The 72,089-nt window shown below is 42.4% G+C and overlaps 1 protein-coding gene and 1 long non-coding RNA gene across 3 annotated transcripts; one reads left to right on the forward strand and one right to left on the reverse strand.

Annotated features, from left to right (window-relative positions):
* The first annotated feature begins 10,157 nt into the window (after nucleotides 1-10,157).
* Nucleotides 10,158-58,629, forward strand: MTAP (methylthioadenosine phosphorylase). Of its 2 annotated transcripts, none has more exons than XM_068666667.1 (8): nucleotides 10,158-10,225; nucleotides 26,158-26,244; nucleotides 36,190-36,248; nucleotides 38,332-38,499; nucleotides 42,772-42,874; nucleotides 46,117-46,356; nucleotides 47,743-47,865; nucleotides 57,608-58,629. In XM_068666667.1, the coding sequence occupies exons 1-8, from the start codon at nucleotides 10,202-10,204 to the stop codon at nucleotides 57,644-57,646; spliced, it is 843 nt and encodes a 280-aa protein (XP_068522768.1). In that variant the 5' UTR covers nucleotides 10,158-10,201; the 3' UTR covers nucleotides 57,647-58,629. The 2 variants fall into 2 exon arrangements, with proteins under 2 accessions (XP_068522768.1, XP_068522767.1); XM_068666666.1 differs by lacking the exon at nucleotides 10,158-10,225 and adding an exon at nucleotides 20,478-20,568.
* Nucleotides 11,447-15,523, reverse strand: LOC137847944 (uncharacterized). Its single transcript, XR_011091126.1, has 2 exons — nucleotides 13,488-15,523; nucleotides 11,447-12,492 (listed from the first exon to the last, which is right to left on the reverse strand). It is a non-coding gene; the product is annotated as an uncharacterized lncRNA (long non-coding RNA).
* Nucleotides 58,630-72,089: the final 13,460 nt, after the last annotated feature.

The raw sequence follows: 72,089 nt of genomic DNA on the forward strand, positions 1-72,089 counted from the left end.
ACCAGAATGAGTTCTTCATGGAAATTTGCTCAAAACTACAGTTTGGACCAGCATAATTAGTTGTTGCTTGTGGGAGTGTGTTGCCTGCAATTTACTCTGTGGCTCAGGAAAAGAAGATGGAGCTGAGAGTCAGGAGACATGAATCCTGTTTCTGTATTTTCATTGCCCAAATATTTTTGAGCATTGCTTCTGTTTCTGTCTCATTTCCTCTTTGCCTGTTCAGATCTGTTCTCCAAAGAAAAGACCATCTCAGTATATATTGTACAGTAGCAAAGCACTATATATATAGTGCTTTATATATATAGTTATATGTTTATATATAATATAGTGTATATATATATATATATATATATATTTAACAGCTCTTTTGCCTGTCTACATTAAAGATTTTTCCTTGTTGGTGTTGGTGGCTACTGCAAGTCATAGTGTCAGAAGACAGACAACCTGGACAGTAATATTCCATTTAATTCTGTTCTACTTGTTACAGCTGCTAAAAATTGTAGCAAAAAACTGACACCTCCTTCTGTCACAGGAGCACCTGTTACATACAAACTGTAGTTTTCTTTGTGCCTGAGTCTGAGGGAGACTCAGACACCTGGGCAGTGATTTCTGAGGATTAACCTCTTTGTTCTCTTGAGAGGGTGGGACACAGAGAATTCCCCTGGAAAAAAAGCTTTTGGGGAAATTCTTTCCTTTCTTTTTCAGATGCAATCGTGCCAGAAGTACTCCCTGAAACTGCACTGCCCTTGTGCTCAGCTTTGCCCTGAGACACAACCTATAACAGTGACAATTCAGAAGTTACTCCACGAGCTCTGGGTGACATCTCTCTTGGCATTCAGAACACTTTGATGTCATTATGAAGTGCACAGCTCTCCCATTAATGAGAGGATTACCCAGGTGGAAACCCTGAGCACCAGCTGACCTCTTCAGTATTTCAACACCCTGACCTCTTTCTTTATCAAGCCTTTAGCCTATCATCTGTAAGTAGTTTTCCCATCTCACTTGGGTGTTGTTAGGAAAAACACTTTTAAAATATGGCATATGTCTCAACTGTAAAAAGATGAACTACATGCACTTAACCAATAGCAGCAAACATGATCTCTTGGCTCAAAGCGATTACCCTTTTACTAAGCTGGACAGTAAGATGTCCTTTGATTCGGGGGTTTTATTTCACTCCTCTTACCACAGTGTCCCAATTATTCTATAATGAGACCAACTAAAATATATATAAGCTCCTAAGTACTTCTTAAGCTTCTGTCTTGGTTTCTACTGTGTGATGCTTGGCTACCTGCTGGGTTAAACCACAAGGGCTTCACTCTAAACATTTTACAATAGTTACTGAATTAAACTCATTTTTAAGTTGTAACCTTCTTAGTTCAAGCATGTTTTATTATTTTGGAAGATGGTAAAAAAAAAAAAAAAAAGGAGAAACATAAAGCCCCTCTTTTTCAGGTAATATCCATGGGCCTAATGTTAAATTGCTATTCAGAGCTGGATAACAAGCTAGATGACACATACATCAAGGCTTAACTGGTGTTGCCACATAGGCTACTTTAGCAAAAAAAAAAAAAAAATCTCATGGAAGGAAAACAGGTTATTTTGCTGCTAGAGGTAAATCACATTGCTGAAGGACTTAAACTGTACTTGAAAAAGGCTTACATGAAAGAGTGATGTGTTGCTTTGACACATCATATCCAGATGTTGGCTAGAAGCACCAGCAAACTTCAGAACAATGCATTAACTACCCACGTACCTATTCACCTCTACAGAGGTGAGACCACCGGGCCAGGTGTCCAAACACAGAGAAATGGGACTGTGAGTCCACTTAATGGGAGCAGGTAGAGACATGACTGAGGTGAAGATTTGGTCCCGATCCCACTGCTCACGGGCTGCAGCAAGGCTGTGTGGGACGGGCATGCAGTAACTGGTTGATGCATTAGTCCAACAGTGCATACCTGTCTGCCTGCAGCGAGGAGGGAACGGGGAGGGGGGGCAGCCTGAGTCAGACACTCTGAGTCATGATGCCTCCCAGGTTCAGTCCACTGGTGGTGCAGTTTACAGTCATCAGGACTGAACTTTTAGTTATCAGTCACACAGCAGTTCTGCCTGAGCAGAGCCAAGGAGGACAAAGCCAAGATGCAATCAAACCAGAGTTACGTGTATGAAAATCCATCTGTGGTTCACAGAACTCCACCTCAACTCAGACTAATGGAAATTTTATGTCAGCAATTTCCATTCTTCCCCTTCTAATTTTTGCATGATTGGTGTAGAATTAAAGTTGATGTACATGTTTAAAAAAGAAAAAATGTCAGAAGTAGAAGCATGTGGTAGATAAGAGCCATGCAAGTTCCAGAAAAGCCACAGGGGGAGACAGCTCATTCTGTAGATAACTACACTAACTTCATAAGCACTTCAGTGAACAGGTGATAAGGATGCATTCATGCACTGAATGTATGAAAACTGCCATGGAGGCAGTATCAGCAAGAAGCACTCAGTTCTTTAACTCTAGAAGACCAACATGCTTATTAACTGAAATAACACTCATGTTCTGTAATCACTTCTGACATCTTCTGGGGTTCCCCTTTTTCTCTGTGGCATAACCAAAGAACAAGACTCAGTTTGGGACACTAAGGCCATGCAATATATTTAGGAAGAAAAGCATGATGGTTTAATTACACATTTTACACACATTTTATTTTCTGAACACATACACATTTTATTGTATTGTCTAAAATGTATACATATTTTATTTTCTGAGGCTACTTGTGTTACTAATATCAAATGTCACAGTTCTGAACCTGATCATCTTGTCTTGCAGTAGTTTTTAAATACCTGATCTCATACAGCTTGCCTTTCTTTGCAAAGAATCTTTTCAAAATACTACATCAGTAAATGGCTTGAAAGCTTAAAAACTCTTCTCCTTTCACCTCCAAAAGAATTGGCAGAATTGCTGTCTGTGCACTGTGCAATCTCTTCAGTAAGGTTAGTGCACAAGAAACACTGAACACCTTTAAAGCTCATTAAGCCAGGTTCTTGATGGTTCCTCCCTGAGGGGAAAAAAAAAAAAAAAAAAAAAAAAAGTCATGTTCTGGAAAGGATTTTAGGGCATGCCTGTGTTGCTGAAATGGTCCCTGGAATATACATACACATTTTGCAAATTAGGGAAAACCAACTGTTCATGTTGCAAAGGGATGGAGCTATGCAAACTGTTGCAGTCCCATAGCACAGACCATGCAATGATAGCCATCTTCATTTCAACTGCTATAGAATCATAGAATATCCCGAGTTGGAAGGGACCCATAAGGATCATCAAGTCCAACTCCTGGCAATGCACAGGTCTGCCCAAAAGTTTAGACCATGTAACTAAGTGCACAGTCCAATCGCTTTTTGAATTCAGACAGGCTTGGTGCAGTGACTATGCCCCTGGGGAGCCTGTTCCAGTGTGCAACTACCTTCTCAGTGAAGAACCTCTTCCTGATGTCCAGCCTAAACTTCCCCTGCCTCAGCTTAACACCATTCCCACGGGTCCTATCACTGGTGATTACAGAGAATAGGTCACCTGCCTCTCCACTCCCCTTTGTGAGGAAGTTGTAGACCACGATGAGGTCCCCCCTCAGCCTCCTCTTCTCCAGGCTGAACAGGATGAGTGCCCTCAGCCGCTCCTCATACGTCTTCCCCTCTAGGCCCTTCACCATCTTCGTCGCACTCCTCTGAACACTCTCCAACAGTTTAATGTCCTTCTTGTACTGTGGTGCCCAGACCTGCACACAGTACTGGAGGTGAGGCTGCACCAACGCAGCACAGAGCGGGACAATCACCTCCCTTAACTGACTAGCAATGCTGTACTTGATGCACCCCAGGATGCAGCTGGCCCTCCTGGCTGCCAGGGCACACTGCTGGCTCATATTCAGCTTGCTGTCAACCACAACCCCCAGATCCCTCTCTGCGGGGCTGTTCTCCTGCATCTCATCGCCCAGTCTGTACGTATAGCGAGGGTTGCCCCATCCCAGGTGCAGGACCCAGCACTTGCTCTTGTTAAACTTCATGTGGCTGGTGATAACCCAGCTCTCCAATCTGTCCAGGTCTCTCTGCAAGGCCCTTCCACCCTCATCTGAGTTCACAACTCCTACGTTTGGTGTTATTGGCAAGTTTGCTCAGAACACCTTCGAGTCCTACAGCCAAATCATGTATAAAGACATTGAAGAGGACTGGCCCTAAAATGGAGCCTTGAGGGACCCCACTAGTGACCATCTGCCAGCCAGATGTGGCCCCATTTACCACAACCCTTTGAGCCCTGCCCAGCCAATTGCTCACCCATCGTATGATGTTTTTGTTTAGCTGTACGCTGGACATTTTGTCCAGTAGGATCCTATGGGAAAGCATGTCAAGAGCCTTGCTGAAGTCTAAAAAGATCACATCAGTTGGTTTCCCTTGATTGACTGGACAGGTGATCTTATAAAAAGAAATCAAATTTGTTAGGCAGGACTTAGCCCTCATGAACCCATGTTGGCTGGGACCAATGACTGCATTGTCCCCCAGGTGCGCTTCAATAACTTCAAGGATCATCTTCTCCATAATTTTACTAGGCACTGACGTGACACTGACAGGCCTGTAGTTGCTGGGGTCTTCTTTCTTATCTTTCTTGAAAATTGGCACAACATTTGCCAGCTTCCAGTCTACTGAATTCCTCTCCAGATTCCCAAGATCGTTGAAAACTAATTGAGAGAGGTCCCGCAATGACATCAGCCAGCTCTCTAAGTAGGGATGAATCCCATCCAGATCCATGGACTTGTATGGATCCAGGTGAAGTAGCATATCGTGCACACATTCAGGGTCAGTTGGCAGTTTGTCATTCCCGCAGTCATGGTCCTCCAGCTCAGGGCACCCTGCGTTCCAAAGCCCATCATCAGCACTGAAGACAGAGGCGAAGAAGACATTAAACATCTCTGCCTTGCCTATGTCTTTGTCTGTGAGAAGACCTTCCTCATCAAGTAGCAGACCTATGTTTTCTTTGGTCCTCCTTACCTAAAAAAGCCTTTTTTATTGTCTCCCACAGACATGGCCAGCTTCAACTTTAGTTGGACTTTGGCCCCGCAAATTTTCTCCCTACAAACTCCAACAGCATTCCTGTATACCCTCCTTGTCACCTGACCCTCGTTCCAGCAGCCGTACGCTTTCTTTTTCTGTCTAAGCTCCTATAGAAGATCCCTGGTCAGCCAGGCTGGCCTTCTGCCTCGCCTGCCTGATTTCCGATATTTTGGAATTGCCTGATCTTGTGCTTTTAGGAGGCAGTTCTTAAAGACTGACCAGCACTGATGATGAAGATTGTTTGACTTTCTCCAATTAGCCTTTGGTGGACATGTTTTTGAGAATTCACAGAGCTTTATGCTCCACAAGAGAGCTGTAGAAACAATAAACTCTAGGTTAAGTAGATAGTAGTGAACAGCTGGAAACTAAAGCTTTCAAATACTCCTGAATAGGATGCTTGGACACTTCCATACAACAGCCTTGAATATATTTATGTTTAAAAATAATTTGTACTGACACCAAACACACACATTCGTTCTTCTCTGAAGTCAGTTGAAACCTTAAGTGATTATTGTGGAGACGGGGTCCAACAAACAGAACACAGAAGAAAATATAAAATGTAGATATAATGCATGTAAGAAAGCCAGTTCCTTTTTAAGAGTGCATGGTAAATATGGGGTTCTTCTTTGTTCAAGTCTTCGCTGCTATTGAGATAGAATGCTCTCCTGTCAATGTTTGTAATATTCCATCATCGTTGAAATAAATTGTGTGAATTTTCAGGGCAGAAAACAACAAAGTCTGCTAGCAGTACAGCATAATAGGAACTCATGACACTGGGTTCTACATGAATGAACGTGAAAGGTAAACCTGTCTTGCCTGAGCCTTTATTTCCACCACTCCTTAACATCAGTGTTCTTTGTTTGAAGTAATATTAGCAAAAGCAATTTAAAGCTCAACTATATGTACACAGCACTATTAATTTTTTTACAACTTTTGTAATAATAAAAAATAGTAAGACTTTTTACCTTGGATATGGTGTTTTTCATCTTCAAAGCACTTTTACAAATAAACTCTAGCTAATGTGAACACATGTTTAACGTGGTTAAGGTTGATAATCATTATGATTATGACCTGCAGAAGGATCAGTTTAAATTACTGAAATCCACAGAGTATTTGATGTCAGAAGAGGGATTAAACTCAAGGGTCACTATGTCCTAATTCGTTGCCTGAAACATTAGACCCTCTCCTCTCAACCTTGGTTTGCACTGTGAAGAATTAACTTCTTACATGCAGACTGTTTTCTATATTTACGTAAATAACACACTACTCATGTAATTTAAGTACCTATTACACACAAAAAAAGGGAACGTTACACTGAATTTGGCCAAGACTTCAAAACTCTGTCAAGCACATGGCCAAAACTGTTGGACAGCTGCGAAGACCAAACTGTCATATTTTACTATATTACTACTAGAATGAACCCTTGGTATTACTAAGGGTTTTCAGGTATTTACCACATACGGACCTTCACCACAATTCTCGAGGCATAAAAACAAAGAAACTTTACATTTAAGCCTGAAGAGCTTTAATGTGAATGTCTAAGTCATTGTGCATTTCCTTTACTTTTGTAAAGCTGGAATGAAACTCCAATAGATTACACATTTTTATTCAGATAAATGGATTTGCATTCCATAATTTAGAATATGAAGTACAAAGCATACCCTTTTGGAAAATACAGGGCCATCATTTCATTTCAAGGAGTTCAAAAATGTCATGAAAGGAAATGTGAATTGAAACTCTAGCAATCCTGTAGCTGGTGGCTTTTTAAAACCATATGTCCAGCTAAGACTACATGTTCACTATATTTTTCCTGAGTTTTCCTATACTGTTGTTTTTAGTGGGGTGGTGTTTGATCACCTGCTTCTAATTGCAAATGTCTGCTGTAGAAAGCTGACTATTCACAATAATAAATGCTGGGTCAAGAACTTCTGCAATATAGTTTACTGATGAACAGTCACTGCACTGGATTCCATCTCTTAGTCCTATGAAATGACTTCAAACTATTCAAAATTGAATTACCAAAAGCATATTGTCAACAGAAATGAAAGCAATTCAAAATATTTCTTTCACAAACCACTATTTCCTACCTGCTACAGAACAGTTAAAATGTTACTAAACATTCTGAAGATTCAGCCTAGGTTATTAGCTGGTTCAAGTAATGGGAATGCATTACTGTTGCGATGTAGCTGCTGGTTTACAGTGAGTTGACTTGAAGAAGTGCAAAATTTCATTTATATATTATACACACACACACATTTTCCTTGCTGGTTCTGTCAACTGCTAAATTGAAATAAGCACTGTATGAAATCTGTAAAAGTTCTTAGTTTGTCTGGAAGAAGACAGTGTTTCATATCCTTTTTATGACTCTGAATATGGGCTGTTTGGAATGTGCCAAAAACAGTGGCTCAGACTGGACATCTTCGAAAACTACATGTAATAAAGCTTTTTTTATGCTTCCAGCTCAAAATTTCTTAAGTATCCAAGTCATTACCAATTCAGCATGAGCAGAGTTTTCTGTTTGCTGTCCAGATTTACACAAGTCATATACACAACTTTATACAGAGTAACACTCCTGTAAAAAACACACAGTACTGACACTCCACAAGTATGAAACTGGAAAGCTAGGTACCTCTGTGGACAGCTACGGTACAAACTTCAGGCACAGGAACAGGCTCCCTGGGAAGTGGTCACAGCACCAGGCCTGTCAGAGAAACCTTTGAACAATGCTCGTAGATATACTGCCTGATTTTTGGGTGGTCCAGTGTGGAGTCAGGAGTTGGGCTTGATGACCCTTTGAGGGTCTATACTTTTATATTTTATTCCTTTCATACTATTTAAACAGTGAGCTTTCATATCCAAAAAGAAGTAGAAAAAAAAATACAGCAGAAAAGCAAGTGGATTGCGTATATTTGTAGTAAAAAAAAAGAGTACTGCACGACAACTTTTTGTAAGCAATTCAACATAGGAAAATCGTACTAAAATTAAACAGGAGGAATTGCCAAAAATTATTCACTAAAATATTCTGTGCAGTGAGAGTAAAGTAGAACACATAGCTTCAACTGAAACACCAACCTACAGTGAGAAAAATACGATAAATTTGTCTTACTATGGTACTATAACTGTACTGTGCTGCACCAAAGAACTTACCGTTTATCTTCACCCATCTCCTTCTTTCTGCCTTTGTTAAATTGTGATTTCACCAAGTCCATTCCTCAGAAATACAATCACATGTTTTGAACTGTGGTGAAATGTTTTCAGCATCTGAGACAAACATCTCAACTGTGTAAGAAGATCTGTAATGCACTGAAGACAGATAAAATGTTTAAACCTTACATGAATGAACTCCAGCTGACACAAGTTCAGCACTAGCCTGAGTTATAAGGAATATCCTTCTTCTGCAATCCAGTGAACTGCCTCCCAGGTCTCAACAGATTTCTCAGCTATGATACAATGCAGGACATACATCCTGAGTTTGCACTTATTAGCAGATATGTGGCATTTATTATGAAAGAAGTAGTGCTTCTTGGCATGTGAGAATGGTATGTCTGGATGGCTGAGTCATCTCTGATAAAGTTGGTTTAAAGAAAGAACAGGACACATGCTTTTAAAATTAAGTACTTCTAATTAACAAGATACCATCTATTTTTGAAAGCCTTGTGCCTCATATTTATAGCTATGTTAAAAATGCATAAACACATCAAAACAATTGATATTTCTCAAGATGGAAGGTTACATGTTTTGTTGGAATGTTCTTACATGTACAGATTTGTGGCAACAAGAAGAATACCATAAATATGAAAATAGGCATTATTAAGATAGAATGATACAGCATTTAACTCAAAGCTATATTTAGCTTGGAGAGCTAAACACATATACTTTCTATATATATGCACTAACTTGCTTAAAGCTATATTTAGCTTGGAGAGCTAAACACATATACTTTCTATATATATGTACCTCGGAAAGAAACCCCCCTTTTTTTGTTTTGTTTTTCAAAAACGTGCTCAACTTTGTTTTCAGAATCATTTACTAATATTAAAAAGACCACACTCAATTTAAACCATATCGAGCCTTTAAATTATTTGCTTTTTAACTGAAAACAAATCTCTTCAACTCAGTACCAAATTGTATAAATTAGGAATAAGTTTCGGATGGAATTTTTGGTCTTGTTTTATCATTTCTGGAAACCCAGGACTAATTAGTATTTTCTGTTTCTTGCCACTGCTTTACAGGATGCTCCAGGGATTTCATGGTGCAGTTGTCTCACAACCCCTGTTGACAAAATGAGGAACTTTAGGGGGAAGTCAAAGAAACCAGAGCGTCTCCAGGAACATGGTGTGTGTGATCTGGGTGAAATATGGACAGGCTGAAAGGTAATTTTCAAAAAGACCAAGTCAACATGTCGCATCTCGTAGCAAACTATTTTATTATACCACAACATGTGTTGCATACTCTTTTCTGAAACTGCAGCAAAGCTTAAAAAAAAAAAAAAAAAAAAAAAAAGTATTTACTTACTAACCGATTCAGCATTTCTCCATGTGCATGCAGTTATGATTCCTGGAAAGTCACATTTCAACACACCAACTAGCAGTACTAAAAAGAAAGCCTCCTGGCTGTCACTTCATGAGGTGTGCAGACATACCACCATCCTCATTGACTCAATAAAAGTGCCTCTACGGTAAAAGCTTATAAGAATGCACTAAAACATTTACTTAGCTTGCACTTTGAGGATGTAACAAGAATTGACAGCTCGCAGGCCAGACGATAGCGATGTTTGACATACGCACCAGAGACATCCTGACGATGGGACCCGGCTAAGCATAGGACTCCGGCTTTGTCTTTAACACTTAAGGGAATGCTCCGAGATAAGGCGAAGGCGGTATCTACTTGTGCAGAGTTAACCTGAAAAAATAAATAAATATATAAATATATAAATATATAAATATATAAATATATAAATATATATATATATATATATATATTTAAGAGAGAGGTGCTGCCCTCTAGCGTAGAGCTAATGATTTTTTTTTTTTACTGTAAAGAGAGATGTGCTGCGTAGAACTGGGCTGAGAGCGGCACCGCCCCCGCTCTCCCCCTCTCTCATCGCGCTAAGATGGCCGCTAGCAGCTCCGTGAAGGTGAGAGAAGATGGCGCGGTGCCATGGCGGGGCGGAAGCGGCGTCCGGCGGCCTTTGTGTTGTTTTGCCTTCCCCGTCTGTAAATGAACGACCACGGACACGCGGCTGGCCCCGCGGGCAGCGCTGCGCCCCGGGGGTTTCCGACCTCGCTAGCACTGAGAGCCATGGCGCCGCCTGTGCATGAAGCGGAAAGTTCGAAAATTCCTCCTTAAACATGGCTTGGAAAGGGTCTGGCTTGAGTCAGGAATGAGGAAAACAGGCTGACGCTCTGGATTTGTGTTTTGAGTGAATCTTCCATCACTCTTCTGAGATAACATAAGCCTCCCGTGCTGTTTTTATAAATCATCTGAAAACTTTCTTTCACGTTTTTATTTTACATTGAAAGTGTGTTCTGTTATCTGCCAACTGCAAATAATCTCCAGCTTCTTATTTATTCCCTTTTAAGTGAAACTCTTCTCAGTGCTGTTCTCTCCCTCTCCTCATCTCCCAGTCCAAAAACTAGAGAGGGATACAGGAGTATTCAGTGTCTTTCAGTTGTCAGAAAAACTCATCACTGATGGTGATGACATTTTTATTAGTGCCTAAAACCACTGCTAAATAGACAAGTACGAATTGTACATTGTCAGTTTTCTGCCTCATGCTTGAGCCTATGGGAGGAATTTTGCCAAACAGCAGATTATGGAAAGAATACACTTAGGTACAATTATTATTTAGATTTCCCATAGAGAATTGCTTTTCATTTTCTAGGTACTGGTGAAATAAGTACCACCATACTGGTGTGAAACTTTGATAAGTTTCATGTTTCTTGCTCTTCCTCACAATGTTTGAGCTGGATGATGCTACAGTAAAATGCTTCATGGCTAGGACCACTGTAAAATTCCTGATAACATGTAAAAATTGATGGTAACTGTTATAAGTTGCCCCCTTAATTAATTTTCAGAGAGCATTGCATTAATAATAGAAAGGAATTTATTGAGTAAGCAACAGCAAGCAAAACAGCTCTGGGCTGCCGGGGAGTCTCGGCTCCACCAACAGCGCACACCTCACCCCCGCCAGGGTCCCTTTTTATATCTTGGTAATTCCAGGATTACGCAGCACATCCTGGTATATTCTGCGACTGCGCGCACTGTTGCTAGGGGGTCGTCTCTGTCCCTCTGGTGGTCGTGAAGATGAAGGCTGTAGTCTTCGTCGGCATTGTGGTTCAACTTCTTTTTTTTAATATTTGGTCATGTTGGCCCAGCATGAGACAGGAAGGCAGGATGTTGATACACTAGGTTAGCAACTTATCAGGAGATGGTTACATGAGCTTTGCAGCAGGGTCTTTGAACAAAAGAGGCAACTGAGATGCAGAAGGAGAGAAGGGGAGGGGTTCTCTTTTTTGTTACATTAAGCAAAAGAATTTTCATAGTGTCTAGCCAAGTATTATACAGCTCCTTACTTCAGCAGGGAGCCTTCGCAACTCCCGCTCATCAAACGGAACTCCTTGTTTTTATAATACAAAAGACAATGAACAAACATTTATTGTGTATTACAATCCCTCCTTTTTCTTTTAGTTACTCATTTTGTTCATTGAAGCTCTGCAATGCCTGGCTACTAAGAACTAATGTGTCCTCGATTCCTTCACTGGTACTTATTAGCTCGTATTGGGCATGTATGAGCATTAAATGTGCTGCTTCTAAACGTCCCTTTACAATCGCAATCAATTTATTAAAAATACATGGTCCAAAAATTAGTGCTATTATTAATAACAACAAAGGTCCTGTTATTGTTCATAATAAAGTAGTAAGCTAAGGTGAATAACTAAACCAAGATTCATACCAGCTCCATCGGGCTTCATTCTCCCGTTTCCTTTTTTTTTTCCCAACCCTTCCCTGGGTCTTGCCATTGTATTTTTTACCACTCCAGTGTGATCAGTATACATATAGCACTCCTCTTTCAGGGCTGCACACAGCCCGTCCTGTTGTAAAAAATACCAAATCTAATCCCCTACGATTTTGTAACACTACCTCTGAAAACGGCCTGATAGATTTTCCAGGGCCGAGATGGATTGTTCAATTTGGTCAGGTCCTCCTCCACAGCAATGTATAAGGAAGTAAATTCTTGATTTTGTTTAACCAATGAGGCTACCCTGGTCCCCACAGGATTATTAGGGTGGCCAAAGTTAGAGCCGTGAACAGTTCCCGTCTTTCTAGATGATGCCTTGCCACTGTGTGCTAGGTATACATACAATCCTCAGGGTGGTATGGAATCCTTGGTATAATTATCACCTGTATACAAAAATCACGAGACTCATTAAAGAGTTTTAGTGATAGACAAGGAGTTACGCCGACTCACGAACAAACCCACCTAGCGTTGTTGGCTGGGATTAGCCACTTGGTTGATTGTTTTCCATTCTCCATGATATTACATAGGTGACACTTCCCACTAGGAACCGTGCCCACACACCTACCACCTCCAGTGACTTGTGTTAGTGTTACCCTTATGTCTTTTCCCCAACTGCAATGTAGAGGGCTGTTCTCATTTGTGCGGGAGGGCTCCCCAGGATTCCCGATAGCATCATAATATGAAGGCCTTATACTAAAGCATAATCAACAGTGTTTTTGTTACATTTGGGTTTGTTTTGTTTAATAATTGGTAGCTGGCATTCATGACCCTCACAGTATATTCTCAGCTATGTTATCATTCTCAACTTTACCTGAGCTCGTAGGGCTGCCGAGGGTTGGCCCTGTAGTATTTTCCACAGGCTGGATTCCCTGGACACTTTCTGACAATACCTCATTTGGTCCTACTTCATGGGGCCTATCAGCATCCTCCTTTTTATTAGTATGAGTCCTCCCCTATCTGTTCTGTGTTTGTTAAATCTGACACCTCACATTTTTCCTAGTACCCAGCTAGTATCGTCCAAGTTTGTTATATTTATATATAGAACCTTGCAAATTTCTTTATTTCCGTGGAAGGTTCCTGTATACCCTATACCATGCCCTCACCACCTGTAACGGGGATCCAATTGTCGGTTACAACCTTACAGCCCATATCCCACTTGTAAGAATTTATCCCGACCAGCCCCGAGTGTCCAGTCTGTAGCAATGGTTTCACACCCCCGGTATGCACAATAATACACGTTCAGGCATTTATAGTACCCCCTTCCCGGGTTAGAACTTGGGCAGAAATAAAATCCCATATATTCGCAGCATCGGGGCCTCGAGATCAGCTGACATAGTGTAGAAGTAAAACTTCCCCCCCCCCCCCCCCCCGATGTTACCTGGGTTGCAATAACCTGTTGATCTTCAAATCAACTTAAAGTCCATTTAAAAGGTTGGTGGGGGTGGTGTTGAGTCGCTATGCAGGATGAAATCACTGCGAGAACCCCCAAATACCAATAGGAATGGCTGAGGCCCATTTCTTTCCCCACTTATTCACTCCTCTGCCTCACTCGTCAGTTGGGTTGCAGCCAACTACGAGGTTTTAGTTCTCGGCAGCAGTAGTGTTCTTCAGGGGAGAGCCTCTACCTTAACCCACGGTACTTATCAGGTTCGTCGCAAAGTGAGCTTCAGGTCTTTGTTTCCTGGAGCGATCTCCCACTTCTCGTCACAGATGGGTCCTTTAACACGGCTGGCATGTGTCCATCCTTTCTCCGCAGTCCAGACGACTGTTTCTGTAGTAAGCAAAACAACATAGGGGCCTTCCCCATCGTGGTGTTAAAGAAGTCTCTTTCCAAGTCTTAATTAGAATTGAGGGTGATCAAGTGGCAATTCCAAGTCATAGGGCATACCATATAGCATTTCAGAAGGAGAAATTCCTACATCAGTTCTGGGCTGCGTCCATATGTTTAACAGTGCAAGGGGTAAGCATTTTACCCAAGAAGCCTTAGTTTCCAGCACAAGTTTTGTTAGTTGTTTCTTAATTTCACCATTCATTCGCTCTACCTTTCCAGAAGAGGAGGGGTGCCAGGGGCTGTGAAAATCCCACGCAATCTCTAAGGCCTGCTTTAATCCTTGCAGTAAAGCTTTACACCCATCCAGTCACGTGGTCAATTAGGACAAACAAGTAACTCAGTAAAGTCTACCTGTATACTTTGGAAAGGTCAAAGCCCTGGCTCCCGTCCCCCTCTAGATAGGTTACAGAAGACCTTTTTATTTACCCTTTGACATATAGTAGTACATCCTCTGCATGTGTGCTTCCCTAAAGTATATATTACTACACAGACATGCTTTCTTAGAACAACATCACACATTGCTTGCACCTCCCAATGACTCTTCTGATGTAAAACAGTTAATGTTTGCCTCATTATCCCTTTATTCAGCATTTCTCTCCCATCAGGGAGTATCAATTTTCCTTAAAATGATCCACATATTTGTAACATTAATACCTCCTTGGGAGGTTGTAATTGCTCCAAAATCTTTTTTAGAATTTACCCAAATAGATAGGTGGCCCTGTAAACCCCTGAGGTAAAATTGTCCACCTATATTGTTGCTTCCGCCCCCATTTCAGGGTCTTTCCAGTCAGAGGTGAATATCCATGTATGTTTGCTCTCAGGGCCAGAGAGCATTCCATTAATAACACTGTTATTCCAGTCTAACAATTTACTATTTGAATGCCCAATTTAATCATCAAATCCCTTCCCAACAAGTTAGTCTCTGCCTTGGATACATACAATAATTGCCCAGTGATCATTTTATCTCCTAGTCTCAGCTTGGTATCCCCCAAAAGTGGCACTGTTATCCCAGTCCCTTCTACCCCCATCACATTTAGGGTTTCATTAGTTAATTTAATCCCTGATACTTTACAAGTCAGTAATGACCTAACTGCCCCAGTGTATTGGGTTTGATGGCAAGGTTCGGGGGGTGTGAGGGGTGTGGGGGTGGGAAACTGCAGTGGCAGCCCCCGTGAAAAAAAAAAAAAAAAAAAAAAAAAAAAAACACACAGAAACCTCCCCGTGGTAGATAAGGGACAATTTCATCTGGCCCTAAAGGGGCCCACTGCTGCCCAGAGCCAATCCATAGCAACACAGTCTGTGCCTCTGTGAGAGCACATCCACGAAAACAAACAAACAAAGAAACAAACAAAAACCTGCTGCTCAACAGCAGTTGGGAGAGCGAGAACCCCCCCCCCGCCTCTGCAGACACCAAAGTCAGTGCAGAAGGAGGGGGAGGAGGCGCTCCAGGCTCTGGAGCCGAAGCCCCCTTGCGGCCGCTGGAGAGGCCCCTGGTGGAGCAGGCTGTTCCCCCCTCCCCGATGCTTGGGAAACTGAACAAACACCACAGCAAATATACCAAAACTTCTAAACTGTTACTTAGATAATGCTACATCACCTTTCCCTGCTCATTCAACTTCGAATACCTTTAACGCTTTCAACAAACCTTTTAACACTTCCTTTATCTTTCTCTAGCCTTTACTTTTCTAATGCTGACATCAAAGGCTCAGTCAGGGGCCAACTTAATTCCGTACCTTTTCCCTCCAAGATGCTGAAACAACATCAATATACAACATTTCATCCTGTTTTCCTTCTTTCCACAAAACAACATTGACTGTAATATGGTGTTATAATTAGTAGTTCCGTTTAGGGGCCACTCCGCTCCATCCTCTAGTTTATAAAGTGGCCACCACTGATTACAATATTTGATAAGGGTTCTTTTACTCTCTGTACCCTCTCACCCCACTATATCTCTCCAATGTGTTAGTATACATCCTAGGGGGCTTTTCCTCGGGATTTCTTTGCTTTGAACTTTTCCTATTGTAATCTACAGTGGTTAATATGCCACCGTTTTCCTAGACGCTCTTTACTAGTCAATCCCAATCCCTCCAAAATCCACAATATATAGATACACAAGTAAAATCAGACCACTGTAAGTTAACTGCCTGTAGACAATTAAACTGGGGACATTTAAACCTGATGAGCTGATAATATGCCTGGGCAAATTTTGTTCCCTTAGACATACACCTCAATGGCAGTTCTTATATTTATATATTTACATATTAACATATGTATAAAAGAACACTTTAACAAAAATGCCCGGGCTTTTATATATACACTCGCTTACCCTCCTCCTGTCTCTTAAAATCTTGGACATCCCCGGAGTTAATGGGGACGGCCACATATTCCTAGTCACTGGTCCCTGCGTGTTAGAATCAGAGTTGTTATTGGCGTCTCCCTGAGGTTGCAGATTAAGAAGCCCGGGAGTTGGAGGGGCTGCAGGTGGGGGTGGTGGAATATAGGGAGGCAGTGGGGCTGGGATCTCTAATTCTCATTTTTTCTTGTGCCTCCCATCCCCTCCTTTTTCTTTTATAGGATATAAATTGGCTCGAGTTTCCAAGCTGATCCACAAATGTGCATATTCACTTTCTTCCAACCTAAAAGATTCCTTTGAGTTTACATAAATATTTAGGGCCTGGCAAACCCAATCTTCAAAGGACCCAAATACAGGCCAGTAAAGGTGGTCTCCTCGAATCTGTTTACCACCCCAAACTTCAACACAAGAATGTATCATTTTTACTTTATTCCTTCCCCGCCTAAAAGGGGAACCCTCCCAATTTTTAATCATTAATCCCAGGGTAACCTAACATCAGATGTTACCCCTCCCATGGGACCAGAAGGCTTACTCTTCTTCTGTCTCATCTTCTGGAGCGCCTTCACACACACACGCACGAATCGCTTCCCCCTTTTCGTGGCCCAGTCCCTCGCGGGATGTGGGAACCGCACTACCAAGGGGTCCACACTCGCTCCGTCCTGCTGGACGTCTCACAGCGACACGCTCCAGGATACCCAACCCCAACCGAACGGATCACCGGCCTATACTTACTCACTCCTGAGTCTTCGTTCGGTCTTTGTGCACAAAGATTACTAGGAGTTCCCGGCTTTATTTGCTTGCTGCCGAATTCAGCCTAGGTTATTAGCTGGTTCAAGTAATGGGAATGCATTACTGTTGTGATGTAGCTGCTGGTTTACAGTGAGTTGACTTGAAGAAGTGCAAAATTTCATTTATATATTATACACACACACACATTTTCCTTGCTGGTTCTGTCAACTGCTAAATTGAAATAAGCACTGTATGAAATCTGTAAAAGTTCTTAGTTTGTCTGGAAGAAGACAGTGTTTCATATCCTTTTTATGACTCTGAATATGGGCTGTTTGGAATGTGCCAAAAACAGTGGCTCAGACTGGACATCTTCGAAAACTACATGTAATAAAGCTTTTTTTATGCTTCCAGCTCAAAATTTCTTAAGTATCCAAGTCATTACCAATTCAGCATGAGCAGAGTTTTCTGTTTGCTGTCCAGATTTACACAAGTCATATACACAACTTTATACAGAGTAACACTCCTGTAAAAAACACACAGTACTGACACTCCACAAGTATGAAACTGGAAAGCTAGGTACCTCTGTGGACAGCTACGGTACAAACTTCAGGCACAGGAACAGGCTCCCTGGGAAGTGGTCACAGCACCAGGCCTGTCAGAGAAACCTTTGAACAATGCTCGTAGATATACTGCCTGATTTTTGGGTGGTCCAGTGTGGAGTCAGGAGTTGGGCTTGATGACCCTTTGAGGGTCTATACTTTTATATTTTATTCCTTTCATACTATTTAAACAGTGAGCTTTCATATTCAAAAAGAAGTAGAAAAAAAAATACAGCAGAAAAGCAAGTGGATTGCGTATATTTGTAGTAAAAAAAAAGAGTACTGCACGACAACTTTTTGTAAGCAATTCAACATAGGAAAATCGTACTAAAATTAAACAGAAGGAATTGCCAAAAATTATTCACTAAAATATTCTGTGCAGTGAGAGTAAAGTAGAACACATAGCTTCAACTGAAACACCAACCTACAGTGAGAAAAATACGATAAATTTGTCTTACTATGGTACTATAACTGTACTGTGCTGCACCAATTAACTTACCATTTATCTTCACCCATCTCCTTCTTTCTGCCTTTGTTAAATTGTGATTTCACCAAGTCCATTCCTCAGAAATACAATCTCATGTTTTGAACTGTGGTGAAAAGTTTTCAGCATCTGAGACAAACATCTCAACTGTGTAAGAAGATCTGTAACGTACTGAAGACAGATAAAATGTTTAAACCTTACATGAACGAACTCCAGCTGACACAAGTTCAGCACTAGCCTGAGTTATAAGGAATATCCTTCTTCTGCAATCCAGTGAACTGCCTCCCAGGTCTCAGCAGATTTCTCAGCTATGATACAATGCAGGACATACATCCTGAGTTTGCACTTATTAGCAGATATGTGGCATTTATTATGAAAGAGGTAGTGCTTCTTGGCATGTGAGAATGGTATGTCTGAATGGCTGAGTCATCTCTGATAAAGTTGTTTTAAAGAAAGAACAGGACACATGCTTTTAAAATTAAGTACTTCTAATTAACAAGATACCGTCTATTTTTGAAAGCCTTGTGCCTCATATTTATAGCTATGTTAAAAATGCATAAACACATCAAAACAATTGATATTTCTCAAGATGGAAGGTTACATGTTTTGTTGGAATGTTCTTACATGTACAGATTTGTGGCAACAAGAATAATACCATAAATATGAAAATAGGCATTATTAAGATAGAATGATACAGCATTTAACTCAAAGCTATATTTAGCTTGGAGAGCTAAACACATATACTTTCTATATATATGCACTAACTTGCTTAAAGCTATATTTAGCTTGGAGAGCTAAACACATATACTTTCTATATATATGTACCTCGGAAAGAAACCCCCCTTTTTTTGTTTTGTTTTTCAAAAACGTGCTCAACTTTGTTTTCAGAATCATTTACTAATATTAAAAAGACCACACTCAATTTAAACCATATCGAGCCTTTAAATTATTTGCTTTTTAACTGAAAACAAATCTCTTCAACTCAGTACCAAATTGTATAAATTAGGAATAAATTTCGGATGGAATTTTTGGTCTTGTTTTATCATTTCTGGAAACCCAGGACTAATTAGTATTTTCTGTTTCTTGCCACTGCTTTACAGGATGCTCCAGGGATTTCATGGTGCAGTTGCCTCACAACCCCTGTTGACAAAATGAGGAACTTTAGGGGAAAGTCAAAGAAACCAGAGCGTCTCCAGGAACATGGTGTGTGTGACCTGGGTGAAATATGGACAGGCTGAAAGGTAATTTTCAAAAAGACCAAGTCAACATGTCGCATCTCATAGCAAACTATTTTATTATACCACAACATGTGTTGCATACTCTTTTCTGGAACTACAGCAAAGCTTAAAAAAAAAAAAAAAAAAAAAAGAAAGAAAGAAAAAAAAAAGTATGTACATACTAACCGATTCAGCATTTCTCCATGTGCATGCAGTTATGATTCCTGGAAAGTCACATTTCAACACACCAACTAGCAGTACTAAAAAGAAAGCCTCCTGGCTGTCACTTCAGGAGGTGTGCAGACATACCACCATCCTCATTGACTCAATAAAAGTGCCTCTACGGTGAAAGCTTATAAGAATGCACTAAAACATTTACTTAGCTTGCACCTTGAGGATGTAACAAGAATTGACAGCTCGCAGGCCAGACGATAGCGATGTTTGACATACGCGCCGGAGACATCCTGACGATGGGACCCGGCTAAGCATAGGACTCCGGCTTTGTCTTTAACACTTAGATGAGATGTTGATTCAAAGATCGAAGCCGAAATTCCTTTAAGTTATATATTCTTTATTGCAGCGCTGGATGCACGAGGGACCTCTCCACCTATCGTGCATACCCAAAGCGGAAACAGTCTTGAATTTATACAATCAATCTATCAATATTCTACAAGCGCCTATACATATTCCTTAGCTATCCCCGCCTTCCCTCGCTTCTCATGCTAATTAGCCTTTTGGCACCTTGCGCCTGCGTAGAGCCTCCCAAGAACTGTGGGCAGGGGTCTTTGGGAGGAAGACCCCGAGTCTTCCTCACAGTGTACTTTCCACCTTTGGTCAGGAATCTGCTGAGCTGGCATGTTTCTTAATTGCAAGCGCTGGTTGTTGCTAATTCTTCCATTTGTTGTATCTTTATAATGAATTCCAATGTCCAGTTTTGAGATTTATAGTCCTTACATTTGTTTCTCTGTCCGTCTGCCGCTTCCTTATCATGAGTTGCAGTGTCTTGTTTGGAGATATACAATCCTTGTCTGGAGATTGTCCTTGCCTCCCCAGTGCCTCCCCAGTGCCTCCCCAGTGCCTCCCCAGTGCCTCCCCAGTGCCTCCCCAGTGCCTCCCCAGTGCCTCCCCAGTGCCTCCCCAGTGCCTCCTTAATCAATGTGCTGCGAGAGGTGCTGCGTAGAACTGGGGTGGGAGCGGCACCGCCCCCTCTCATCGCGCTAAGATGGCCGCTAGCAGCTCCGTGAAGGTGAGAGAAGATGGCGCGGTGCCAATGCGGGGCGGAAGCGGCGTCCGGCGGCCGCCTGGCCGCCTGCTAGCGAGCCCTCGGCTCTAGCTTTTCCCTGGGGGCTGTGAGGAGGTGGGGCGGCAGCGGGGAGCCGGGAACGGGGCGGAGAGAGCCGCTTATCCCTTCTCGCCCCGTGCCTCCGTGGCGAGTCGCTGCCGGCCCCGAGTTCCGCCGCCTCCCGCTCCGCCGCCTCCCGCTCCACACCGGGGGCGGGCCCGCGGCATCCTCAGCGGGCGGCGGGGCGGCGCGGGCCTGGCGACCTTTGTGTTGTTTTTCCTTCCCCGTTTGTAAATGAACGACCACGGACACGCGGCTGGCCCCGCGGGCAGCGCTGCGCCCCGGGGGTTTCCGACCTCGCTAGCACCGAGAGCCATGGCGCCGCTTGTGCATGAAGCGGAAAGTTCTGAAATTCCTCTTTAAACATGGCTTGGAAAGGCTCTGGCTTGAGTCAGGAATGAGGAAAACAGGCTGACGCTCTGGATTTGTGTTTTGAGTAAATCTTCCATCACTCTTCTGAGATAACATAAGCCTCCCGTGCTGTTTTTATAAATCATCTGAAAACTTTCTTTCACGTTTTTATTTTACATTGAAAGTGTGTTCTGTTATCTGCTAACTGCAAATAATCTCCAGCTTCTTATTTATTCCCTTTTAAGTGAAACTCTTCTCAGTGCTGTTCTCTCCCTCTCCTCATCTCCCAGTCCAAAAACTAGAGAGGGATACAGGAGTATTCAGTGTCTTTCAGTTGTCAGAAAAACTCATCACTGATGGTGATGACATTTTTATTAGTGCCTAAAACCACTGCTAAATAGACAAGTACGAATTGTACATTGTCAGTTTTCTGCCTCATGCTTGAGCCTATGGGAGGAATTTTGCCAAACAGCAGATTATGGAAAGAATACACTTAGATACAATTATTATTTAGATTCCCATAGAGAATTGCTTTTCATTTTCTAGGTACTGGTGAAGTAAGTACCACCATACTGGTGTGAAACTTTGATAAGTTTCATGTTTCTTGCTCTTCCTCACAATGTTTGAGCTGGATGATGCTACAGTAAAATGCTTCATGGCTAGGACCACTGTAAAATTCCTGATAACATGTAAAAATTGATGGTAACTATATCGCAGAATCACAGAAATTTAGGGATTGGAAGGGATCTTGAAAGATTATCTGGTCCAATCCACCTGCCGGAGCAGGAACACCTACATGTACATCAGGTCACACAGGAACACGTCCAGGTGGGTTTTGAAAGTCTGCAGGGGAGGAGACTTCACCACCCCTCTGGACAGACTGTTCAGTGCTGTGTCACCCTCATCGTGAAGAAGTTTCTTCTCATATTTAAGTGGAACCTCCTGTGTTCCAGCTTGTACCCGTGGCCCATAGCTAAGGTTATGCCCCTGTCACCTTGTACATGTAGGATGCAGTCTGGAGAGGAGCATACAGTCTAGCGTCTTTCTGTTCTTGAGGTCACTCCTAAAAGTGACTTTATTTGCCTTTTGAGAATCAGTGAAACTTGTCTTACTGAACCAACTCCTCTTTGCTGTGCTTTGCCTTCAGAGCCTGGGCTGCTAGGTGAAACTGTGTGAACCTCACGTTCAACAAGGCCAAGAGCAAGGTCCTGCATCTGGGTTGGGACAATCCCAAACACAGATAAAGAGAGAATAAGGAGAATGGATTGAGAGCAGTCCTGATGAGAAGGAACGGGAGGAGTTGGTTCTTGAGAAGATCGACATGAGCCAACAGTGTGTGCTTGCAGCCCAGAAAGCCAGCCATAGATGTGGTGCTTAGGGATGTAGTTTAATGGGAGACTTGTCACTGCTAAGTTAACAGTTGGACTTGATGATTTGAGAGGTTGTTTCCAGCCTAAATGATTCTATCATTGTATGACCTTTAAGGTCTCTTCCAATTCAAACCATTCTATGGTTCTATGTTTCTAGAACAGCTGAAAATTTGAAAATTAATGTTTATGTGGTATAACTATAGCTTGTATCTCCAGCACTTCATTGTTTTCCTCAATCCCAACACCTTTCACTTTGTCAGACATAAAAAATCATTTGCTTGTGCATGTTCTCAATCTTAAGACACAAGGCACTAATAAAGCAGGAAAGTATAATAACAAACTAAAACTAATGAAGTTACTGAAGGATTTTTTTATTTTTTTTTTAGAATCTAGAAAAAAATAAGTCACCATTTTGATCCTGGGTTATGTAGTATACTCAGTGTTTACTGAATACATGCATGAGCATTGTTAAGGATGGTCTTATAGATTTTGGGTATTGAGACAGTTGCACAGTTTACTATGATTCTTAAGGCAAAAAAATTGTTCATCATAAAATTTATATACATTTCAGGATTTCCTTGAGCAACCTCATTCTAACATTTAATCTGAATGTTTGTGATAAATAAGCAACACAATACTACCAGAAACAATGATCTGTCTTCCCTAACATTCAAATACACTCAGGGTTGGAGTTTGGATTTTTGTTTTTCTTTGCTCATCAGGCTCCACAAGGGGGTAGCAAAAGGAAATAAGAGATGTTACAATGTAAACGACTTATATATTGGCATTCGCACTCTGCTGTGGACAGCTTTCTCTGGGAAGTGTTTGACTTAGAACAAAGCCAAACAATCTCTGTTTTTTGAAACTAAACACTAGAATAGAATAGAATAGAATAGAATAGAATAGAATAGAATAGAATAGAATAGAATAGAATAGAACAGAACAGAACAGAACAGAACAGAACAGAACAGAATAGTTAATTTAGAAGGGACCATTAAGGATCATCAGCTCCAGCTGCCTGACCTCTTGAGGGGTGCCCAAAAGTTAAAGCATGTTATTGAGGGAATTATTGAAATGTCCCTTGAACACTGGCAGGCTTGGGGCACCAACCACCCACCTAAGAAGTCTGACCACCCTCACAGTACAGAAATGTTTTCTCATGCCCCATCTGAACCTCCTCTTGTGCAGCTGTGTTCTGTTCTCTCCTGTCCTCCCAACGCTCACCAGGGAGCAGAACACCGCCCTCACTGCCTCCCCTCCTCAGAAAGCTGCAGAGCGCAGTGAGATTGCTTCTTGGTCACCTTTTCTTCAGACCAGACAAGCCAAGTGTCCTCAGCCACTCCTCACAGACCATGCCCTCCAAGCCTCTGCCAGCTTTGTTGCCCTCCTCTGCACGCTTTCAAGGGCTTTAACGTCCCTTTTGTACTGCAGAAGCCAGCACTGCACACAGTATTCAAGGTGAGGCCACACCAAAGCTCAGTACAGCAGGAGGATCACCTGTCTGGACCATCTGGCTGTGCTGTGTTTAACGCACCCCTCAGTGGGGTTTGCCCTCCAGGCTGCCAGGGCACGCTGCAGGCTCGCACTGAGCCCGCTGCCACCAGCACCCCCAGGCCCCTTTCTGCAGGGCTGCTCCCCAGCCACTCTCCTCCCAGTCTGTGCCTGTGCCCGGCACTGCTCCATCCCAGGGCAGCACCCGTCATTTTCCCTTGTTGAACTGCATGCTGTTGTTAATCACCCAGTGCTCCACTGCTCCAGTCTGTCTGCATCCCTCTGCAAGGCCTCCTGTCCCTCCAGGGAGTCAGCAGCACCTCCCTGTTTAGTGTCATCAGCAAGCTTGCAAGGGATACACTCCGGTTGTGCATCCACAGAACTGTTAAAAATGTTGAACAGAACTGGCTTTAGACTTGAGTCCTGAGGACCACTGCTGCTTACCGTCTACTAGCCAGGCGTAGCCTCATTCACTAAAGCCCTCTGAGCTCTACCGTCAAGCCAGTTCATGAACTAACAGTGATAACAGTGATTAAACCAATCAGGCCTCTGTGAACGTGTAACTTAAGAAAAAGCGAGAATAAGAGGCAGTTGGCTGTGTGTTTTGGGAGGGAGGAGTTTTATGGTGTTTTAAGTCTGGAGTATTCACTTGAGAAATTTTGTACTTTAATAAAAAGTGCTGGAGCCATGCGGCAATAAGTCATGCCATAATTGTACCATCATAAGGAGCAATTCAGCCAGGATAAAAATTCTTCGACTTAAAAAGTGAGACAAACTTTGCAACAGTTGGTTGCATTAAAAAAACAAACAAACAAAAAAAAACACAGCAAAAGCAGTAGTATTGTCCCCATGTATTGTCCCCATGTGTCACAAATGGTGACATTATTTTTAGGTACAGTTACTATGCTTGAGGTTGTGAAAGACCATATGACTGGCAGTAGCCCTTCCATCCAAAGAACCGTAAGTATGCTCAATAGAAAACTTGACTTAACTGAACATGGTTTTGTCGTTCCCTAGAAAGACAAAATCAAGTTACCTATCAGTGGTGAATCAGAAACAGGAAAATTCAGATACGTTATTCTTTAGCTGGAATATGAAATCACAGATGATTTTGGACTCATTATGTTTCAGATTGTCTTTTTCTTTCTTTCCATTTTTTTTTTTGCAAGTGAACTAGACTATATCAGCAATGAGCAAGAACAATAAATCAATCTTTACTTAAGCATGTCAGATGGATGATATGGATTCAGTACAAGTTGTATGAAAACACAACATACATGTAATACTTGCAGCCTTGATTGCCTAAGGAAATGTGTTGATTTAAGTGGCCCTTTGCTTAGTCCTTTCTTTTTCCTTTCCATTATGCTTTGAAACTGTGAGTTTATTTCATTAGAAAAAAAAACGGGGTGGGGGGGGGAAGGTAGTTACTTCAAAAGATGTCATTAAAGAAGTAAGAAAAGCAAAAGTCTGTTAATGTTTCTAGTTAGGGAAGGGTTGCATGTGGAAAGAAGCCTGACCCCCCCCCCACATCTACACAGGAGAGAATTTTTGATGGGCCTGTGGGCAAACAATGAATGAGTATTTGTGCATTCTTACATACCAGAATAATTGTATATATTCAAAGAACCCCAGCAGTGCTCACAGCAGTTGACATTGTCAACAGATTCTTTGTATTTCACTTATGAAGATGCTGCTGAGCTGTCCCCCTTTACAGAAGATGTACTGAGACTACTTACAGAAGCAGGGAGGTTCCTAGGTCTTCACAAGTCACCAGAAAAACCCTCTAATGTTTTGGAAAAAAAAGGGACGTTCATAATTTTTGTTGGTACAATAGTATGTAGTAATGTCTGGTATTTAGTATAGTAGTTATATACAGGACTGTTTCTCCCAGTGGAAACAAGATGCCTGTGTTCTGTCATGCTTTACACAAGTATTTCTCACTCATTAGAGGCATTGCCAGGAAACTCCATTCATTTTCGTATTGGGAATAAATGATGAATTGGCACATCTTTGTGCATTTTCCATGGAATTTTAAATTTTGTACCTTTAAAGAGGAGAATCATAGCGTATGATATTGACAAGTTAAATACAACTGTTTAAGATCAATTGGTTTAAATTTCCTTTCTGGGAAACTGTGCTGGGTGTGTAATATTATATTGATGCATAGTCTAGCCCCATCTCAAGCAGAAAATACATTTTGTAGGTGTCTAAGTAATTTTTCAAATATGTTGTTAAATGGAGCATAACTTCAAGAAGGCTAATATGTACTTTTCTGTCTAAGATTGGAATTATCGGTGGAACTGGCCTGGATGATCCAGATATCTTAGAAGGAAGAACAGAAAAATATGTTGATACTCCTTATGGCAAGGTGTGTATAACCTACTCTGTTATTACTAAGACTTCCCATTTTTAAGATGTTTTTGTGCTTGAAAAATTGTCAGACTAGGCTTCTGTGCTAAGTGGATGTATAACAGAGGTGCAGTCACAAGACTATTTCTTTTTCATGGCTATATATTGTGTGATTCTTAGTTTGTAGAAACAAGATCTTACAAAAATGATGATGTGCAAAGGAGAATACACCTCTTTTCCTTTGTACATTGGATGAATTTACTCAGTCCTGAATTTGCAGCCAAGAGGCATAAACCCTGTCTTTCAAATCTGTGCTATTGTGTGTCCTGTATTATATTTCAGGTAGCTCCAGGAACCTTTCTAACTTGCAGAAAACCGGCCTTCGAGGTATATGGGCCACCATTTTCCCTGCTATCCCTGAATTACACCTTATACACCAATGCTTTCCTTACAGTCATATTTACAACCTCACCACTTGAAACGTTTTAAAATGGAGCTTGAAGGCTGTTTATGAGGCATCGTATTCATTATAAATCACAGAATCACAGAATTTCTAGGTTGGAAGAGACCTCAAGATCATCGAGTCCAACCTCTGACCTAACACTAACAGTCCCCACTAAGCCATATCCCTAAGCTCTACATCTAAACGTCTTTTAAAGACCTCCAGGGATGGTGACTCCACCACCTCCCTGGGCAGCCTGTTCCAGTGTCTAACAACCCTTTCAGTAAAGAAGTTCTTCCTAACATCTAACCTAAAACTCCCCTGGCGCAACTTTAGCCCATTCCCCCTCGTCCTGTCACCAGGCACGTGGGAGAACAGGCCAACCCCCACCTCGCTACAGCCTCCTTTAAGGTATCTGTAGAGAGCGATAAGGTCACCCCTGAGCCTCCTTTTCTCCAGGCTGAACAAGCCCAGCTCCCTCAGTCGCGCCTTGTAGGACTTGTTCTCCAGGCCCCTCCCCAGCTTCATCGCCCTTCTCTGGACCCGCTCAAGCACCTTGATGTCCTTCTTGTAGCGAGGGGCCCAAAACTGAACACAGTACTCGAGGTGCGGCCTCACCAGAGCTGAGTACAGGGGGACGATCACCTCCCTAGCCCTGCTGGTCACACTGTTTCTGACACAAGCCAGGATGCCGTTGGCCTTTTTGGCCACCTGAGCACACTGCTGGCTCATATTCAGCCGACTGTCCACCATCACTCCCAGGTCCTTCTCTGCCAGGCAGCTCTCCAGCCACTCAATTCCTAGCCCGTAGAAAAGCTTTCCTTTGTGTTGCTTCAGCCCTTTTCCTCAGCAAAGGGGAATGGAGGCTAGGTATGTTGCTCTATACACAGTGCCTAGTGTGGTATGAAAGACATAGAAACTGGCAAGATGAAGGACAAGAGAAAGTTTTACGGGCAGGTGAAATCAAGGGAGAGGTTTGAGTTGACAGAGGAAGTTTATGGAAGATCTGAATCTCAATTTTTCTGCAATGTCTTAAAACCAGAGTAGTTAACCACTTTAGAATTGCCATCAGAATCACGTCTTATGAAATTTACCAGCATAAGCTAATGTACATGCAATAAAACATCTGGCATATAGCAGCAAGAGTCATTTTATGGATAGAAGCTGGCCAAAAGTTCATCTCTGTGGCCTGTGGTTGAAAATTTTAATTTGTGCCTCTATTCAAAATGGTTTAAGGGGGAAATTGGAGTGGAAATGGTTTGTGTGTGTACAGTTCAAGAAGGGGAAGGTGATGAAGGTCAAGTAGGAAAGAAATGTCAGAAAAATACGTTTAATTTTTCCACCATCCTGCAGAATTTGCTAACAAATTGCAAGAGAATAAAGGAGACTCCCCTCCTTTGTTTTCTTTATCCCACTGCTCAAATGTATCCAGTGTTGATACAAAGCAGGATCCATTAGCTAAACCAAACCAGCTGCCATTTAATTTCTTACTTTTGGAAGCTCCTGGATGGTCACAGCATGGCTGTTTCTGCAGACTATTCAAATGCAAAAATATTGGTACCCTTGTAGCAGATAAGGCTTGAAGCCTTTGTCCAAGAAAAATGAAATGCTCTCCTCCTCTCTCACAGATCAGAGGTTTGGATGAGTGGTATGGGCACAGCGGCAGTGCAGCCTTTTAGGAGGCTGTTCTGTGACAGCACGTGGATGCAACAAGATTTGAGTAGCCCAAATTCTGGAGTGCTGTAGGTGACCCCCACAGTAAGACTTAGACTTAGAGAGTTGAATGGGAGTACTTGCAGGATGGCTCTTACATGGGAGAGTGGTAAAAACTTCCTCAGTCCTTCATCTTTTGTCAAAATGAACGGCTTGTAAAATTTCTTTTAGGGTGTAAATTTAGCTGCTGTGTTTTTCTCTGAGTTCTTCACAGAAGCAACATGGATGGGGGAAATTAAATCTTGGTTGGCTGTTGTAGTTTGTGAGGTACCTTGATCAATGGACTTGCTATGTCTGAGCTTGTGCATTATGCATTCAGCATAGGCTCACTTTAAAAAGGCTTGTCACTGTTGTGCCTCTGTATATGTTCATGTGTTGTGTGTTTTTTTCCAAACCGAGGAGCTGTCATAGCAGGAATGCATGTGTGAATTTCAGTTACAGTTATCAGCTAACTTGGACTCTTAAGCTGACCTTCTGAGTGGGAAGCTGAACAACTTCACAGGACTTCCACATCTGTGAAAGTCATCACAGCCAAACAACGAGTATTTATCCTCATCCTTGCTCTCCTGCCTCTCTCCTCTCTGCCTGCAGATCTGAACTCATGCCATTGGTATGATAGTTGTTTCGTGTAGTCGGACTTCTGCAGAGAGCCACAGTAACTTCAGTCTTTGCACTTGTTGTCTTCATGGAACAACTGGTGGATAAGCCTTATGATGTTAAGAAGTGCAGGGCTTATGCCACAAGGTACAGTTGGTATATGGTGCAATGAGTATGTCAAGTTGCTTCACTTAAAATGAAGCAGAATCAAACCTGAGAAATGTAATTTCTGAATTAACGTTTGCTTGTTTTGCTGCTGAGATTTTTTAACATTCAGCAAGGAGGTGTTACACAGCCTGCCTCTCTTGTTTTAGAACGACAGATAGCAGAGAAACAGCTGTCATTGCAGAATGCAAAATGGAAAATGGTATTTTTTTATTTTTTAATAAATATGCTTGGAAAAGTGTAGAAGCCTGTGGCTTAGTTTAGAATTTTTTTCTAAAGTATGTCTTTTCTTCTTCCTGATAGCTATTGAAACAAAACCAAATTTTCTTTTTCTGCCATAAGGATGCTTTTTCATAGAGCCTTGACAACAATGAAGAGTGCCTGAAATTTTAAGAAGTAAAACACTTTATCTAAACAAACACTTCAGACCTTTGTGGTCTTTTAACTCCTGAGAGAAGTAAGATACAAACATCTTTCAATGTTAGCAATATTAGTGGAAATGTAGTAAATTAGTTTCATGAAAAATAATACAATTACACCTGTTAATATTCCAACCTTTTCTTCTCCCTTTTCCGCTTCCATCATTCCTATTATATAAAAAACTGGGATGAAATTTTGTTCCCTCATTGTTCTCTGGAAAATACCCCAGAACCTTTTGGTATTCTGTCTCCAGGTATGGACAATACTGTTCTCTTGGAGAGCAAGAAAATTGCTTGCAACAGCATTTATCCTCAGCATTGTATTGTGAAGCTACTAATTAAACTTATTTTTTTTTTCAGATTATATTTTCAGTTATATTGTTCTACTTTCTGGATGTTAGAACTTGGTTCTGAAACACCTTTCCCCAAATCACCGAATGGTCTTCCTGTGCTAGAAACTTCTATAAAGCATGTGTTCCACCCTGTCGTCTCTCTCTCTCTCTCTTTTTTTTTTTTTTTAAGGGTATATCTGGCTAACAAAGCAGGTTTCTTTTCTGACCTGTATATGAGCTCTGTGTGCTTGCAGCAGGAAAACCAGACCATGTGACATAGCGCTAAAGCTCCTCTTCTGCCTCTCTGTTTCTGTGTGCATCACTTGGTTCATAAACTTGATTGCAGATTAAATGAAGGCTCGGAAAATCTATGAGATATTTTTTCCCTTTCAAGTTTTCCATGTGCGTGTTTATGTTGTTTTCTGTTCAATCTTGCTTCTGAGGTTAAGCCAAAATAAAAATAAAATCTGTCGACGTCAAAAAAAAAACATATTTTATGCATATTTATGTTGTAGTCAGAGGGGATTTGTTTAAATTGTTTGCTACTGTCATAACTTAGGGTTAACTGTGTAGGGTTCCTTGCTTCCTTTTCTGTTTTGCAAGACTGACTAATATATATCTGACTTGGATTTTGTGGAAGGGGGAAGTAGTTAAATATAATTTAAATATGCATGTGAATTATTAATGTTTGAGAACTTTTTATTGGGCCTTTTATTAAATCCTGTTTTGAAAATACTATATTAGAGGTTAAAATTCAGATTGTTCGATTGGAACTTTTTATTATTTTATCAGCGTTTCAAAGCTCAGAAGTACAAATTAGATAATATCGCAGAGGTATAACACTGGAAAGATCTTGTGGGGGAAAAAGAGCGGAACTGAAGCATACACTAGCTCTGTTAAGTAGTTAACACACAGTTTGAAATTTCTGTGTCTTTCACTTCCTTGTAACTTTGTACAGTGCTGATTTATCCTTATCTCCTTTCTGGACGCACTCTTTGCAAACTCCTTTTTTAATCTGTCATTTATGATTGCATTCTTTGTTCCAAATGTTCCATTTTCGTCATCATGTTTCTAACTTCCATGGGCAAGACAATTCTTCAGGCAATCACCTGGAAGATGCCCTCAGTTTGTTCTGTAGAAATCTGTAACATGGCCAGCTTGAAGCCTTTTTAAGTGTCTAGAAAGGCAGCAGATGGGGAAGGACACCTTGGATGCTGTGACTCTTGGGTTTAAAAGTTGTTGCATTCTTGCTGCAGCAGTGGTGTATGTGAATATTCAGTAGAGTTCCATGCCACAAACAAATATCAAATAGGAGTTAAATTGTACTTTATTTCCCCCAGATTTTTTGGAAATTGATAGAAACTTGAATTTGGCACTTGCAGTAAACTTGAATTACACTTGCAGTAAACCGGAATTCGGCACTTGGCAGTAAACTTGAACTGACACTTGCAGGAATCTTGAATTTGGCACTTGCAGTTACTGGAGTTTGGCATTTCCAAAGGAGATTTGTTTTCCACTTCGTGACCTTTATTTGTCATTTTGAGAGCAGGCAAGGAATTTCCACTGAAGTCCTTTTTAGTTTTTAAGGATAGTTTTGTATTCTGCTGTGACCTAAATTGCTTGCTTATTACTTCACACAGCAAATCTTTTTCTGGGCTTCCTAAACAAAAAAAACAGACTCAAAAACCAAAACCCTAAATGCTAATTATTGTGAACTGTCATTGTTAAGGAATGTTGTAAGAGCAAAATGCCTTGACAACTAGACAGTAAGCCTTTCTCCCTGTTCAGAAAGTATACTTTTATAGCCATATCTAGTTCAGAAGAACATGCATAAAGTAAGGTAAATAGGTTAAATATTTAAATGTCAACACCTTAACATTAAATGGGGACTTCTTAAAAAGTCAGAATACACCTTAATTCTGAAAACAACTTTTTGGAATATTCCCTTTATTAAAAAAAAATGGTAAATGTGCATCTGGTAGAATTTAAATCTAGGTGAATGAATAAATGTTTTGAAGAAATCTTACATAAAAAATGACCCCAAATAGCCGCACAGTAGGAAGTAGAAAGTGTTATTCTTATTAGAAATCAAGGTCTCTAATATGTAGCTATATGGGACTCATATATTAGTTTTTTATTCTATGTCTCTGCACGTTTTCACATGTGTAGTAGAATTAACAGCTGTAAATGAGAATTGAAATTTTATAGCTAGAGTTAAAATCCAAAAAAATGATACTAAGTAGTAGGCAACAGACATTTCTAAATATGAATGTGTGAGTTCTCCCAGACATTTACACCTTTGTGATCAGTAAATATATTGCAATTTTGTTAACAACTATTTCAGCTTTAATTCCCAGGAGGGAGAGACTGGCACGGAGTGTCTTCCAATATCCTTACTGAAATAGCAAAAGTGCAGTTCTGAATTGGGCTGAAGAAGCAACACATCCAACTGCATCAATGTTCAGCAGCAATGCAGTTCAGCATCTAATGAAACGGAGGCCTTACATTTTTTTACAAAAAGTTTTGAATATGGGAAGCGAAAAGCACCCCACATTTCAGATCTCTGAAGTGTATAGCCCGGGAGCAGACTCCACCTGCAAAATCAGGAGCTCAGAGAACTGACTCTCCCCTTGCCTCTGCACACAGAGGTTTTGGTCAAACAAACAAAAAACTTCTCCAAGGTGTCAAGGTAGGAGCTCCCTCCTCATTTTGGCCAAATTCTTACTGCTGGACAGACCTTCTTGCTCCTTCCTTTGGCCCAAAGCATCTGTATGTGTTTGGTTTGTGACTTTGAAGAAAACACAACAAAGCTTGTTTCACTTGTTTCATTAACAGCCAATGGACGCTTCAAAGCAAAAATGTGGCTGAGAAATTAATCATTCTGGAAATCCAAAGTGAGATTTATTATGGTTCCAAAGCTAATACAGAAATGAACCAGAAGCTAACGGCATGAATCACTCTTAAAAAATAAAGTCAGATCTTTAATGACTACATTAAAGTATCAAAATAGTATCAAAATAGTATGTATGTTGGTAAAATGAATTGCAAAGCCATCTCATTTTCTTATTTTACATTTAAGATAACGTTAATGGTGTTCCTTAGCTTCTTAATGGCCTGGGGAAAGTGTTTCCCTTCAGCAGAAAAGGTCTTGTCCAGAGACCTTTTTCCAGTTTCTCCCACTCACAATTTGCCAGTAGGAAAATGTGGCTAGCTCCAGATGCAGTACCAGGGATTCATTTTTAAAGAACTGTTGCTGCCACTTGCTGTCCCAGGGGCTGGCCCCCATATACAAGATGTCCTCTGCCTGCTCCTGCGCCCGCAGCCTCCATGACCACACACACGCTGCTGGCAAACAAAGCCTGTTTCACAGGTAGGACTGTGGCCAGAGAAGACCCCACAGGAGCCCTGCTTTGTTTTCTCAGACCATCAGCTTGTTTTTGGGCCTGGCTGAGCAGGGATGCTGCTAGCCCAGCAGTGTGGCCATACAGCCTGCATTGTCTTCAATCCCTTCCAACTCTTTCCAGGTTATTGTCATGGTCTTACAACTGTTTCTACTGATGAGGATATTATATTATGTCCTCAAACTGTATAGCACCTAAATACTCACTAGGCAGAACAGCTTTGTCTTTGCTAAGTTACTTGTACACACAATATGTTTTCCCCTAAGGGCTGGTAGGGCTCAGCTTCTGGTACTACATGCTTGTCAACACATTAAGGTGTCTTTGAACACTTCTCTTCTCCTTGGCTTTATTTTCAAGCACAAAATCTCCAACTAGAAATAAATGACAGCTTTGCAGTGCAGGAATAAATTGCTTCAACAGGAAAGTTACAGGGATTTCAAAGGGAAATTCAAATATCAACATCAAATCTTAAGACACTTTTGAAAGGGTTTCCTGTTTTTCCAATCCTTTAGGGATGGTGAGTTCATGCAGAGCTTGCTGAGAGGTTGCTTGCATGAGGAGAGCAGCTTGTGGCAGTAATGGCATGTCTGCAAGCAGCAGAATTGGTAACAGAAACTGAGCTAAGAGCAGGCTTCTTGCTTGAAATCACATGCCAAAACCACGCAAGAACTTCAAACACATCAACTTCCAGAAGATGGAGCTGCCCTCCTTAACAGCCTGTATCAAGAGACATATACAGTGCAGAGGGCTGCTCAGCAGAAGACTCGGGTACAGCAGTCGTTTTTCATATGATGGTCCTTCCCCAGGCTGCAGAGTGGTGTTCTGTGCTTGCTTGTGTTGCTGCTTTGGCCCTGGGCTGAGCAAAGATGGTGATTTCAGCCCAAGGAGAGATTAAGTGATTATTGAGGAATTTATTTATCATTGTCCTGTGTAAATAAAGACCAGAGAAAAACACATTTTTTCTTACAGCTACAAGTTGCTTCTGCAAACGTGAGGGAATACAGGGGTGGGCAATACTACGCATCCTGCTCCAAATGTTGCTGCAAAGCAGGAGATGGACTCCGTGTGACACCCAGCCAAGTGCATCTTACTGCAGTGATCTGCTCCATTGACGATGCCTTGTGGGCCAGCTGGGATCTGTGCCCGTATGGCTGGGTTTGTGTTGGTTCAAACAGGGCTTCAGCACAGTAGTGATGTGCCCCTTGCAGGGCAGGATTTGTCCCCTAGGTGAAGGTCTCTGCAAGCAGTGGAATTCTGGAGTGTCTCTGGTAATGGATGAGACCAAGCAGGATCACAGGTTGCTCTCAGTACTGTTGCAGGATGGGAACTCTGAAGAACAGTCCCACAGAGAGGAAGATGGGGATTTTTGTTAACAGTAAGTTGAGCACAAATCAGCAGTGTGCCTTGGCAGTGAAAAGGGCCAGCTGTACCCTGGGGTGCGTCAGGCACTGCACTGCCAGCTGGTCCAGAGAAGAGATTGTCCTGCTCTGGTCTGTGCTGGTGCAGCCTCACCTCTAGTACTGTGAGGTTTTATGCACCACAGTGTGAGAAGGACATAAAACTATTAGTGTCCAAAGGAGTGTGCGGTGGTTTTACTCGGGTGGGCAGCTGAGCTCCACCACAGCTGCTCTCTCACTCCCCCTCCTCAAAGAGGAACGGGGAGAAAATATGATGAAAAGGGCTCAAGGGTTGAGATAAGGATGAGGAGATTGCACAGTTATTATTGGGACAGGCAAAACAGACTCAGCATAGGAAACTTGTAAGATTTATTGACTAACAAGATAGAGAAGTGAGAAGCTAAGGAAAGAAACCAAAAGCACCTTCCCCCCCATCCACCCTCTTCCACCTCCTCCCCCCGAGCGGCGCAGGGGAACGGGGGAATGGGGGTTATAGTCAGTCTACAGCACTTCTTCTCTGCCGCTCTTTCTCGGTCACTCTCGTCCCCTGTGCTGTGGGGTCCCACCCACGGGCTGCAGTCCTTGATGAACTGATCCGGCGTGGGCTTCCCACAGGCAGCAGCTCTTCCAGAGCTGCTCCAGATATGGGTCCGTACCACGGGCTCCATCCCTCAGAAGGAAACTAGGGTGTGTGTCCCAGCTGGGCAGCTACAAACAAGATGCTGTAGCTTTGTGGCTGGTTGGCTAGTCAGGAGGAACACGTTGTCCAACAGCTGTGAGGGGAAAGTACATTTCATCTCTGGGTCCCTAGTCTGACAAAATGCAACCCTGCTTCTGCAGTTAGTGTACAAGAAGTTTTCTGTCATATCACAGTTCACCTCCAAAAGGGAGGAATCCATGCAGCAGGGAAGAGGGAGTTTGTTGGGAAATGTGGGGAGCAGAAGAAAGGGTTGGAGGAGACTGAAACATGAGAGTGAGCTTGGTAGAAAGGTGACAGAGAAATGAATGGGGAACATTAGGGTAAGGGGCAGATTAAAAGCAATTTCTGTTGTGGGGGGTCTTTCTCTAGGAAATGACTCCTTTTTAGTGAAAAGCAACCAAAGTTTGCAAAGGACTGCTAACTGTTTTAAAGGCAACATGCTCATGATTCTTTTTCATGTTAATTCTGCTCTGTTTGAAATAACTGTTTCAACATATTTGAAAGTATTAGTATTACAAAGTACTATTTCAAACCTCGTGGGGGCTTGCAGTTACTGTTAGTATGAACACAGAAACACTGTGAGGATCCTGGCTGATCTTCCAGTTCCACACTTGTACTAATCTGCCACGGAGAGTACAGTGATATTTCCAGTCACTGGAGAGTACAGTGATGTTTCCAGTGTTATTTTTATCTCACTAGGATTCCCTTATATAGCTGTACTCCTTATTTTTAAGTAGTAGTTAAGGTTTCTGTTGTGATTGGTATGCAGTAACTCATTCTTTTTTGCTTGTTTTGCAGCCATCAGATGCTTTGATTTTGGGAAAGATAAAAAATGTGAGCTGTGTGCTGCTGGCAAGGTAAGTGAGCATCTTGAGGGATTTTATATGATGTTTTTAAGTTTTCTCCAAAATCTTCTCTTTTTACATGAGGTGAACTGAATTTTTACCCTGACTTTGTCAGGTCTGTATGGCAATCTGTACTTGGTTCTCCTGTAGACTCTTCCAAGTCATCCCTTTTGATTACTGAGTCCTCTAGCTGCTACCTGTATTGCTTAGAAGGCTGCATCCCATGTAGTTCTCCCTCCCTGGGTCATCCTTATTCAGATGTCTCTTACCATACTCACAGCAGATGCTGGAAGCAGGATCTGTAAATGAGTACATGGAATAGTAACACTGGCTAGCATAGCCATGGATATCTTGGATTAAAGTGCTAATAGGTGAAATATTAAAATGTTAATACAGCATCTGGACAACATGGTCTGAGCCAGCTGCTAATAACAAGGTCTATTAACAGTTCTCGAGAAGCAGAGGTGATGAATCAGGTCCAGGATCCATCCAGGTAGCCCAGGCAGGAGCAGCAGGAAACAGGGCCAGGACAGGGCTGGAGACAAGGCTGAAGCATTTGTGCAAAAATCCATCAAAAAAACAGGTCTGGAGACGAATGACAGCAAAGGTCTGAGAGCCATCCAGGAGGCACAGCTGTGACACAGGTTGTGCAAAGAGAGGTGGCCAGGGCCTGAGCCTGAGGGAGGGAGCACTGAGCTCATAGACACGGTGTGCCTGTGTGGAAGACAAAGTGTGAGTCTGGCCAGGGCAGTTGTGACCTATTTGCAGTTAATGTCCTGACTCTTTTCATGCTAGTATTTTTCTGTTAAATTGATGAGTATTTCCAACTCCACGTTTCTGCTTGTGGTTTGCTGGCATGTTTTATTATACCTGGGAAACATTTTCTAGAATAAAAAAAAATACTAAGCCAAGGTCACATGGTTGTGCTATATCAGAATAGACCTTGGGCTACAGGTGGCTGAGCCACTGTGGTGTGAGTTATTTCTTCACTGGGTTTTATGACCATTCACATATGAGTCCCACAAGTTTATTTTTGGGACCAATGTACCTGCACCTTTGCTTAGTGGTTTTTGGGGGGGGAAGGGAAGTTAACTTTGAACACCAGATTTAAAAAAAAAAAAAATATATATATATATATATATTCTGGAAGGGAATTATTACAGCTACAATATTAAACAATAAATCTGCACATTTGCTAGCTTATCGGAAATGCTAATGACAACACGGGAATCCTGCCTGACAATACTTGGTTGTGCCATGTGCAATTCCCAGTTCATGACTGATGAAGTTTTTCAAACTTTTTGCTCTCTCTGAAGGAGCTAATTGGGAAATTAAGTTCCCCCTTTCCTCCTACATATTTTGGAACAACTTTCAAATCTGTTTAATGGGAGTAATGCATCTCTGTGGTGATGACAGAAATAAAATGAAAGCATGTTCTTGTAAGACTTAAGTATTTTCTGTTTTGGTGAAAAAATAATTCTGAAACGATGCGAAGTCATTCTTCTAATTTATGAAAATGGACAGATCATTTTAGAAGCAAAGAGAAAAATCTGATGATACACTACTGTTTTCTCTGAGAGGGTGACATTAAAACAGGGTGTGTTTTCTGCTTTTAATTTCCTGTGATGTTACACTCTTTTCTAGGTTAGAGAACACAAGCAATGCTTGAGTAGAAATTCTGTAGAGTTGTATATAAATCTTATAAATCTGTTGTAGTGTGTGGAAGATGTAATATTGCTAATCCCTGGGTATTCAGAATCTATGAAAATGGGTTACAATTTTCAGAGAAAAATGTTTTTTGTACCCTTAAAGATGCTAAAGTATATTTCGATTGTAGTTTCAAGATTTTTTTCATTACAATCTCGAAGTTCAACTTGTAAAAAAATAAAAGCTACATCATTACTTCTTGGTTCAAATATTATGAGAATCTCAATACAGTTAAGAAAACAAGCTATGCCCCAAGTTGCTGAAATGATCAGTTCCACCTCCAGTATTGTTTAGAGAAACTACATTTCCTGGAATTCCATTTATCTGAGAGAACAAAGGCAATTTCAGTCTGATTTATTTGACTTGCTGTCAACATGCATCTTTGTAGACATGGAAGACATCATACAATTATGCCATCAAATGTCAATTACCGTGCCAATATCTGGGCTTTAAAAGAGGAGAATTGTTCACATGTTTTGGTGACTACTGCCTGCGGTTCATTACGAGAAGAAATACAACCAGGTGATCTTATCATGATTGACCAGTTTATTGACAGGTGAGTACAATCCGGTTTTAATTATATACTTAGTTTGGGAGGAGAAAAAAAGGTATGAGCGGGGTTAAGCTGTATAAAAATATGTTGATGTTAATTAAGCTTTTGTGGAATGAGGTGATAGTCTCAGTTCTTATGGCATCAAGGGATATTCATACAAGAAGGCACAATAGGAAGCAGGAATGAGATTAGAAGTCTAGCTCTAACAGGTACTGAAGAAATAACCAGACTTTGAAGAACGGTCTCAAGCAAACCAAAATACTGCTGCTTGGGAAGAGTCTGCTGAAGAAAAGAGGTCTCTTTGGATGTGAGGGAGGAGCATTGTAAGAGCACAAACCACTACAAGCTTCAGAAAGATTCTGAAATGAAATGGAGAGGTGCAAGAAGGAACTCAGTGGAGTAGGATGCTGGTAGAAAAAAAGATACAGTAATAATGAGGCTGTATACTGGAGAGATGAAAACCAACATTGTGGTAAAAGATAGGGGGTGATTTTAAAACAAGAATTCATGCTAACATTTTTTATTTTTTAAGAATCATAAGGAAGTATTGTTTTCTAAAGTCTGTACTCCCATCAGAAACCCCTGCTTGATTATTCAGTGATTTGAAAAATCCAAACAAAATTCAAAAGGAAGAAGTAACATTTAAAGATCATCAACTACACCAAATAATTCAGAAGTGCAGTTGCACGTGTTTACAAGTCAATTTAATATTAATACTTATAGTTGTATTATATATTAAAGTCGTATCTCTGTGTTCCATCTAGTTGTAAGTTGGAATGGTTTTTGGAGTGGTTTATGAGGATTCTTTGTGCTTATATGAGACTGCTGGCAATATTTCATTGCCAGCTGAACATGTCTACTTGTTTTCTGCAATGAGGTGTTATTGAAATTCTGACGTACTGATTTTTTGTGTAACTCAAATGTTTTTTCTTGTAAGAGAATGTATTCTAGGTACATTGTATCTAAATGACTAAGTACTGTGCAGGAACAAGCCTCATATAGACTGCTTTGTGTTATATTGGAGTTGATTTCTGAGCAGAGAGTAGCTGTATTGCTATCAGTGGATAGAATTTTTTCCTTTTTTATTTTTTTGCTGAGGCTAAAAGTATCGAGGCTGATGACTTTATTTATACAGACTAAATCATATTCATCCTTATTCTGCCAATAGTACTTGGAAGCGAACAATTTTATATAACTATTGGTTGATGGAGGAAATGCTAAACAAAGGTATGTGGTTTGGATGATTGTGAGTAAAGCATATATTATTTTGACAACATTATAGTCTAGCAGGCTCAAAGATAGGTGTGAGGAGCCTAACTATGCTAAACCTTGATCGGTGTGCATGGTAAGAAGTAGCCCAGAGAGACCACGATTTTAAACAAGAAAGAATTGAGATGATAGCAGGGTTATTGTCTGGTACAGATGAGGGGTGGAAGTATAGAGAAACTAACTCATGCAGAGGTCAGTCAGAAGGACAATGACAGAGGCAGGAAATGAACGCAGATATAAAATCTGAGAGCATACTTCATCCAAAATGTAATTTTCAAAATTATTGATTCATTTTGAAGCTAGCTGATCTCCCACAGCTTTACATTTCCGAGCACTTGCCAGTCTGCATGAAAGACTTTCTGAGCTAGGAAGGAAATAACCAGCTTTATTAAGTTTGGATATTAGGAACATATCCCTTTCAAGAAAAAAGAAGAAAAATAAAGAAAAACATTTATATAATAAAATTTTAAAGTTACGTGTTGAGAAGAGGATTGAAAGGACGTTGATGGTTTAGGTTGTGTTAAAAAAGCCGTAATGGTATCCTGGGCTGCATTACACAAAGCATCACTAGCAGGTGGAGAGAAGAGATCCTTCCCCTCTACTCAGCACTGGTGAGTCCAGTTCTGGACTTCACAGTGCCAGAGAGACATGGCCATCTGGAATAGAGTCCAACAGAGGGCCATAGAGATGATAAAGGGAGTGGAGTATGTCCCCTGTGAGGAAATGCTGAAAGAGCTGGGACTGTTCAGCCTGGGGAAGAGGAGGCTCTCATCAGTGTCTATAAATACCTGAAGGGAGGATGCAAAGAAGATGGAGGCAGACTCCTTTCAGGGGTTCCCTGTAACAGGACAGGAGGCAGTGGGTACAAGCTGCAGCAGAGGAGGTTCCCTCTGAGCAACATGAAGCACTTCTGTGCTGTGAAGGCGCCTGAGCACTGGCACAGGTTGCCGAGGGAGGCTGTGGAGCCTCCCTCCTTGTGGGTCTTCAAAAGACGCCCAGACATGGTCACAGAATCACAGAATGTTAGGGATTGGAAGGGACCTTGAAAGATCATCTAGTCCAATCCCCCTGCCAAAGCAGGAACAGCTACATCAGGTCACACAGGAATGCATCCAGGTGGGTTTTGAATGTCTCCAGAGGAGGAGACTCCACAACACCTGTGGGCAGCCTGTTCTGGTGTTCTGTCATCCTCACCATGAAAAAGTTTTGTCTGATATTTAAGCAGAACCTTCTATGTTCCAGCTTACACCTGTTGCCCTTTGTCGTATCATTAGATTTCACTGAGAAGAGCCTGGCTCCGTCCTCCTGACACTCACCCTTTATGTATTTATAAACATTAATAAGGTCACCCCTCACTCTCCTCTTCTCCAAGCTAAAGAGACACAGTTCCCTCAGCCTTTCCTTGTAAGGTAGGTGCTCCACTCCCTTAACCATCCTTGCGTCTCTGTACAGGACTCTCTCAAGCAGTTTCCTGTCCTTCTTGAACTGAGGGGCTCAGAACTAGACCTGGTATTCCAGATGTAGTCTCACCAGGGCAGAGTAGAGGGGGAGGAGAACCTTTCTCGACCTACTAACCACACCCCTTCTGATACACCCCAGGATATCACTGGCCTTCTTGGCCACAAGGGCACAATGCTGGCTCATGGTCATCTCACTGTCCACCAGCACACCCGGGTCCTTCTCCCCTTTGTTGCTCTCCAGTAGGGCAGTCCCCAACTTACACTAGTGTCTGGGGTTGTTCTTGCCCAGATGCAGGACTCTACACTTCCCCTTTTTATATTTCATTAAGTTTCTCCTCGCCCAATTCTCCAACCCATCGAGTTCCCACTGGATGGCAGCAGCCTTCTGGCATGTCAGCTACTCCTCTCAGTTTAGAGTCATCAGCAAACTTGTTCTCAGTGCACTCCATTCCCTCATCCAAGTCATTGATGAATGTACTGTATAGTACTGATCCCAGTACCAACCCCTGAGGGACTCCAGTAGATACAGGACTCCAACTCGACTCCGTCCCATTGACCACAACTCTCTGGCTTCTTCCCTTCAGCCAGTGTACAGTCCACCTCACTACCCAATCATCCAGACCACACAGATCTGCAGTGTACTTGAAGAAGCCCTTTCTGTTGTCCCTGACCCCTCTTGCAGAGGTTTAATTCAAAGGAGGCCTTAGCTTTTCTAGTTGCCTCCCTGTATCTGACAACAGTCTCATACTGCTCCCAAGTGGCCAGCCCCTCCTTCCATGATCTGTAGACTCTCCTCTTCCACTTGAGTTTGCCCAGCAGTTCCTTGTTTAAGCATGCAGGTTTCCTGGCTCCCTTTCCTGACTTCCTACCTGTTGGGATGCTCTGTTCTTCAAGGAAGAAGCAGTCCTTGAAAGCTAACCAGCTATCTTGGGCTCCTTTTCCTTCAAGTATCTTGTCCCATGCGATTTCCCTAAGCAATCGCTTGAAAAGGCCAAAGTTGGTCCTACTAAACTCCAGGGTTGCAACTCTGCTTGGTATTCTGTTCGTGCCACATGAGATCCTGAACTCCACCATTGCATGGTCAGTGCAACCAAGGTTGCCCTTAACCTTAACTGCTTCAACCAACCACTCCTTGTTTGTGAGGACAAGATCCAGCAGCGCTCCTCTCCTAGTTGGCACGTCCACCATTTGCATCAGATAGTTATCATCAGTGTTCTGGAGGAACCTCCTGCGCTGTGGATGGCTGGCTTAGTAGGCCTCCCAGAAAATGCCAGGGTAGTTGAAATCCCCCATGATAAGCAGGTCCTGGGCAACTTGCTCTGGGTGTCCCTGCTTGAGCAGGAGGTTGGACCAGATGGCCTCCAGAGGTCCCTTCTACCTTGATTCTGTGATTCTCTGATTACAGGTGGTGACTGAGTGATTGTCATTGTGCTGATATTTTTGTTCCCTTCAAGAATATTATGGTTTTGGACTTTTGTAAATTTGTTGTTTCCTATTATCATTTGTCTCTGTTCTTCTCCCTTGAGTATATTTTCTGCTTTTCCAGGACAACTAAAAGACATTCTACTTTATATGATGGTCAGTGTTCTGCTCTTCCAGGAGTATGTCATATTCCAATGGCAGAGCCATTCTGCACCAAAACCAGAGAGGTTAGTGAATTTTGTAGATGTATTTTAAAATGTTGTATTTTTATTATACTTGTTACGTACGGTGTAGTAGTCTAATTACCCACGATCAGAATATGGAGATAATCTCCTCCTCTTCCTATTTCTCAGATATGTCATGATATTAAAGAAAATTGTAAAATTTGGAAGGTATAGGAAGTAAAAGATCTTGCAGGATCTAAAGTAGGTACTTGAAACACTTTAAGAAGACACTTGGCAACCTAGATTTCTCCAGAGTCTTAATAGCAGGGCAAAATATCTTTATTTCTCGTGTAAATGACAAGAGAGAAACAGTGTGGACTAAATAGGAAGACAGAATTAGAAATTATTTCCTTTCCATTCTAAATGAAACAGCGTCTTTGGCTAAGACACTCTACATACTTGCATTACAGAGAATTAAGAATAATACTTCAGTATTCACAGAAATACCAATATTGCATTTGTGCTTTTGTGCATTGCTGGTCATGGTAGAGAGTAATGGCTTTGTTTAAAGGATATTAAACATAGAAACTAGCCAAATTACATTCGCCTTTAGTTCTTAAATTTTGCTTCTCTTAATTTAGTCACTTCAAGATTTTCAGGCTTAGAAAACACATAGAATAGTGTGAACTGCTGCTCTGCTTTTCAACACCTTTATAAACTTCTAGTAGAGAGTGTATCTGATTAAATATGCTTTCTCAGTGTATTCTTACATCCGAGAAAAAGCAATGGTGAAGATTGAACTCAGTGTTTTGTGCCGTTGTGGAATTCTCTGATCAGAAGCTGCAGGGAGTTACATTCTCAAGGGCCACAGGAGTATTTGCAAGATTAGTAATGTACATCCAACAAATTTCACTCTCCGTACCATCAGTTACAACAATGAACAGGTCAAAACTGAATTACGAATTAAGTGACTCAATCTGTACCCTAAGCATCTACAAATATTTATATTGCTGAGCTATTCTGCTTGTCACCATTTCACTTCACTGCCATTAAAAGCTATTTTTGTTAATTAGCCAAGGGACAATGTGGATTTGACATATTAACCAGTAGGTCCAAGTGTTAGTAGAACATTTCAGGGCACTAGGAATGAAGGTGAAGTAAAGAATTTTTAAAGCTGAAGAGGAAACAGACTGGTATATATTATATATGCGACTATTCATACCCTTCTTCCATTAGGCAGTAAATTATGCAAAATAATTTGTAGTTTACAAGAAGCAAGAGCCTAGCCACATGCTGTTATCAAAGATTAGGTGCCGTATAGTTGTTTACTGACTTTGAGCATGTCATGTCACAACAGATTCAAGGAGTTTATTGACATCTAACTGTAGACTTTATGTAATGGTTTAAAAACAGTGTTATTACTGAAATGACTAGCTATACTTCATTCTGTTTCTTCCTCATTTTTTAGAAAGCATAAGTAGATACATATAAGCCATTTCCTGAGGATGCAGGAAAAGTGCACCAAGGCTGGTTTCATCTGATTGTTAAGTATCTATCAACAATGCTCTTCAGATATTAATTTTTGTAAAAAAAAAAAAGAGCAGAGAAATGCTACTTTTTCAGAGAACAAACATTTAGGTACTTCCCAGTCTCACATGTAATCATTATCTCATTAGCTCGTGCATTCTAATCAGCTTAACAGATGTTTTAAAGAAATGTTGTTTTGAGCTCCTAGAGAGGCTGAAAAGAGATGCTTTGACTTTGTTTGGAAATATCAGATAAAAGTGAATTGATTTTTTTTCCAGGAAGTGTCCCTGAAAAGTGTTGGAATTATTTCAGTTTTCCCTGATTGAGGGGACTATCATAGCTAAATGCAGTAGCAATTAAACCAAAACTATTAATGTAGTAAGCTAATTAAGGAATTTGCATGAAAACATTTGAAAACTTTTTATTAAATTGCATTTGTGCAAATATGTGGAAAAATTCCATTGTATTTTTACACAATGTAAATCAAATGAGAACCTGAAAGTGATTTATCTTTTCCATGATTGGAGGCTTTTGAATAACATAGTCTGCCTTGGTTGTTACTACTTCTAGAAACAGCAGCATCTTATGAGGACTGGAGTGGTAACTTTATAAAGCATTTCAGGGAAATACTTCCCAACTCCTCTTGTTTAAGTGAAATCACAGCTGAAGATTTTTATTCATTTATTAATAACACATAATTAACAGGCAAACAGTGAATTATATGTTCAGAATCAGTATAAGGGATAAGACACAATATTAGATACAGCATGTTAATAAATACATACAAATTTCTAAAAGTCCTTCTGTGGCTGATCTCCTAAAACTGTCATTTAGGGCTATCTACACATATGCACACAGTTACATGCACAAATGCCCTTCCCCAGCATGTGTGGGTTGCAAACATACCCACCCTCTTTGGGGATGTCAAGTTTGCTTACACATCTGCTGTGGGGTAGTGTGCTCCAGCAGACATTTCAGAAGTCCATGATGCTGAGAAGACAAGGCCTTTCTTTGCATGGTCATTTTAAGCAGATGTCATTACTGTTACTTTCCTACTCAGGTCAGTTGTGGATTTCCTAGTCCCATTTACCCATGCTGGTACGCTCTCACTCTTACGGTATCAACTATTGCTTCCCAAGCCATGTACCAAGAATGGAAATCATGATGATGATGATTTCATCATGATGTACGTGGTCCTTGTTGGAAATGTAAAGACTATTAAAAAATAAAAATAAAAAAAATATACATGTACAGCTCAGCCACAAGCAATAGGGAAAACGTAAAAGTTTCAGATTCCCAGGGTACTCTTTAAAGTATACACTTAGAAAGTTTTGTAAACTTTCAAAAAGTGAATTTCATATTTTCCCCATCTTAACTCCAACACTGTGGCAATGCAGTGCTTGGTGGTGTAAGCCTGTAGCATTTCATGATTCTATTCTTAAAGTAAGCAAAGCCTAAATATAACTAAATATAAATATAACAGAATGTTTCTGTTTTCCAATCTCCTTGGTCTACTCTGAAAACAGTAAGCCAAGTGATACAATCAAAATCAGGTGAGCTCAATATCATTCTTATCAGTAATACTATTAATTTATCTTTCTGGATGAGAAAACTGAAACTAATTGTTGCATTTGGACAGCTGTAGCCATGTGAATACTGCTTAGTATTAGGGTAATATTTTTTTGTATATAAGATTTTATTTTTTTGTGTGTGTGTGAGATGCAGAGCAGTGCACCAGGGAAATTATTTGTTTTTCCTTATATTGGCATGCTTTGCAGGTTCTTATTGAGATTGCAAAGAAGCTTGGGCTGCAATGTCATTCTAAGGGGACAGTGATCACAATTGAAGGCCCCCGTTTCAGTTCTCGAGCAGAAAGCTTGATGTTTCGCAGCTGGGGAGCTGATGTTATCAACATGACCACAGTGCCTGAAGTGATACTCGCAAAAGAAGCTGGAATGAGTTATGCAAGTATTGCTATGGCAACAGATTATGACTGCTGGAAGGAGCATGAAGAAACAGTGAGTGCAACTTTTTTCCTCTGAGTCTTGTTCAAAAGGATCTGGATAAGAACCTTTATGTAGTTTTTGGCAGAGGTCACATACTAAATTAAATCTGTTTTTACTTAGTATTGAAGAATTACTCTGGAGTAACAATTGTAAAGTAAGAACAGAAACAGATGTTGCTACCTCCTTCATTTTTATAAACTTGCCTTACTGCTAGCAAACCATTTAGCTCCTTGTGTCTGAATCAGGGGGGCTGTATGTATGAAGTTAGTGTGAGATTGTCTCTTGTAATCTGTCTGGTGTTTTTTCTTTTGCAACTCTTTGCAAAAGGTTATGTCTTCTTTAGTTCTTTTTCTTGTGGAATACACTTGGGCCAAACTACCAGTGAAAAACTTCCACCAATAGCCTGTTAAATCATAGTCATCATAGAAGGGAACAGCAGAACTTTACTGCATGGTACAACAGAGCCAATTTAGTTGGACACCTGATAATTTGCCTAAGTAACTGGAAAACTTCTCTCTCGATTTTTATGTATACAAATAAATTATTTCCCACACCTCTGTACAGTATCACTTAAACTACTTCTAATTTCTCAGATGCGTTCTGAATCTTGCCTCCATTTTTCTGCAGCACTGTTTGAACATAGACTGAGCACTGCTGCAAAAACACTAGTAAATAGAGATGACATAGATTTTTATGGAGCCAGCAGTTCCTGAGGCATACGCTTCCATAATATAAAACTACTTAGTATCAGATACAGCTTAGCACACATAGAACATTTATTATTATTAAATTGAATTTCTGACTATCCAAAATATTTTTTATCCTCTAATATTCATCAGTACACAAAAAAAAGTATCAAGTCTTTGATAAAATCAATACACACATCTGTACTGTGCTGTAATAAAGAACCCTCTGTGACATTTTATTTAAAGTTCCCTGTAACACAGGGAGAACAGAACTGGTGACTTCTCTGCAAATTCCACAGAGATTTAATAATTACTTGTTTTACTTAGCTTTTGCTTTTTCTTATCTTTTTAGGTTATCACTTTATCCAGATGTGTTAGTTTTAGTTTATTATGATTCATAAATATGCCTAGAAAGCAATATGTTTTTTCTCTAGTGACTTTACTTGTAATGTGTTCAAATTAAAAGATCAACCAACATTTTTTTTGAGTATGAAGTTCACAGGACCAAGCTATAACATACAATCAAACGTACACTCCCAGAGGAAAGAAGTTTTAGCAGCTAAAATGATCATGACATTTTAAAATACATACTGTGTTTTTGTCTGTGCTTCACCTTTTCACTTAGAGCTGGATTAGTTGAATAAATTTAGTTGGAGCATTTAAATGTGTGCCATAAAAATTGAAATACCACTCAGTTCAATTTCATTTGTAGGTTTCAGTGGATAAAGTTTTAAAGACGCTGAAAGAGAATGCAAATAAGGCTACTAGCATACTCCTTAGCGCTATACCTCTGATAGGCTCCATGGAATGGACAGACACCCTGCACACCTTGAAAGTAAGTACACATATAAGGTCAGTTTGTACTGGGGACAGCGTATGAATATGTACAAGTCATGTAGGTGTATGCTGTAAAATGTTTCTGATTAAATCATATTTTTTTTAACTTGGTGCTTTAACAAACCAAATCTATTCAAGATGGACAAATATATTCATTAAGAGTCTTACAAACTTTGCTGCAAAAATTCAATTTTAGCTTCATTTTCATGGCAAGTGTTATGAAAGGTAAAAGGATTAAAGACATCTGGACACTGAAGTATACGCTTCACAGCACAGTGTACTGGTTTAACCCAGCCAGCAGCTAAGCACCACACAGCCATTCGCTCCCCCTGCCTTCATCCCTCGTGAGATGGGTGAGAAAATCAAAGGGAAAAAATCAAAAGGAAAGCCTGTGGATTGAGACAGAAACAGTTTATTAGGATAGAAAAGAAAGGAAAATAATAATGATAATAGTACTACAAATAATAATGTTTACAAAACAAGTGATGCACAATGCAATTGCTCACCACCTACTGACCGATACCCAGCCTATCCCCAAGCAGCCGGTCCCCCCACCCCGGCCAGCTCCCCCATATTAATTGTTCAGCATGACATCAGATGGTATGGAATATCCCTTTGGCCAGTTTGGGTCAGCTGTCCTGGTTCTGTCCCCTCCCAGCTCCTGCTGTACCCCTAGCCTGCCCACTGGCAGGACAGAGCAAGAAGCTGAAAAGTCCTTGGCTTCATGTAAGCACTGCTCTGCAACAATTAAAACATAGGTGTGTTACCAGCATTGTTCTCATCCTAAATCCAAAACACAGCACCATACCAGATACTAGTAGAAAAATTAACTCAATCCTAGCCGAAACCAGGACACACAGGTAAGATAAAAATTTTGGCGAGTATACTGCTGAGAAACCTTTACATCTGCTCAGCTATAGATTAAGTCCTGGAACAATGGAAGACCAAGTGTTGAAGACTGAAATGAATCAAAAACGTTTTGTTCTCTTTAACATGTATAATGTGAGGAGTTTGTTACAAAATATGTGTAATAGCCAGATTGAAATTATTAGAACTGGATTCACCCACATACTTTCAGATCCAAAGAGCATGAAAAAAAGAATGGAAAAGAATATTATTCAATAATACCTTAGTGATGGATTTCTTAGGCAGAATTTTTCTCTGAGACTAGAGTTTCCTTTTATGTTTTTTTAACGTTGCCACAGTTTCACGGGAGTACTTGAGATTCCTTTCTGTCTACAGGATAGAGGAAGGGAACAATGTTAAAATTGTTTGGATGTCTGTCCAACTTCTTTCGGTTCTTGTGACAAATAGCTACTTCTGACAGTCCAAGTGTGTGTAGCATGAGAGGAACTGAGGATTACATTGGGATGGTGTGTGAGAGGGGGAAAGAGAATAGGAATGTGATAGAGCGTACAGAAGTGAGCCAGAAAGAGGTGTTAGTGGAAGCAGCATTCTGAAAAGGAGGAAGCCTGTTGGGGAAACAAAGGAGTCCAATCTCTGATGCTCTCTCCACTTAAAGGTTCTTTCTTTCTCTTTTCTAAAAATTTCTATGTTTATGGAAACTTAAACAAATAAGAAAGACAAAACCAGACATGTCCATGTGTACCTGAAAGTGTTCCCTGAAACTCAACTATCAACAGAATTGTCTGTGCTGTCAAAATCTTCAGTGTCTTCTGATGGGTATAAAAATTTGTTTCATTTCTGGTCTGGTTCTCTTGTCAGTGATTCTCATATGTGGTTTAGTCCATGTCCTAAAAGAAAGATTTACTAAGTAAAATTCCCTGCAGATTCTTGTAAGCATACTTGAACAGGTCAGATTCATGGAATTTCAACCCCAAACCCTGGAATGAGTGACTTTGTTTTCAACTTCTCCTCACTTAAGTTCCAGTTATCACAAAGAGCTATTAGTTGTTTTTCATGTCCCCTCTATACATCTGTGAGAGCCAACAGCATTTTCCCCTTCCTCTGTGCAGTCTTTGGGAAGTTGTGGCATAAATGGAAAAGGGAGGCAGCAGTACCAGTATTCCTTCTCCCTTCTAATCCACACAAAGCATTTTCAGAGGACTTAACTGCATTTTTTGTTAAATACTAGCTGTAAAAAAAATAAAAAATCCTCTGGCGACTACTTTAAAAAATGTACTAGATATACCTCAGGTATTTTATTCATGGTGGTGTGCAAGGGCCTTATAGAATCATAGAATCATAAAGGTTGGAAAAGACCTCCAAAATCATCTGGTCCAACTATCCCCCTACCAGCACTATAACCCGCTAAACCATGTCCCTAAGCGCCACATCCAGACTTTACTTGAACACCCCCAGAGAAAGTGACTCCACCACCTCTCTGGGCAACCTGTTTCAATGCCTGACTGCTGTTGCTGAGAATAAATGTCTCCTAATTTCCAATGTGAACCTCCCCTGGCACACCTTGAGGCCATTCCTTCTTGTCCTATCACTGGTTATCTGTGAGACGAGGCCAACCCCCAGCTCCCCACAACCTCCTTTCAGGTAGTTGTAGAGAGCTGTAAGGTCTCCCCTGAGACTCCTCTTCTACAGACTAAACAACCCCAGTTCCCTCAGCAACTCCTCATAGGACTTGGCTTCCAAGCCCTTACCCTTCTCTCGACACGTTTCAGGGCCTCCATGTCCTTCTTGTAGTGAGGGGCCCAAAACTGAACACAGGACTCAAAGTGCAGCCTCACCAGAGCAGAGTACAGGAGGACGATCACCTCCCTGCTCCTGCTGGCTACTCTATTCCTGACACAAACCAGGATGCTCTTGGCCTTCTTGGCCACCTGGGCACGCTGCCAGCTCATGTGCAGGCAAGCATCAACCAACACCCCCAAACAATGCCAAATCTTTTTCCTCTGCATAGCTTTCCAGCCACTCTGCCCCAAGCCTGTGGTGTTGCATGGGGTTTTTGTGGCAAAAGTGCATGACCTGGCACTTAGCCATGTTGAACCTCATCCCATTGGCCTCTGTCCATTGACCTATCCTGTCCAGATCCCTCTGCAGGGCCTCCCTACCCTCCGGCAGATTGACACTTCCCCCCAGTTTGGTGTCATCTGCAAACTTACTGAGGGAGCACTCAATTCCCTTGTCCAAATCATCAATAAAGATAGATACAGAGTGGACACCAACACCGACCCCTGGGGAACACCACTCATGACTGGTCACCAGCTGGATTTAACTCCATTCACCACTACTCTTTGGGCCTGGCTGTCCAGCCAGTTTTTAGCCTAGCAAGGAGTGTACCTGTCCAAGCCATGGGCTGACAGTTTCTCCCAGAGAGAAACTGTGGAAGATTGAGTAAAACGCTGTGCTGAAGTCTAGGTAGACTACGTCAACAGCTTTTCCCTCATCCCCCAAGCAGTTACAGAAGGAGATGAGGTTGGTCAGGTAGGACTCGGATTTCATGAACTTTCCCAAGTAAATAATGCTGCAAAGTTACTGAGGGATCTAACTCCAAATCTAGAAGGTGTACTTGAATAAACAGTGGAACAGTGTCTTGTTGCTTCTGTTTGTATGATTGTCTCGATGTTTCATAGGGAATGAAAGAGCAAGTAGCTGGAAAGATCTGACACCAAGTGTGTAAGGTTCCCATACTCTTCTACCATTTCATTGTCAACTGTTTAAACACCAATTCAATTGCTTTCTGCAGCTTTTGAATTACTATTTTCTGAAAGAAAACATGATACATGAACAGGATGGGGCACTTCTTTCTAATGTTGCTTCTTAGGCTCCTTCTCTTAAGTGTCTGCTGCTACCTAGTATTAGTGATGAATATTGAGATAGTTTCACTTTGACTTGGCAATTCTTATGTGTTTATGCCCTTTGCTGGTAGTGGCTTGGTTTGAGTGATAATATACTGAGAAAGGAAGTTGGTCTGAAGGTACTAAAAGGATTGGAAACAGGAACTAGGTATTGGCAGTAGGGGTTGAGATCTGATGTCAGGAGAGTAAGAGTCATGCTGTTTCTGCTTTAATAGGACAAAGCACTGTGGACAAGTGGCAGGAAAGTCTGAGGTTTGGAAGTGTTGCTTTAATTTTATTTTTTAGGAAGGGCTGGAAAGGCTAGAGATCTCTCTGAGACGTTAAATAGTGGTAGATGCGGGTCTGGTCCTGTGTTTCCATGTTTGTGGATAAGGAGAGAGGCAATTACTTGATAGAGCAAAGAGAGATGTTTGTGCCTCACTGTGAGTATGTAGTTGAGCCATTAAGTTAAACATGTCTTATTTTTGTTGATGCAAAATGTTATGTGGATTTTGTTCTGGCAGCTTTAAAGGTCAGCTGATGAGGGTTTTTTGAACATTTTCGGAGGTACCTTTTCCCAATGCTTAAAGGCAGCACCTTGTGTGTGCAAGCTTGTGAACTGTGCAAGCTTGTACTCAGCAGTCAGTTACCAAGAGAAACCCTGCCAGCTTACGCTCAGGCTGCAGCTGGGTATCTCAAACAGGCATTTGCTGGTGTCTCTTTCTAGTGTTTGGGGAAGCATGTAAAACCATAAAATTCTGCGTGGATAAAACTTTTCCTTTCTGACCTCTGTAATCTGGCTACTGTGACTGGAGAGACTTCACCAGACAGGTGCAAAGGTGTCACAAGGCTCCTTGCCCAGCTGCATTACTTGCCTCTTCCCCAAGAGGTGTGTTTCCTACTTAACCATACAAGCACATGGTGGTGTCACCTCTGAAGATCACAGTGGCATTTCAGGAAACCCTGGATGTTGAAGCAAGGAAGTTAAAGGGCTGTTTTCCTGCTTGTAGTTAGGCTGCTTGCCATCCATTCTATGTTGTGTCTTTCTGCCTGTGGTATGCCATTTAGTTTAAGCCTAATATGAATGTTAGCATTTTTTAACTACCAACACATCTTTAGGCCAGTATTTTGTGGCCATGTTGCTGTAAAAGGAGACCATTCTCCAGGCTCAGGTTACACGACTTTGAAAAAAAATCTTGAAGTAAACTTTTCTGTAGGCACACTATCTTCCCAACTGAGACACAGTCAGTGTACAAAGCCCTTACTCTTTCAAAACAGGTGTGATCGCATTGTGTTTCTGTCATTGATCAGGAAACACAGATCATCCCAGTAGTCCACATGTCTGACTGGTGTCAGGGAAATTTCTTGATAGGGTGTGTCAACCATGAGTGATGAACAGCTTGCATGACTGGACTGTTGTCATGGAGGCCTATGTGCTTTTTAGGAAAGGCAGGCCAGGAAGGTGAGGTGGTGGAGTTGTACTTTATGTGAGAGAGCATTGGAATGCATGAAGCTCTGCCTAGGGGTGGTTGAAGAGAGAGTTGAGAGCTTATGGGTAAGGATTAGAGGACAGGCTACCATGGCTGATACTATTGTGAGTGTTTGCTACAGGCCACCTGATCAAGAAGAGGAGGTAGACGAAGCCTTCTACAGACAGCTGGAAGTACCCTCACAATCACAGGCCCTGGTTCTTATGGGGGACTTCAACCACCCTGATATCTGCTGGAAAGACCACACAGCTTGGCAAAAACAGTCCGGGAGGTTCCTGCAGAGTAGTGATAACTTTTTGACACAGCTGGTGGAGGAGCCAACAAGGAGAGGTGTGCTGCTGGACCTTGTATTAACAAAAAAGGGCTGACTGGAGATATGAAGGTTAGGGCAGCCATGACTTGAGTGACCATGAGATGCTGGAGTTCAGGATCTTGCAAGGGAGAAGCAGGGCAAAGAGTAGGATCGCAACCCTGGACTTCAGGAGAGCAAACTTTGGCCTCTTAGGGACCTATCTGGAAGAATCCCATGGGTGAGGGCCCTGGAAGGAAAGGGAGTCCAGAAGAGCTGGTCAGTATTCAAACATCACTTCCTTCAAGCTCAAGATCGATGCATCCCTATGAGTAAGAATGCCAGCAAAGGGGGCAGAAGATCTGCATGGATGAAAAAGGAGCTCCTGGCAAACCTCAAACAGAAGAAGAAAGTATAGAGCATGTAGGAAAAGTGAAAGGCCACTTGGGAGGAATATAGGGACGTTGTCAAAGTATGCAGGGATGTGACAAGGAAGCCCAAGGTCCATTTGAATTTAAATCTGACAAGGGATGGCAAGAGCAACAAGAAGAGCTTCTTCACATCCATCAGTAGTAAAAGGAAGACAGGAAAATGTTGGGCCTGCTGCTGAATGGGGTGGTGCCCTGGCAATGAAGGATACAGAGAAGGCAGAGTTGCAGAATGCCTCCTTTGCTTCGGCCTTCACCGCTAAGACCAGCCCTCAAGAATCCCAGGCCCTAGAGACAAAAGAGAAAGTCTAGAGAAAGGAGGAATTCCCGTTGGTTGAGGAGGATTGGGTCAGAGATCATTTAAGCAAACTTGACATCCACAAGTCCATGGGCCCCCATGGAATGCACCCACGGGTGCACTCTCCATCAACATTTGAAAGGTCATGAAGAACAGGAGAGGTGCCTGAGGACTGGAAGAAAGCCAATGTCATGCCAGTCTTCAAAAAGGACAAGAAGGAGGATCCAGGCAACTACAGGCCAGTCAGCCTCACCTCATCCCTGGAAAGGTGATGGAACAGCTCATCTTGGAAGTCATCTCCAAGCATGTGGAGGATAAAAAGGTGATCGGGAAATAGTCAGCATGGATTCACCAAGGGGAAATCGTACTTAACCAATCTGATAGCCTTCTGTAATGGGGTGACTGGCTTGGTAGATGCAGGGACAGCAGTGGATGTTGTCTACCTTGGCTGCAGCAAGGCTTTTGACACTGTCTCCCGTAACATCCTTGTGGACAAGCTCAGGAAGTGCAGGATAGATCAGTGGACAGTGAAGTGGATTGAGGAGTGGCTAGAAGGCTGAGCTCAGAGGGTTTAGTCAGCAATGCAGGAGGTCGGTACTTGGTCCAATCTTGTTTGATTTATGCGTCAGTGCCTTGGATGATGGAACAGAGTGCACCCTCAGCAAGTTTACTTATGACCCAAAGCTGGGAGGAGTGGCTGATACCCCAGAGAAATGTGCTGCCATTCACAGGGACCTGGACAGGCTGGAGAGATGGGTGATGAGAAATCTCATGAAATTGAACAAGGGCAAGTTCAGGGTCCTGCACCTAAGGAGGAATAACCCCAAGCACCAGTACATGCTGGGGGCTGACGTGCTGGAGAGCAGCTGTGCAGAGAGGAACTTGGGTGTCCTGGAGGACAGCATGCTGACCATGAGTCAGCAATGTGCCCTTGTGGCCAAGAAGGCCAATGGTATCCTGAGGTACAATGAGAAGAGTGTTGCCAGCAGGTGAAGGGAGGTGATCCTCCTTCTCTGCTCAGCCCTGGTGAGGCCACACCTAGAGTATTGTGTCCAATTCTGGGCTCCCCAGTACAAGAGGGGCATGAAGCTACTGGTCTAAGTCCAGCACAGGGCTACCAAGCTGATTAGAGGACTGGAGCATCTGTCATACAAGGAGAGGCTGAAAGCTGGGCCTGTTTAGCTTGGAGACAAGAAGACAGAGAGATCTTATCAATGTATATGATTATCTGAAGGCAGAGTGTCAAGAGGATGGAACCGGACTATTTTCAGTGGTGCCCAGTGACAGGACAAGAGGCAACGAGCACAAACTGAAGCACTGGATGTTCTGGCTGAATATGAAGGGGAACTTCTTTACTGTGAGGGTGACAGAGCACTGGAACGGGTTGCCCAGAGAGGCTGTGGAGTCTCCTTCTCTGGAGATACTCAAAACCCCCCTGGATGTGATCATGTGCATCATGCTCTAGGTGACCCTGCTTGGCAGGGGGTTGGACTGGATGATCTCCTTCCAACCTTAACCACTCTGTGACTGTATGCACAGTTGGATCTTCTGGTCACTGAAAACATTTGTATAGTAAGATGATAATCATTGGCGGTTACTGCTGTAATGCCCACAAAATCATGGAGTTCAAGATCCTGTGGAAACAAAGAAGGCAAATAGCAGAGCACAGATGCTGAACTTGAGGTGAGCATACTTGTTTAACCAGTAAACAAGTAGGTAGCATCTCATGGGAGGCAGCTCTGAAGAGGCAAAGAGCTCTGGAAGGCTAGCAGATATTTAAGGGCAGCATTCTCCAAGTGTAAGAGTGATCCAAACAGAGACCAATCACGAAACAGGGAACAGAGCTCCAGTGCAAAAATAAAGAATTCAAGAATTGGAAGCAAGACCAAGCTACAAAGGAGAAATCCAGAAGCAAGACCAGAAAGAAAGGAGAAATCCAGAAGCAAGGCATATACAGATGGTTTGAGGGAAATGAAAGTTTGCCTGTAATTGACACTTCGAAGGGACATCAAAGACAACTAGAACATCTTCAGCCATTGTATGATTTCAAAAGCTGATCAAGGAAAATATGGGCTTACTACTGAATGAAGTAAACAAATTTGTAACAACAGACACTTTCCAAATTGAACTAGTATAATAGATTCTTATTATCTTTGTTGGGAAAAGTATTGGTGAGAGAGAAAAACTGACTTGTTGAAAAGATTCTTAGCTCACAACTGTGAATTGAGCTTTGTACTTTTATTGCGATAGGATTCATACCTTTGAGGTTTGGAAGAGAATCTGTGCTGAAATGGTAAAATGAACTTCACGTTGTAACTGATTTTTTTTACTATTTACATGCAAGAAAATCAGCTTATAGTAGGGCATCAGAACTTCTGTGAATGCTCCTCAGGTGAACTTAATGACTATGTGAGGAATCCTGCAGATATTACCTGCCTTTTTTAAACTACTGTACCAGCCTTTGTGAAATGATGTTTGTCAGAGCTCTCTGATAAGAGGGAATGGTCTACTCAGATAAGAGAGCTGTAAATACTATAGGATGGTTTAGATTGGGCAAGGTATACATAGACATATTTCAGCACACTTCGTCTTTGACGTACTTGGACTATAATATGTTTGGTACCTGGCAAGTCAAACGGCATAAAAGTTAGCTTTTTCAGTCATTTTTTCTAGTTTATGATTGATACCTACATTCATAATGTATGTATCTCAAGCTCTGATCTTAAGGATGTTCTTGACTAATTTTCTTTCCCAAAAAAAACTCCCAATTGGTGAGCCTACTTATATGACTAGAGTGAATTGGCTCAGGTGAATAAGGTGGAAAGTAAATTAATTGAGAGTTCACTTAACTGTAGTTTTATCAGTTTGTGTACTGTGGCCCTTGCAGGCTAAGGACCTCTCAAGAAAACTGAAGTTTAAAAGTTTATCCAGGTCCTACTGTTGAATGTGGCTGATGTCAAAGTTGCCTGTCTCTGCATATCATGAACATTTAATTCACTCCTAATCAATGCACCTTTAGAGAAAGGTTTTCTGTTCTTGATAGCTGTACTTGAAAATTGTTGATGAACCAATCATGTAAATATCATCTTGTTAGGGAACTTCACTTTCAGAGCATTCTGATGACATTTATGAAGAGCTTTATATGAATGCAATGTATGTAGATGAAAAACAAAAGCTGCACATTTTTTCATTTGTAGCCTGCAAGCCTAAAAGCCTTAATTTTAGTCTTGTGTTCCTACAGTATGATCATTGGTTCTCAATACCAATGTGCACGTTACATACAGCTACATAAAGCTGTAGTGACAAGTTCTTGAACCCTCAGAATTCTTTTAGCATCTACGGTGTTTGGGGAAGTTGGAGATGCTACACATATGGAAAGGGGTACACCTGTTTGCAAGGTGAAAGGAAGCTATGTAGCCTGCCTTTACACTGAAAGTAAATCTATCAGAGGAGATATTCATTTACTTTGATTTTGTATTTCAGACAACTGTGCAGTGTTCAGTCATTCTGCCAAAGCAGTAACAGCCTGGATGGACTGAAGTTTGAGTCCTCACAAGGAAGAGTGGACTACTTCCAAATTTCCAGAGGGGATAATATCTTCGAATACCATGAAAAGTATGAAAGAATGGTGTAAACATTGACCAATTACAATGTATAAGACAGCTTTTGTAATCTTGGTCATGCTTAGTAATCTACAAAATAGTGAAAGTTAGGTTTTGAGTATGTTTTAAACTTGGAATACCTGTACTATATCATTTCATTGGACAGTAGAAAGCAGATTCACAAGTATGGTATTTGCTTTGCTATTTCTGCATCTTATTGTTTCGTCTGATGGGGATACTGGTTACCATTCACTTCAGAAACAAACCAGAAAAATTAGTATGTAATTTCATAATAAAATTATACTATTTTTATACATTATCCATATTTTTATTTCAGTATTTTTGATACGCAGTTTTTTTGTTTGTGTGCTAGAAGAAACAGTTTAATAGTAGTAATCACCGAATGGTTTGAGTTGGAAGGGCCCTTAATGATAATCCAGTTCCAACCTTCCTGCCATGGGCAGGGACACTTTCCAGGTTGCTCACAGCCCTATCCAGCCTGGCCTTGAACATTTTCAGGGATGGGGCATCCACAATAATAATAATAATCATAATAATAATAATCCTTATCATCATGGTTCTTTCACAGCTGCAGTTGTGTCATGAATGAGCAGTCTTATTACAAAAAATGTTAGCAAATGCCTATGCCAAATTTGTGCCTGAAGATGCGGTTATGTGATTTACAGAACTATACAGAAAGGTACATCGCTGCCAAGGGCCTGAACACCGTGCTGGCCTTTTGCTGCTTCCCTGACCTGAACAACCCTGGCTTTAGTTTCTATTTTAAATGATGAATGTACTTGAGTGCTTTGAATGTATGCATTTATTAAAACAGTTTGTCTTCAATAAAATAACCTGCTGATTCTTGTCAAAAAAAATAAAACAAACATATCCTTCTCTGAACAGTGTGGAAAATTGATTTATTTTTTTCTGTATACATACTTCTAGTCATCCAGTGTGAATTTTGCTTGTCTAGCACTGACTTGCCCTTCATGGAATGAGTTGTGATACTTTGTAAACACCACTTATTTACAGTAATTTTGGAACATACTGTACAACTTTGAATATATTGTGCTGCTTAGAACTTAAGATTCTACATCCATGAAACATCAATGATCACTGAAACAAAAGTGGATCAGAATGCAAAACAAGCTAAACAAGGAAAAAAACAGAAACATGAAAGGTACAGATTCTCCTAATAGTCACAGAATCACAGAATCATTTAGGTTGGGAAACCTCCAAGATCACCTAGTCCAACCTCTGACCTAACGCCAACAAGTCCTCTGCTAAACCATATCACTAAGCCCTACATTTAAATATCTTCTAAATACCTCCAGGGATGTTGACTCAACTACTTCCCTGGGCAGCCTATTCCAATGCCTAACAACCCTTTCAGTAAAGAAGTTTTTCCTAATATCCAACCTAAACCTCCCCTGGCGCAACTTTAGCCCATTCCCCTTCGTCCTGTCACCAGGCACATGGGAGAATAGACGCCACTTTGCTACAGCCTGCTTTAAGGTACCTACAGAGTGATAAGGTACCTGAACCTCCTCTTCTCCAGGCTAAACAATCCCTCAGCCGCTCCTCGTAAGACTTGTTCTCCAGACCCCTCACCATCTTTGTTGCCCTTCTCTGGGCTCTCTCGAGCACCTCGATGTCGTTCCTGTAGCAAGGGGCCCAAAACTGAACATAGTACTCGAGGTGCAACCTCACCAGAGCCAAGTACAGGGGGACAATCATTTCCCCAGCCCTGCTGGCCACGCTGTTTCTTAGGCAAGCCAGGATGCTGTTGGCCAACTTGACCACCTGAGCACACTGCTGGCTCATATTAGCTGACTGTCAACCAATACTCCCAGGTCCTTCTCTGCCAGGCATCTTTCCAACCACTCATCTCCCAGCCTGTAGCACTGCTTGGTGTTGTTGTGCCCCAGGTGCAGGACCCAGCACTTGGCCTTGTTGAACTTCATGCAGTTGACCTCAGCCCATCGGTCCAGCCTATCCAGATCCTCCTGCAGTGCCTTCCTACCCTCGAGCAGATTGACATATGCGCATAGCTTGGTGTCATCTGCAAACTTACTGAGGGTGCACTCAATGCCCTCGTCCAGATCATTGATCAAAGATATTGAAGAGAACTGGCCCTAGTACTGAGCCCTGGGGGATGCCACTAGTGTCCGTCTTCTGACTGGATTTAACTCCATTTACCACGACTCTTTGGGCCCAGATATCCGGCCAGTTTCTAACCCAACAAAGCATACAGCAGTCCAAGCCAAGAGCAGCCAGTTTCTTGAGGAGAATGCTGTGGGAAACAGTGTCAAAAGCCTTGCTGAAATCAAGGTAGACCACATCCACAGCCTTCCCCTCATTCACTAAGCACATCACTTTGTCATAGAAGGAGATCAGGTTCGTCAAGCAGGACCTGCCTTTCATAAATCCATGCTGACTGGGTCTGATCACCTGCTTGCCCTGTAAGTGCCGCATGATGACACTCAAGATAACCTGCTCCATGAGCTTCCCTGGCACTGAGGTTGTACTGACAGGCCTGTAGTTTCCCAGCCCTTCTTGTAGATGGCCATCACATTTTCTAGCTGCCAGTCAACTGGGACCTCTCCTGCCTGATAGCCAGGACTGCTGATAAATGATGGGAAGTGGCTTGGCCAGTTCTTCTGCCAGTTCTCTCAGTACCCTCAAGCGGATCCCATCCGGCCCCATTGACTTGCATACATCTAAGTGGAGTAGCAGTTCACCAACCATTTCCTTGTGGATTGCGAGGGCCACAATCTGCTCCCCATCCCCTTCCACCAGCTCAGGGGACTCGGTATCCAGAGAACAACTGGTCTTGCCCCTAAAGACTGAGGCATTAAAGCACCTCAGCCTTTTCCTCATCTCTTGTCACTAATTCTCCTAATAACATTGAAAAATAAACAAACAAAATACATACCCAAAATAAATAAATAATTAAATATATATATATATCCAAAGGGGTTTGTGCAGTTAGCTTGCTAACGTTTATGCTAACGTTAGTCATGTTCTGTTAGATAGCCACTCTTCCTGTGAAGCCCTTTATAGATGGACACTTTCCTCCCTAGCAAAAATAGTATACATGTAGGTGCTTTTAAGATACTGGGGAAAATAGATTAATCAATTTACCATATTTTCTGGTCTGTTTTTTAAACGACTTAAACTGCAGGTGCCAGACCTTGAAGCTTGACAGGGAGAAGGCTACAAATGCAACATTCCTTTTGCTGTTTATGGTATCTAGCCAAATCAGCTGTCTGACCTTAACAGTAATTTTCATTGCTGTGTTATTTTAGCCACTTAGTGAAATGGTTTGGAGCCATCAAGTTCATGCTCTGATGCTCTAAGAAAATGCTGTTTCTTGGATTCTGTTTTCAATCTCTTGATTTTTAAAATTCCATAGTGACATATAATCATGGCATTAATTTTTTTGTTTAGTATACTGAGTACTTATGGTATTGCAGGACACTTGCTCAGGGCAGGTCCATGGTTACTGTTACCTTTCCACTATAAATTTCTTGCCTTCACAGCAAGGATAGACTATACATATTTGCCTTGTCAACACAAGCATGGTATTTGAAGGTGTCTCCTGCAGAATTAATACACAGAATGTCAGTACCATGGTGTTAGTATGCAATGTGTTTTTGCAAAGTTTCATACATTTCATACTCCTTGAATTATGTGGGAACATGTTTATTCATCAGATTACACCATGAAGATGGTAACTGGTGAGAGGAATTTAGGTAGTGCTTAATTATATAAAGATAGCAATATAACCAATTTTAATTTATTTCTAAGCACTTATAAGTGCTTTGTGGTAGGAAATAGGTATGGTGGAGAAGAAGACACAAATTTAAGGTACTGTATTATTAACACCAAGTAAACATTCTAGCAGAGAACTGTGGCAGTTCATAAACTGTCTCTGGTAAAAAAGAAACAGTGACATGCAGAAGACTTCATTATTGGAAATTACCTTTCTTCCATTTGACTGTCATGTTTGTTTGTTTGTTTGTTTTTTTCCATGCTCCGTGCCAGCTTTATTTTTTACAATTATTATTCATCAGATTTGGGTTGACTTCATCTAGTACGTAACATCCTGTGCTCTATCTTGTGACCAGGACAAGGAGTAGTGGTCACAAGATGGAGCACAGGAAGTTCTGTACCAACATGCAAAAGAACTTCTTCACGGTGAGGGTGACGGAGCACTGGAACTGGTTGCCCAGGGAGGCTGTGGAGTCTCCTTCTCTGGAGATATTTAAGGCCCATCTGGATGCCTACCTGGGCAGCCTGCTATAAGGAACCTGCTTTGGCAGAGAGATTGGGCCCAATGATCTTTCGAGGTCCCTTCGAACCCCTTCTATTCTGTGATTCTATGATAACACACTGCCACTACATCTTAGCAACAGAATCAGTCTTAACAAATAGCTTGAAATTCTTGGAAAATTACTTCTTGCCTGTTGTCATCTTCAAAAAGTTCAGACTCCAAAATGAACACATCTCAAGGGTGTCTGCTGCCACTGCTCCTCTTACAGTAACGTTATGTCTTCCTCATGCTACCAATGAACTAGTATATATTTGCAGTTTTATACTCACACCTCATGTAACAAATACTGTGTGTTTTTTTTTTTGTTTTTTTTTTAAATGCTTCTTCAGCAGGAACTTTCAGGATCTGATTGGTTTCTATGTGCATGTTTCCCAGTGTGTTACATTTTAAAGCTTCATTTAAACAACAAATGTTTACCACAGGTACATAAATTGTACCAAAGGAAATGAAACAGCTTCTCTAAATTGCACATGTCATGCAAGATAGATTATAACTGTGCAAAGCCTGTTGAAGTTTTAGCTAATGAAGTTTTAACCATATGTGTTTCAAACCTACTTATAATTCAGTGAAATTGTCCTAAATTAACTCACTGATTTGTATGGCTTTAGGCAGAAGGAGATCATCCCTGGACAGCAGCACAGGAAGAATGGGTCTGTTTCTCTTACATCATTTTTCTTGGGGATATATGGAAATGCATCTGGGAAGCAGTGGGTGTTTTAGAAATAAATAACTGAAATCATAACTTTTTTTCCCCATGTATAGGGAGGCAAGACTGAACAGAAGTGAATAATTGTAAATAGCACAGTTGCACGATGCAGGAGAAGTGCAAGTATTAGCTAAGGACTAGGAAGGATCATTAGCCAATTGATTCCTTGTAAAAATTTCCACTGGGCACCAAAGGAAATGCCAGAGCATGGAAATAAATGAACTGTCCAGATCCATGCACACAACATGGAGAACTGTCGCTGAGGAGTGAGATCAATATGCAAGTAACAACATGTCAGGCGGCAGATCTCCTTCCACGTTGACTGAGGAGAGCTCTTGTAGTGAGTTTACGTGGCAAGGTGTTGGTAGCAGGGGGCCACAGGGGTGGCTTCTGTGAGAAGAATCTAGACACTGCCCCATGTTAGATAAGGGCCCTGCTGCTGACCAGAGCCAAGCCAATAAGCTATGTTGTTTGAGCCTGTGTGAGAGCATACTGAAGAAAGGGAAAAGACAAAGACAAAGACAAATAAAAAGACAAAGAAAAAGGAAAAGGAAAAGGAAAAGGAAAAGGAAAAGGAAAAGGAAAAGGAAAAGGAAAAGGAAAAGGAAAAGGAAAAGGAAAAGGAAAAGGAAAAGAAAAAGAAAAAGAAAAAGAAAAAGAAAAAGAAAAAGAAAAAGAAAAAGAAAAAGAAAAAGAAAAAGAAAAAAAGAAAAAGAAAAAGAAAAAGAAAAAGAAAAAGAAAAAGAAAAAGAAAAAGAAAAAGAAAAAGAAAAAGAAAAAGAAAAAGAAAAAGAAAAAGAAAAAGAAAAAGAAAAAGAAAAAGAAAAAGAAAAAGAAAAAGAAAAAGAAAAAGAAAAAGAAAAAGAAAAAGAAAAAGAAAAAACACTGCTTCACAGCAGCTGGGTGAGAGGAATGAGAAACAGCCTTATAGGCAACAAGGTCAGTGAAGGAGGAGGAGAGGTGCTTCGGGTGCCAGAGCAGATATCTCTTGAGGCCTGTGGTGAGATCCCTGGTGGAGCAGGCTGTCCCCCTGCAGCCCATGGGTCCCCCATGGAGCAGATCTCCACGCTGCAGCCCCCCCATGGGTGGAGGAGCCCCCGGTGGAGCAGGTGGATGTGGCCTGGAGGAGGCTGCGGCCCATGGAGAGCCCCCGCAGGAGCAGGCCCCGGGCCGGAGCTGCAGCCCGTGGAGAGGAGCCCACGTGGAGCAGGGGCAGAGAGGGACCGAGAAGGAGTGGTGGAGATGAAGTGCTACAGACTGACCACAACCCCCAGTCCAGTCCCCCTGTTCCCCTGCGCTGCACGGGGGGAGGAGCTGGAAGAGCTCAGATGGGGGGAAGGAAGGTGTTTTTGGTTTCTTTCCTTTGGTTCTCACTTGTCTAGCCTGGTAGTAGTAGTAGTTAGGCCAGAAATCTTACTGTCTCCCTATGCTGAGTCTGCTTTGCCCATCACGATCCTTGTTGAGCGATCTCCCTGTCCTTGTCTCAACCCTTGAGCCCTTTGCATCGTATTTTCTCTCCCTTTCTCTTTGAGGAGGGGGAGTGAGAGAGTGGCCGTGATGGAGCTCGGCTGCCCACCCACCGAAAAGCACTGCAGCTGCAAAGTACTGGAAAAGTTTCAGAAGCAACAAGGTGTTTAACAAGGAAATGTATAGTTTCCTTTTTCAGGCTTCCTAAATAATTGGGCTTATTTCATATTCCCAACTCAGAGGAGGAGAATTGTTGATTTCACTGTGGTGTAAATGCCTGAAGTAACTAGGAAAATAAAACTAACATTCACACTTTTAAGGAAAAGGTACAGCATTGAAGAGGCTTTCAGGGTAGGGCATAACTGCATTCCCTAGGCTCCCAACCTTAGATGCTATCGCGCTGGGGAAACTTGGTGTGCTAGCTCTAAGGAACACCACAGAGCGTGGAGTGGAGTGGAGACACCACGGCTAGGCTCTGTAATCAGGTGGGGCCTCGATTGTTCTTGTGCACAAAGCTGCACTTTTTGCCACCCTAAGCCAAAGACCTGTCATGTTTTGACAAATGCTGTACCCTAGTGTTCTTTTTCCTCATTATAATATCATTATAATACCAAAACACACCTCCATCCCAAAAGCTACCCGCCTCCAAGGTGCGACCACCCCTCACTGAGCATGCGCTCTGAATTTCTCAGAGCCTATTACTTTAAACGGAGACGGGAAAACTTTACACCAATCATAACTAAGATATGCTTGACTAGAGCCACTCAAGCTCCACCTAGAAGACAGAAAATAATATAAATTGGCCCAAGAGAGAGGGGATGTTAGGGAAGATACCATCGTCAGGGGAGATACCATCCCAAGGACATACAACATCCTTAGGACCTCCTGACTCCTGGGATCAGTCGACGGGCTGAGCCTCTCTTCCCCCCCCATTGGGACGCCTTTGGGTGAGATCTGAATATTTGCTTATAAATCTCTATAGAGTCTTTGATCCTTTTAACGCGTTTATTTCTAGGCTGCGCACCTGTAACACCTAGAACACCTAGAACCCACACCTAGAACCCACACCTAGAACCCACACCTAGAACCCACACCTGTAACACCTGTGTATTTCATGCATACTAGCTTGCTTTTGCAGATAGTCACTATCACCGGCAATCCAAAAGAACCTGATTATCTGTTGCTGTAATAAACCATACTTGATTGCATTGTGATAGCTCTCATTAATGCAACTAGGGTGAGGGTGGTTATCCGTGATAGTTCAGTGTTCTGAATCTAACCAGACCCCCAGACGGTTAATACGTTTTTGGTGAATGTCTGAGCGGACCCCCAGGCGGTTATTACGTTTTGGTGAATGTCCGAACGGACCCCCAGTTTTGGTGAATGTCCGACTGGTTCAGTACTCTGAATCCAAACGGGCCCGTGACGGTTAATCAGCTACACCCCTTTAACGCGACATTCACCTTCTTTTTTCTTCCTTGGAAATCAAAGGTGAACAGCTCTAAAAGGAAGGGGAACGTATCAGAAGCAAGCTTTTTTTTGCTTGTAATCCTTTCTTAAGGAAAAGATTTCTCACACACCTTCCCCAGATGTAGGGGGGCAGAGAATAATTTTGGAACTACTCCAATTAAAGTCAGCTTGGGGAGAGTGGTACTTCTCTACTTGTTTCTGAGACATTCACATTAGCAACAGAGAGTGTTGTGTTGCCGCTGCCAGGGGCCTACGGTGATGACTTCAGAAACAGAATTGAATGATGTCACTGTGACACCTTGGTAACAGCTGCCTCTGAGCAAGTTTAGCAAGGAGGGACAGAGAAGTGTGCTGGATGAAACCACGTGAGGACTTGTGGATCCCACGTTGAGGTGCATCGAGAGGGCCCACCCTTCTGTAAGTGTTTGGATGCTTCCTTTTAGTCTTCTGTAGTTTGTGTCAAGTCCTTTCACAAGCATGAAGTTTGGTACTTTGGCTCAGTGATGTAGCTGCACAGAGTGACAGGTGCAACATGTGGCTGAGGGCCTCTGCACGTTCTCTCTTTCGCACACACGATCAAGAAAGAAGGGTAGACAAATAAGAGTGTGCTGTGGTCCTGCCATAGACCTCAAGTACTACAGCATAAACAAGAGACTTAAAAGTAGCCCATCACATGAAACTTCAGGACAGCAATGCACTTCATCAGCTGGTCTGGCCTGTTGAGTGGAGTGTCTCAGGATGGAGTGTATGAAGATGCACTCCATCTGCTTTCAGATTAGCACTTGCAGTGAGCAAGCTGCCTGGCCTTAACATTTTTCATTTCATTTTTCACCCGACTTTTGCTGGTTCTTCTTGGTCTAGGAAAAAAAAAAAAAAAAAAAAAGTGAACTCAGATCAAAATAGAAGGATTTCCTTTTCATTAATTCCATGTTCTTAACTTGACAGATTTGGTTATTGACGTAGAAGGGACATATCTGGCCTGACTGCAACACCCATGCTCGCAGTGTGGACGGTTCTCATAAAGGTGATTCAGGGTAGTTTCTGGAAACGAAGACATCAGATGGCAAAGGTAATCTCCAAAATTTTTTTTTTTTTTTTTTTTGGTGCTAATGCAGGAAAGGCAAGTAAGAGTAAAAGTAAGAGTCCAGATAGTGTAAGAAGCAGCAGCTGTGAAGGAAACTTCCTTCTGGCTGATATGGCTCCATATCTAGTTGTGGAGGTCATAGTGCAGGTGGAAGCATGTTCTCGTCCAAATACTTAGCTCTCTGTTTTCACAACAGGTCTAGCAGCAGAATGGATTTACGCTTTATCTGGAGTTACGCTTCTCCCCCTTCTGCGTTCAGATCCGTGAAAGGAAGGAGAAGAGGGGAGAAGAAGAGGGGAGAAGAGAAGAGAGGGGGAAAGAAAAGGACAAGAAGGGAGGGAAGGGGAGGGAAGGGGAGGGAAGGGGAGGGAAAGGGAGGGAAGGGGAGGGAAGGGGAGGGAAGGGAGGGAATGGGAGGGGAGGGCAGGGCAGGGCAGGGGCATGTAGGGCATTGTAGGGGAGAGTAGGCTAGTGTAGGATAGTGTTGGGATAGTGTAGGATAGTGAGGGGAGTGTAGGGGAGTGTAGGGGAGGGGAGTGTAGGGGAGGATAGTGTAGGGAGGGGAGTGCAGGGGAGGGGAGTGCAGGGGAGATGAGCATAGAGGAGGGGAGTGCAGGGGAGTGTAGTGTAGGGGGGTTTGGGGGAGTGTAGTGTAGGGGAATGTAGGGGAGGGGAGTTTAGGGGAGTGTAGGGGAGGGGAGTCTAGGGAAGGGGAGTGTAGGGGAGTGTAGGGGAGGGGAGTGTAGTGGAGGATAGTGTAGGGAGGGGAGTGTAGAGGAGGGAAGTGTAGAGGAGCATAGGGGAGTGGAGTGGAGTGGAGTGTAGGGGAGTTTAGGGGAGGGGAGTTTAGGGGAGGGGAGAGGAGTTTAGGGGAGGGGAGTTTAGGGGAGGGGAGAGGAGTTTAGTGGAGGGGAGGGGAGTTTAGGGGAGTTTAGGGGAGGGGAGTTTAGGGGAGTTTAGGGGAGGGGAGAGGAGTTTAGGGGAGTTTAGGGGAGGGGAGGAGAGATTAGGGGAGGGGAGGGGAGTTTAGGGGAGGGGAGTTTAGGGGAGGGGAGGGGAGTTTAGGGGAGGGGAGTTTAGGGGAGGGGAGTTTAGGGGAGGGGAGGGGAGGAGAGTTTAGGGGAGGGGAGGGGAGTTTAGGGGAAGGGAGGGGAGGGGAGGGGAGGGGAGGGGAGGGGAGGGGAGGGGAGGGGAGGGGAGGGGAGGGGAGGGGAGGGGAGGGGAGGGGAGGGGGTGGGGTGGGTATTGGTGGGAAGTAAGGAATGGGCCAGGGAGGGAATGGGAGGGGAGGGGAGTGCTACCCTAAATAAAATGGCCAAAGAAGTGACATTTTGGATCTGGAGCCAAATATGTATGTTGCCATTCATTCCACAACGCGATTCATCACTGCAATCTGCGTTTTGCACAGTGCCATTAAGGGTTTGGCATGCACAGAGGTGACTGAGTATTTTCAGAACTAACTTTCCTTCCTAACTGATTTGAGACTTTTGCTGGTGTTATAAATGGCTCAGTCTTCCAAATAGGGCAAGAATCAAAGTTTACAATGTATGAAAGGAACGCATTTCCCTTCAAGCTCTCTATTGACACAAATTGCTAAAACATTCCTCACACTGGAATGCAAAAGATCAGGTGATTGGTTAATGTAGGGTTGGCAGCTGAGCAGGGGAAACATCTTCAAAACTTCCAAATATTTCCCCTATGCACAACTCCAACTCCTTCTTCTCTGCTCTCTGGTTGTGAAAGTTTCTGTCACCTGCTCAAGAAGCAGAAGCAGTCAAATGGGATTTCGAGGGATCCAGCTACAGCATCAGTGCCAGTTAGAGGAAGCAATCAATTCCCAGGTAGTCCAGGGTTTGAAGAGAGTTTAAGCAGCTTTCCAAGGAACATGTCCAAGTGCAAAGCAACCAATTGATCTGACTCTCCAGTGAAAGAAAAGGAAGTGCAGAGCAGCAAATGCTTGAGAGAGGGAAACCTTTTTGAAGCACAGCCATTTTGGGCCGAGACCTGTTAATGTGCTAGGCAGTCCCAGGTAGCGTCAAACTGTGAGCCGTGCTCTCCAGCACTGGCGTACTGCACTTTCTGGAGGTTCTTTATTCTGTAATCAGAATTCCAACAATCTCCTCAACAGCATACAGATCCAAAACCCACAGACCCAGATCAAACAGCCTCCCATCTGGTTGTATCATTGTCAGGCATGCATTCTTTTCTAGTAACTGGTCCTTTCTTCCTTAGTTCAGACCAAACACAAATAACAAAATTCAGATGACTCCTAAACTCTCCAGACAGCTCTGGTGTTGCTGTAGGATGGAATACAATTGTTTTCCTTACAACCCCCCAGTTATTTCCATGTCTGTTCTGGACCTTGGGATCTCTTTTGGGAGCTACATTACGCAGAGAACTACAATAAGGCTGAGATCACCGCTGCCTCAATGTAATGCAAAGGTGAAGGCCTTTGTGACAGCCAGTTTGGAAATGAATGCAGCCCCATCTTGTCAGCATCAGAGCAGAGCCAGCTCCAGATGGCTCCAAAAAGGACCTGCTGCTGGCCAGAGCCGAGGCAGGGAGTGCTGCTGGGTGGGCTTCGGGGGAGCACATTTAAGGAAGGGGGGAAAATACTGCTGTGCAACAGCAGCTGGGAGAGAGGATTGTGAAAGCGTGAGAGAAGCAGCCCTGCAGCTCCCAAGAGAAGTGCCGCAGGAGGGCAGGAGGTGCTGCAGGCAGGCAGGCAGCAGCAGTTCCCCTGCGGGCTGTGCAGGGAGAGGCCCCTGGTGGAGCAGGCTGTCCCCCTGCAGCCCATGGGTCCCCCATGGAGCAGATCTCCACGCTGCAGCCCCACCCATGGGTGGAGGAGCCCCCGGTGGAGCAGGTGGATGTGGCCTGGAGGAGGCTGCGGCCCATGGAGAGCCCCCGCAGGAGCAGGCCCCGGGCCGGAGCTGCAGCCCGTGGAGAGGAGCCCACGCAGGAGCAGGGGTCTGGGGGGAGCTGCCGCCCACCTGTGGGGGACCTGTGCTGGAGCAGTTTGCTCCTGGGGGATGGATGGATGGACCCCGTGGGACGGAGCCGTGTGGGAGCAGTGCTTGAGGAGCTGCTGCCTGTGGGCAGCCCCCGCAGGCTCAGTTCAGGAAGGACAGCATCCCTGGGAGGGACCCCATGGGGAGCAGGGGCAGAGGGGGACCAAGAAGGAGTTGTAGAGACGAAGTGCCATAGGCTGACCACAACCCCTGTTCCCCCGTTTCCCCTGTCCCCTGCACCACTCAGGGAGAAGAGGTGGAAGAGGGTGGATGGGTTGGAAGTCATTTTTGATTTCTTTCCTTTGATTATCACTTCTCTAGCTTGTTAGTAATAGACAATAAATCTTACTGTCTCCCTACTCTGAGTCTGTTTTGTCTGTCACAATAATTGTTGAGTGATCTCTCTATCCTTATCTCAACCCTTGAGCCCTTTGCATTGTATTTTCTCCCCTTTCCCTTTGAAAAGGGGGAGTGAGAGAGTGGCCATGGTGGAACTCAACTGCCCACCGAAGTAAAACCACACCTCTACTTCTGGGCTCGGTAGCATTCAGACCCAAACAGCCCTTGTCTGTGTTCCAGGCCAGTACACCATGGTTACCTGTACCAGGAGTGTCTGCTCCCTTTGGCCATGGGGTTGCTCTTGTGCCTGACCCCAGTTTACCACAGTTATCCTCAACTTCTAAAGCCCCTCTCTCTTTGAGGAGATCTCTGTTCATTTTGCTCAGAGCATCCTCCAGGGTGCATGTTAGCAGTGTAATAGCATACGGATGCCAATGCAGTATCACAGCCTCAGATGTGGTACAAACTAGACCACAGGGCAGACCAGTAGATTTAACCTACTCCTTTTTCTGTTTCCTCTAAATCACTCTTCTGTGCAGCCTTACATTGATCAATCTTGCTAAAACAAGCTTGCCTACTCATATCTCATTTTCACTTAGCTAAACCTTCCCACTAATACACTAACATCCATAAGTCTCTCTCTACACCAGTACACGGGGCACATGACATCAGATGTTCATATTTGTATCAGTACTCAAAACAGATCTGAGGGCAGTTGGGGTTCCCAGAACTAAACCAGCAGGAGAGCATTCTGTTTATCAAAATCAGCTGAGTATCAGTAAGAGGTGAAATTAATTCTGGAGGTGCTCAGCTCTGGGCGGGATCAGCCCTCTAAGATGGAAACTCTGGCATAACTGTTTTAACGACTTCTTCCTCTCCCCTCTGTCTTCGTGGTACTGACTGCAGCAGGACAGCCCAAGAGAACTGAAATTAACATTTAGTCACTCTTCTACGGAAGCGTGCAGTTGTTTATTTAGGTAATTGTCGGGTTCATCATCCTTGCTGTGGATTGACTCAGGCCATTTGTGGTGCAAAGCACTGGTTCCAAGCATACTTGAAAATACATGTTTTCTGCCTGAATGTCAGTGTGTCACACTGGAGGCCCATCTGAGAGAGTTTAGGAGCATTACTCAACCCTGCGAGGTTGGTTGTGAGAGGTCAGGAGCTACCCTGCACTGCAGAGCAGGCAAAGCAGCTGTTAGCAGAAGCTTGAGCAAGTCTGGATGCATGGAAAGATGAAAACCAGCAAAGTCTGGATGCATTAATGCTCCCATGGAAAGATGAAAACCAACAGAACTGAGAGGGAGCTACATGGCATTAACATGACTGTGCCCCCCATCTCCTGCCCTTAAAGACCACCTCCTGGAGGAAGGAGGGAGAACCCCTGCTGATCCTAGGAGGGTTGCTGGGGGTAGCGTTAGTTCCTCATTACCAATTAAGTTGTTTCCCAGCACTACATGGTGCTTTGCACCTGTTCCCAAGATTCCCATCACAAATTATTCACAGGTGTTGCTGGGATTTTTCAACTCCATACAGTGCCTCTTGGGCACAAGATGGGGTATGGTTTGGGTCAGCAGTTGTGAGTTTTCACTTTGTGAAGCTCATGGAATCTGGCAAAAAACCTCTGAGATGGCCATGAGTGATAACAGCCTACAGGTCCTCAAGACACAGTTACCATGACCACAAAGGCGAGCTACTGGCTACTGCTCCCCATCTCCCCTACACCTCTCTTTTGCTAATTTTTATACCTGTTCTGTGTAGGCACACTCCTGATTTGGTTTCTTTAATTCTCTGAACTTGCAGAAAGCAGACATCGTCCTTTCCTCAGAAAGGATTATCTTCCACCATACCACCGAGCTGAAGCAGGTCATGGAAGGCAAAACACACGGCTGCAGGGGCCAGGTGGAGGGATGAAAGAGCTTTTCCCTACAGCAGCTGTGAAAAATT

Source organism: Anas acuta, chromosome Z (genome assembly GCF_963932015.1).
Source record: "Anas acuta chromosome Z, bAnaAcu1.1, whole genome shotgun sequence".
NCBI classification, from domain to species: Eukaryota; Metazoa; Chordata; class Aves; order Anseriformes; family Anatidae; genus Anas; species Anas acuta.

Coding starts and splice junctions, on each gene's coding strand:
- MTAP (XM_068666667.1), top strand. CDS start 10,202: ATGGCCGCTAGCAGCTCCGTGAAG. Junction 26,245..36,189: donor TTGATACTCCTTATGGCAAG/GTGTGTATAACC, acceptor CTTGTTTTGCAG/CCATCAGATGCTTTGATTTT. Junction 42,875..46,116: donor TCTGCACCAAAACCAGAGAG/GTTAGTGAATTT, acceptor CATGCTTTGCAG/GTTCTTATTGAGATTGCAAA.